Genomic DNA, 50,466 nt, shown 5'->3' on the forward strand with positions numbered 1-50,466 from the left:
GGTGGCTATGTCCACTTCTTTGGTACGTTCAATGGTCAGAGCGCTAAAATTTGCCTTGGCTTGAATGGGAAACCTTGTGCACGATATTTTTTAGGCACCTTAAAACAGTTGAAGGACAGGTGACAAGAAAATAGGAAGGGATTAGAGGGATGAAGAAAGAAGCTGTCTTGAGAGTTGTCAGAGAGTAGCACTGAGACACAAAAGGACAGGCGTCACTAGATATGTGTAAAAAGCAAAAATTGTCAACACTTTTTCCTGACAAGCGACCTCATCAAACTGGCTGACCCAGGCAGCTGGTGCATTGATAGATGGTAAATTCTGCAGTGCTGAAATAGGTTATTGATGAGCAACGTTGCACAAAAGTTAAGCTGCAGCCAACTTTTCCTGGCTGACAGACTGGCGATTCCTGCCAAAATGCTGCCTCGTCTTGGTTTGCTTTGCTCATGGAAAATCGTCGGTCTGACCTCCATAAAAACAGAATGTCAAGTTTCTTGTGTTGTGGAGGCTCAGAGAGTGAGAGCAGGACAAAGAAAGAAAAAGAGAGCGATAAACAGGGGAAACAAGGTTGAGGAAGCGAGACGGTTACACACAAGCCTCGCGGGAACCTTTGCCACTTGGCGACTTTGTCTCAAGATTTAGGGATGTTTCTGATTCCCTGACAAGTTCATTTCTCCTCGAATAACTGGCAACAAACGCATCAGTCTAGAGTATAGACGCAATTTAGGAACTAGACGAATCTTCAACCTCGTGTTTTATTTGCTCTGGCAGATGTGTCTGGTCTCCCTCCGGTTCAGACAGATTCCCATCCGGCCTGGTTCAGGTCAGGCCAATTGCAACCATTCATCTAATGTTTGGCGGGTTTAAGAGCCAATGAGACGTCTTCCTAAACAACCAAGATTGCTGATTTGATTGGTTATCCAATTGGCTAGATGGTAGTTCAAGGTAAAGGATAAGTGTTGGTTACTAAATCATGTCATGCCAAACACCTGTCTTTGATGTTAAAGTAAAAGCCGTATGAATTGGATATTGGAACCAGCCATCTAGCCGAGCAGCCTACTACTACATCAAATGTTTCGTTGAGGTTATTTGTTGGCGCGTCCAGTGGTGGACTACATCCTTTGATGACACCATTGTGAATTAAAAATGAACCTGTGAGGTTTGAGACTAATTCACATTTGCTCTTCCAATGCCAGGCTACTCTCACTTTGCTTGCTTTAATCAAACTGATAATAAAGCCAAGTCTTTTCTCCGCTCTTAATGAATAAAGCTGTTAAAGGGTTGTCTGAAAAGTTGCCCAATTTAGCGCCAAGGTAGCTTAGTTGGCTATAATAACATTGCTCATAATGTTTGCCAATTTTGCAGCATTTTTGTTCTGCTAACAGTAAGTGAGGATTTTATCACAGGAGAACAAAGATTCCCGCCCAAGCAAAGTGGACATTATTAAAGAGAGAGTTAACAAAGCTCAGACATACCTTTGTTGTCAGCTGCAGTCGTCTGGCTGCTGTTAGCAGAGTTAGTTGATGCAATCTGTGGAGGAGAAAAACAACACTTTGAGCAACATGTACCATAACTGTATACAAATACAGTCACATTACTGTCTGGAATTTTATTCAACGCCTAAAAGTTCCTCCGATACCCACTTTGTTGTAAACATGCATGTGCACTGGAGACGATTTCCTGCGCACACATACTCATAAATAGCCACACTTACATAAAGCATGTTGTGTAATAAGGCTTATGCATAACTGCACCATCAAACAACTTCCTGATTGCTGAATTAAAGTGTTTTCCGTTCTAATTGGACGGCTCAAGTGTCACGATTTTATTAATAAATATTGCTGCTCCCACACTCACTGTGGATAAATCTGTGCTCACTTTTCTGCCAAAGAGCAAAGCCTGACTGAAATAAACACTCCCTGGCAGACTGAATCTCAGCAGAAAACTGTATGGTGTCTTTTTGCAACAGTTCAAATGACTGCGAGGAATTCAACATGACACATTCCCTGTGCGGAGAGAGCTGAATCAGAGGAAGCGAAACGTGTGTAAGCCAGGTTCTCCTACGGCTTGTCATATGCCAAATTTGCCACGAGTTTACTGTCACAGGAAAAACAGAACAAAGACGGGATGAACTATGGCTATCATCTCTATCTCCTCCAGATGACAAGCGATCTAAATTTAGGATCTTTCATCTCTCTTCTCTTTTTGTTTTTCTGTCTCAATAACATCCAATTTTCTCTACAGCCATCTGTCTCACTTCCTCTTTGGGATCTCTCTATTGGTCCCTCTGTTGGCGAGTTGTGCCTCCATCCATTTGCTACACCGCTTATCCTCGCGGGACGCTGGAGCCGATCCCAGCTAGAATTGGGCAAGAGACAGGGTACACCATGGACAGGTCAATAACCGGGCTGACATATTCACACCTACTGGCAATTCAGAGTTGCCAATGACCCCAACTTTGCTGTTTTTAAAGTACCCGCAGAAAACCAACACAGGCACAGGGGGAACAAGAAAAACTCCAACAGAAAGATCCCATTGGGCCACCAGAATCGAAGACAGAACCTTCTTGTTGGGGATTACTGTGCTTACCGCAGCATCATGCCCACAGTTCAAGTATGGTTAAGTTCAATTATTGACTGCCAGAACATTTCACTTGTTGGTATACTTAAGTTGAACAAACTACTTGCTTCCAAACAAGCACCCAATAGTAGACAGAAAAAGTTAGCAGCTAGCTAGTGGATAAAATGGAGCATTTAGCATCTTTATATTTTTATAAAGATGGAGGAGACCAAAAATAGAGCTAAAAGTAGAGCCGGTATGAAACTGGAGCCTTTTTTACACTGCAGTTCCGCCTCACCTTTGTCATTCTACATTCTACATCTACGTGTGTTTTTAAAAAGCGTTCCGGCGTTGCGGAAGCAAAGCGTGCGCGAGGTGTAAACAAACAGCGCCGACCTGCCGGCTCTGCAGTTTACACAGACGCCGTTTCGCCTCTGTTACGCCTGTTATTACCTCCGATGCCGGCCCAACCATTCTGTCTCCGTGCGTTCTACATAGAAGACGGAATGTAACAGAGGCGTAATAATCCTGCCTTGAACTGGCGGTAAAAAGCCCTTAGGGTTCATAAATAGCCAGAGACATTAATGTGTAACTTTTAGTGAAAAACTTTGCACAGTACGTTTTGTAAGACCATATTTTCAATTCATTACAGCTCAGTCTAAGTGTTGCTTTATTTGTTTTATGTTTTACTCATGTCAGGAAGTGCAATGAGGAATGACTTCCAGTTACTTCAAGTGTAAATTTTTTTAGTAGTAGATGTGAACCAGAGTTTACACTCCTCTCTAAGCTGCCCTCTTTTTTCACTTAAACACTTTGTTTTCCTCTTCACTTCCCATGTTAGAGAAGTTATTTTTAGTCAGACCTCCATTAGTTGTCATACTCTTAACAGCTTCTCTGCCTGGCCTCCCTCTCGCTTGCCTTTCCTTTTTTTTTTACTTTCTCCTTCCGTCCTGAAAGCTTCCCTTGCCTTTCTGCCACCACACTATTAGTGCAACTCTTGCGGACATGTGAGTCAGTGATACAGGGGAGAGAGTGAAGAAAAGTGACGGAGCGGGACACGGACAGAGAGGGTGAGGGAGATTTAGACAGATTCTGCCATTATGCAATATCATGTCAGATGGAGAAAAAAAAAAGTCTGTGCACGTCCAAGTGTGTGTTTGCATGTGTGTGTATGACTATCTATCCCTGCTTAACTCTGTCCTTATTGCACTTTATGATCCACGTAGCAAATGGCCCATGCATAACACAATCTCCAGCAGAGCGTGGATGAGTTGTTGAGGAGAGGCTTGTCACTCCAGGCCTGCCAATAACCCAGCAAGTGTCTATGTGTGTGTGTGTGCCTAAGTCCACGAGCATGCATGAGTGCATGTGTGCTGATGTGTTGATTTGTGTGGGTGTTTTTACCGCGCTCATACAGTCTGTGAGCACGATGTGTGTGATTTATGTGTGTGTGTGTGTGCACACGTGCAAAAGAAAACCATGGGGTCAACAGCCAATCCGGGGCCCACGCTCAAACCCAGACACGGAAGAAGACTAATGTTCGGGGACTGCGAGTGTATACAGTTTGGGTTTGGAGGAAGAAAGAAAGAGACTTGAGGTATAGAGATAAAGAATAGGGGAGAGAGGGTAACGCAAAGGGGGGAGAGACAAAGAGCTAGGAGAAAAAGAAAACAGGCAAGGTGGCGTCGCTTTAATAGCAAAACTACAATTTTAGGAGTGTTATTTTTAAGTTTTACAAGCTAAAAATTAAGATTTAAGTGCCTTAACAAGCTGTAAAAGCTGGTTTAGTGCCGATTTAGCTTTAAAAAAGGCCCTTTCAGCAGCAGACATGTTGGCATGTTATGTCAAGCACACATGATGCTAATAGCATTAAAAATGGCTCTGTTGTCCCAGTAGTATGAAAGTGAGTTAGCAATTGCAACATGAAGACCATGAAGCCAAAGAAGCTAACAGGATTCAGCCATCAAGAATTCCATTATTTACACCAATAAATGTGAAAAGGCATGGAAAATGTCCTGTAGCTAATTAGCATAAACTCTATGTGACCAACACCTGTCCGTGGTATCTTTAATATGCTCTATTCATACATCTTTACTACTTACACTTGGCTTAAGGTGGCTGTAGCACAAACACTCACTCATCTGTATAAATTTGATGATTTAAAAGTAAAGTTGTCACAACAGAGTGCTGAATCTCTCTCCAAATATTCTTACTGATCCCCTCATGTCAGTTTCAGACAGCTAGCTAGCGGTTGGCTAGGTGGTACACGGGTGTAAATGACTCACAGCTTGTGATAGTTGTTAGAATCTCCTCTTAAACTTTAAAGCACATTATATCATCATTTTAAGCCTACAGTAAGCTCTGAATCAGGACCTCCAGGATTTGGGAATGTAAAGCAGCTCTTCCTGTCCGTCTGTGACGCTAATACGTTAGCTTAAGCAGCTAAAGTGTAGAGTTGCGAACATCAGCATTGGGTGTCCTCAGTCGGGACATGAGTAACACATTTTCAGACATGAATCACCATATGTTTTTGTCCTTGTTGCTTTTAGTAAAGATATCCCTACTTTAATGAGTAACAAACAGTAGTGTGGAAGCTTAACCTGTGAATCTTTCATTAAACTAGTGTAGCTACCTAAAGGATGACTTTTGTCGGATTCAGCTAGTCTGACAAAAGAACAAGCAAGACCTTAGCTGTGTTAGCCGTGTTTGACATAACCTCGAAAATTTGTAATTGGAGCGAGTCTCTCCCAGTGTTTGTCGAGAGCCAGCCTCATACAACGCCCATGCTGTTCAGGGTGGTTAAAAGACATGAGTCACTCATAAAGTGTGTAGATAAACTCAGAGTAACAGACATTTTTAATGGGGTTTTTGCTAGCAGCAAAGAGAAGTAAAAGCATGTTCCAATACCCTTTTTGTTCACATGCTGATACAATTCTGATACCTGAGTTTTCCAATTTGAAAATACCAAATACTGATGAGTCATACGGCAAAAATAAATCCTGTATAAGCTACCACTCACCCTGAATGGATGCAATAAGATTGCTATAATTGTTGTATGGCCTGGCCTAGATTAAACCCTCTGCTTAACATATAAATACAGAGAATGATGGCCATACAACTTTCTTTTTTGAATGAATAAATAGCCATAATGTAGTAGATTTATTTGACTTATTCTTCTCTCTGGTTACGAAAATGAAGACTGTCTCTTGTGGCAGCACCGTGTATCTCGCTGCGTAGGCTAGCGTTAAAAAATAGTTGATTTTCTCAGTGCGATTTTTACATCGATGAATCAGTGCATACACTGGCATACGTGCCAGTACCTTATCTTGCATATTAGGTTGTAATGGAGGCATTCATGTTACTGGTATTGGTGTCAGAACAACTCTTTTTCTCCCATTCTATACTGCAGCGTTAGCCCAGACTGTTTAGCTAGTAACCAGCTAACGTGAATTAGCCGAAAAGAGATCTTCCAATTACAAAACTGCTAATCTGACAAGGTAACATTCTTTGGTATAAATTGCAATTACATTTTTTATTAAAATCATTAAGCCCTATTCATACTGCACCACTGCAGTCATGTTGAACCATCAAGGCAACAGACAGCAAACATGAAAGAGAGGCAGCAAGAACAAGGGGTATAAAGACAGAGAAGTGGAGAGACACGGAGAGCTAGAAAGACTGCAGAGATATGAGTGAGTGTGTCTGCAGCAAGAGGGTGAAACACTGCAGAGAGGCAGAGGGAGGCTGTATGTTCAGCATTAGTACACATCACACAGTGAGAAGTGCAGCAGCTTTCAGTGAAGGAGGCATTAAAACAGGCTTTTGCTCAGAAAGGATCCGCTCGACAGTGAGTCTGGTAAGCTGGGAGAGAGAGAGAGATAGGACTGTGTTTGGCCTTGACAAACACAGGGATAAAAAAAACAGAAATCATAGGTGAAGGTGTGGGAGAAAATGGAGACGAGATATAAAAAGGACGTGCACAAAAACAAATACAGACGTGTGGCGAATTGAAAATGCTTCCATTCAGGGTACAAATTGTCCCTGAACAGTTTGAGTGTGGATTTTTAAAATATAATTAAGGTGATTGAGCCTTTTCTTTTGTGCCGTTTTACTGTCAATGTCTAGTTTTTGGCAGCAGATGACAAACAATTTAATTTATAGAGAACCAGGGAAATAAATTCAAATTGTTAAAACCTGATTATGTGGCTCAGAATTAAAGCTTGACATAATGCACCTATCAGGGCTGTCAGGGCTTATTTTCATCATCTTTTTCTTCCCTCAAATTACCTCATGTTTTCTTACCTTAAGTGAGTGTGAGGGGCTTTATTTTCATTTAAAATACTGAATACATCTACACATTAATGACTGGTGATTAAAGGGGTAAGCAGGCGTCTTGTTGCAGTGATGTGGGACTAGGTAGTAGATGAGTTAAAAAAAAACGTAAAGACGTCCTGTGAACAGTCAACTGAACTTCTCTGAGCTCTTTAGCCGATAGCAAGATATGATTTTAAACATAATCAATGTTTTTTGGGCCTAAACCTAACCAAATTTTAGCTTTTAGTTTTACGTTTGAACACAAGGCTTTTCATGCAGACAGGGGCAAAAACAAATACTAAAGGGTATCTTAAAACAAACATCTTAGGGTTACCTTAAAACTGATGCTGAAGGGTACATTAAATACGCCAAAGAATACTTAAAACAGACCCTTGAGAGTATTTTGAAACAGACACGAAAGGTAAGCTTTAAACAGATGCTAAAGGGAAGGTTAAGACCAATGCTAAAAGGTACCTTAAAAAGATGCTAAAGGGTATCTTAAAACTGACACTTAAGGGTACCGTAAAGAGACTCTTGAGGGTATCTTCAAACAGATGCCAAAGTGAAGCTTAAAACAGATGCTAAAGGGAACCTTAAAAGATACTAAAGGGAACCTTAAAACAGATGCTAAATGGGTACCTTAAGATGGATGCTAAAGGGTATCTTACAAAGATGCTAAAGGGGTTCTTAAAACAGATGCTAAAAGGTACCTTGAAGCCAATGCTAAAAGGTATCTTAAAACAGAGGCTAAAGGGTACCTCAAAAAGATGCTAACGGGTACCTTAAATCTGACGCTTAAGGGTACCTCAAACAGACCTTTGAGAGTAGCTTATAAAACATGCTAAAGCGTTCCTCAAAAAGATGCTAAAGGGTATCTTTTATCTATAACTGACGCTAAAGGGTACCTTAAACAGACCCTTGACAGTACTTTTCAACAGACACCAAAGGGAAGCATACAGAAGCTAACAGGTCCCTTAAAAAAGATGATTATGGGTACTGTCAAACAAAGGCTTAAGATTACCTTTATACAAAGGCTATAGGATACCTTACACAGGACGCTATAGGATACCTTCAGACAAATGCCTAATGGAAACTTGAAACAGATACTAAAGGGTACCTTAAACATTTATGAGAAGCCAAAGAGGTGTGACAAAGTGGTATCTGATGCCTGGGATGAAAGGTGTTGCTCATTTTATATTGCACTGATGAAAACACTGAATGGGTTCAACTGTGTAACAGTTTTATTTAATCTCCTTTTCCTTGCTTCAAGAAAATCTTCCTCTTGTCAGACACTTAATAAAAACGGTACCATATTAAATCTTCTTGGGCATCAGCTAAAACTGCACCAAGACACCAAACTAGGTCAGCTGGACGTAAGGCGTACTCATGGCCTTTAAAACATTTTGAATTCTGACCTTTAGTTGTGGCCCGACCATGATGCTAGTTATAAATGGAGCTTTAAGCAGAGAGTACATGGTGTGCAGTGGTGATGCAATAATATGATTGTGTCACAGGGAGTATTTGAGTTGGAACAAACCAATCGTGATATTTCTATAAATGTTTGAGCTACGAACATACTGACTTCTTACTATCTATAAATTAACATTAAACGATTCTCAAAGGGGTTTATCCAAATGGAACGCCAACCATCAGTACATTGAGACATGGAGGACCATTTAAGCTCACTACTATACGACTATATCTTCCTGTGGTTCTTCTCCAAAGCGTAAATATATTGAGTTTTAGCCATCATCAAAAGAATTACAGTGGTCGTTATCCCGTTCTCTTCTTCAATTATCCTCTCCCTGGCAGCCGCCCCCACACTTGTCTTCTCAGTTAATAGTCAATTCACGGTGGCTGTCCCTTCACCTCCTCTTCAAAACAAAATCCCTGAGGGCTAAAAGTAACCGTCATGTGACTGCGGGGAAGGTCGTCAGTCTGCGTCTTGGACCTTCTGGGGCATGCTGCTTGAAAGCGGCAGGTACGAACCACTTTCCCCTCTCGCCCACCATTAGTTTCGAAGGGCACTTAACCCCCTTTTGCTCCAGTGAAGCTGCTCTGTGATCGACAGAAGATTAATGCTACTGTCCGGAGCTGCTTCCTGGGAGAAAGTAAAGTATTAATGTCAGTGTTACTTGCTTCTAAATCAGCACTTTTCAACTTGCGGGAAGTTTCTGCTTCTTATAGTGTCCAATATTAGCTTTGGGAATTGGACGAAATTGCGTAAAAATTAAACTCTGACCCCGATATCCCCGTTTAATAATCCTCATATCATCCGTCCATCCTTTTCCTCATCTCTTGTCCTTCCTGCTTCCAGCCTCTTAATCACAATTGACTCGCTAGCTTGAACCCCCCCTTGAGATATCTTCTTATCACCCCACCACCACCACCATCCTCTGCTTTTAGTCAGGGATTTCCCTCTTTACATGTAGTAGTTAGCGCTGTGATTCATGAGCAGCGAGCCTCGGAGAAAGGCTGAGAGAAAGAGAGGAAGGGAGAAGAGGGAGGGAGGGTTGGTGGGTAAGGATGGGAGACAGAGACAGATTGCAGCATTTAACAGCCTGCCCTGGGGAGCCGCTGAAGGTGATAGAGAGGGAGAAAGACACATATGGAGGGAGAGGGAGGGAAGATAGAGAGAAAGAGACATGCATTTTAGCAAGAGGGTGATGAAAAAAACAAAAAAAGCTTGCGGACCAGCTCAGTGAGAAAGATTGGAACATACACGGTCTATTCAGAAAAACACTCGGCTGGCATAAATGGAGTCCAGATGGACGCACGCGCGCACATGCTCGTACTGTACACACATATACACAAGTAAGAAACACATGCCGCCCCTCCTCCCAACACTCTGCTCCTCTCACACAATGCGATGCACTTCATTTACAACAAGGTTTCCCTCAGGGGTACACACCTCTCCGAGCTGTTTACCTCACACTTCTGTCACATTTCTTTATCCGTTCCTGTTCCACCCTTCCCCCCCGATATCAAAGCCAAGTCTTCGTGGAGTAAACGTAATAAATATTAGATAAGTTATATAAGGTCCTGGAGAGCTGGCTGCGATCGTCAGAGGTGATCAAAATCAAAACCAACCCGCTGTTCCCGTCCGCTGTAGAGTACAAACAGAGCCGGTGTTGTGTTGTCTTAAGGGGGACCTGAGGTCGAATTGTTGTGGATGATGGGTCACGCCAGTTTGTTCATCTGCTTTAGGGCTGCAGCTAACTATTATTTTCATCATTAATCAATTTATGGACGATTTTCCTGATTAACTTTCAGCAATTTAATAGACCATTTTTCCAGCACCTAAACTGACATATTCAAGACTTGGTTTGATACTTGGTTTGGACTCCAAAAACCAAAAATATTTAAGATATTAAAGTGATAATCTCGAAGATCTCAGTTTCGTTCTCTTTGGGGCCACCTATGGCGATAAACGGTAATTGCGGGAGCACACTTCCCAGATATCCAGACAGTGCTGCATGTGTGACGTCCACGGTTGGCTCCAGTTGTAACTCTTGATTTTCCTGGCTGACGGTCGCTTTCCTTTTCAGACTGTTTGCTTCATCTGAGCGTCGAGTTTGTTTCTTTTTCTTTGGATTTTCACTTCTTGTTGAAGTTGTATCTGTAGTCATCCATCTTTTCTTTGTTTGTTCAGCCATAGTAGATTACTGTTTACTCGCAACACTTGCCGAGACCGGAAAAGCAGCCGCTTAGCTCCGCCTTCACTCTCTGGCAGACCAACCACTGCTGGGTGATGGAAAACGTGTCACTAACTGGGCGCCGCTTGTGATTTTTATTTATTTATTTAATTTATTTAATGAAAATCTAAAAGGTTATCACTTTAGTTTCACAAAAGCAAGTAAATATTCACAATTGAGGGGCTGAAACCTGAAAATTGTTCCAATCCTAATCGAACTTTGTGGCTTTGGTTTTGCATATTGGTTAGCTTAAGCTTGATACTTTACATTCATTTGGCTTGTCCAAAGCAACTTGGCTAAAAGTACCGTAAAAAGAAAAGCCTTTTTGAAGTGCTTAAAATTTAAGCTAAGCTAACTTTTTTTTAGCCCTGGTTTCTTAAAATGTCCTTTTTGTCACCCTACAGATTAAACTTTGGATAACACGGTTTTGCTGAGATTGTAGTGACCTAATATTTTTTGAAGATTTGCGTACCAAGTTCTAAGAATCATAAAGTGCTAAGGTCACATATAGAGCTAGCTAAAACACCCTCCTGCATATAATGTCGTAGAAAACAAAACACTGTGTGTAGGAGCTTGAAAATTACACTCAGCACATTGACTGAGCCAACTGACAGTCCAAATTAACAAGCTAGGCTAACCCGCTTCCACTTAACAGTGCATTGGGTCTAAATGCTAACTGCTGTGAACAGACATGACTGTGATTGCTAATGGATGATAGCTCCTGCTTTGTGTACTTGTTAAAAAAGAAGGAAAATAGCCAGTATCAGTGTTCTCAGAATATACAGTAATTACAGGCTCCAGTCAGTAGCACACAAAGGAAGCTGACAGCACGTCCCCGAGCCGACAAAAATGTCATTCAAACGCTAACAGGATAAACACCCACCCAGAGGCTCTGAGCTTAGATGCTAAAAATACATCCAACAACGGTTTTATGGTTTTAAAATAGAGACAGGATCATAATAGTTCCTATTTTTAAACCAGGAAGTTTAGAGAAATCACATTTCACCTTGAGTCTTAGTTTAAACAAGCTAGCAGGTTGAACAATTGGTCCAATAAGACTTCAGCCATCATACAGTTTTGATGACTTCAACTTGTCACTACGTCCACAAAACAATAATAAACATTATAAGATAGTTTAGTCCCATGTATGAAAAAACAATATTTCTCTCTCTACATTACGTTTCTTGGGGAAGCTAGCCTCAAAGATAAATGAGAACCACAAAAATGCTAACTAGCCGCGAGGGGAGGCAATAATTACCTTTCAAAATAAGGTGACGTACCAGATGTGTTACTTACTGGCTCAGAGGGAGGTTGTACCATTTGTGGGACGGACTTTGTTACTTTTAATCGTTGTTTTTTCTTATTTATGCAAAGAGAAATGAAGGGATGCTTTAGTTTGTTCTTTGTCTTTGTCTAAAACTATCCATCTCTTGCATCCCTGCCTCTTTTTTCCTCCTCTCTTACATAACATATGCCAACCAGGGGGTGTTTTCATCCACCTTATAGTTTCCACGAGTGCTCAGCCTGGGTGGACTCATGCTCTTCTCTCTTTTTCATATCCTCTTGTGTCCTCTTCTGCACTCTACCCTCCAATTTTACACCCACCTAGTAGTTGTTTTCATCTCATCTATCCCCCATCGCTGTCCTCCTCCTCCTCCTCCTCCTCTTCTCTCTCTCTCTCTCTCTCTCTCTCTCTCTCTCTAGCCTTCCTCTCAGGACGTTCGGCCAACGGTCTGCGTTCCACCGGGCCACCAGATGTGCGGCGGTGCTGGGTGTGTGCTACCGTACGAGCCGAACATCTGCTCAATGCTGCTCTTACTGTACATTAAGTGGACCAAGCTGTTCGGCTCTGTGGATGCTGTGTGCAACCAGGAGCTCTGATCATGTAAACTGCTGCTTTTAAAGCTGAATTATGGATTTTAATGGACTCTGATTGGCTGTAAGTTTTAATTAACTTCAGGCTCCAATGTGATTAGAATTACAGCTGGACCTTTAATCGTAAAGATACAATCTACACAGATATAATAGACGCAAGGTTTAAAAGATTATATTCTTTCGATATCATTTTTTCCTTCCTGATACCGATACCTAGTTTTAAGAATCAGCTGATACCGATAATCCAACTGATACCAGTGGGATTAAGAAATACTAATTAATTGAAAAACACTGATTTCAAACATTTTGCTAGCTTGGAAACCAGTTAGCTTTGGGGTGGCCAGAAATGATGGTATCAGAACGGTGCATTAACTTGCCGATACCGCATTTTAGGCAGTATCGGAGGCCGATAACGACACTGGTATCGGTATGGAAACAACTCTAACCATGAATGTGTTGCATTATTAAATGTGCTTTTGTCTCTAAAGCTTGCTGACCTCCGTTTTAAGAGCTTAACCTGTGTGGGGCAATGCTTTGGGTCACTTTACATAAATATAATCCGTCCGTCCAATCCAAGTATAAAGTGAACAGATCAACATCAAGAGGCTTACAAGAATTTACATTAATGTTAGTATTTAATCCCCAAACAATGACAACGGTGCATTTAGCCATCTCGTCCGCCCGTCTATGTGCGTCCTTTGACTTTTTGACCACTTTTAAATCTAAAACTAGAACCCATTTCCTCCATCTGTTAAATTCCGCAGCTCAGCCTCTGTTCTCGAGCCGTAACAGTCTCTTCACTCTGAAACACACTGTACCTGCCCACTAAAAATAGCACAATGCCAGTTAATGGCTTTATATAAGGCAGTGGGTGTGGGTCTGTGTGGTGAGAGAGGGATTCAGAAATAGTTCTGATACCTGGGGGCACATTGGGATAATGACTGGCGCTGTGGGAGAGAACTTAGTATATAGAATAACAACAAAAGAACTGTACGTACAGCATCCAGCACACAGCAGTACAGTATATATTATTATTTTTTGTATCACTTAATTGGTCTTCAAATATTTAATTTAACTTTCATATGAGCAGATGATGAAACACTCGGTATTAGTCGTAGTTGCATTAGTAATAATGATATTTTTATCTTATAATGCCAAAAACAGCTAAAAACATTTTAGTATTAATTTGTTCACAATCTCACATTTGGTTTAAAGATGAACAATACAGCAAAAAAATGAGGGCATATTTTTAATCAAATCATAACTGAGCTAAAAGCAAAACACAAGATCAATTTAGCCTGAAAATATGTCTCTTTTTTTAATCAGTTGAGCGCTATGCAGAAATTATTAGTCAAATAATCAACTGATTGGTTTAAAGAAACTCAGCTAATGATGATTTTGCTACTCACTATTTATGATGCAACAAGACTGGGAGTCAAGCTAGCGGTACTCTTTGGCTGTGCTTAGGGAAAGGAGTGCTAACCATGGTCACATTCTGATGTTTCTCAGTTTAGCGTGTTAGCATACATAGCAATGTATGATATCACTTAACCCAAAGTAGGCCACCAGCAGAGTATTTCTCCATAAACTAAAGTACTGGTGAGATTGATAGTTTGGCTTGACGATGGTGCTAAAAGAAAAACAGGAGATCACCAAAGTCATCCCAATTAATCCTGAGGGGAAGCTGATGTCGTTACATAAATTACCACTTGAAAAATTTCACTCATACCACACATTTCAACCTGGCGATGGTCCTGGAGGAACAGTCAGAGAGCTTCACCAATGTTATAAGGATGAATCCTCTGGGGAACACGATTATTTTGAGAATGTTGCCAATCCAGTGCAGTTGAAACACTTGGCTAACACTTGACAAGTGACAACTTTGACCTGCTGGTGATACTACATCGAAATTCAGAGGACCACCAAAGTCATTGAAGTTCATCCTCTGGGGACCTTGAATGTCTGTGCCAAATGATATTGAAATTGATCCAGTAGTTGTAACGATATTTCAATCTGAACCCAAACGGTGGACGGACCGACCAACATGGTTAACGTGCTTCTCAAATGTCACGATTTGTTGCTTTTTTCTGCTTTACGAAGGGCTGCTAGAAAAGATGGGGAGAATTTTTGATTCCTTTCACATTTAATTAAAAAATATTAATGAGAAATATCACAATTTCCAAGAAACAAAAGTATTTTAAATTGCTTCTTTTTTTCCAACCAACAGTCCAAAACCCAAAGAGTCTTCAGTTGCTATCAGTGATGTAAAAGAAAAGCAGCAAAGTCAAACATTTATGAAGCTGTAACACCAAATGTTTGACATTTTTGCTTAAAAAAAACAACTTAATCTGCTAATCCTCGCAGCTCTAGTTTTACGCCATTGTAAATAAAATAAGATTTTGTAGCGGAAACGATTAATCACTTAATTGGGACTGATTATTAAACGTAAGATCCTAGCTTACAGTATTTTAAACATCCTTGTTCAGAGGATTAAGAGCTGCTCGTAAGAAGGGAAATTCAGTGGTGGCTCTGACATCTTCAAAGTAAGTTCTAATTGATATTCAAAGCACGCATCCCTGTCATCAAACATTCACATATTCACATTTCAGTGTTTGATATCGGATAAACACTCACACCGTCACGCCTGTGGGGAATGGAAGCAGGTGATTGCGCGCAAGAGCAAAGGAGGGGGCGAGAGGAGCGATGGAGGGGTGGAAAAAACGGCGGCTAATAAGCAACAGCAACACCTCCTTCACTGGGCCCTTTTCTTAGCTTCCGCTCAACTCTCAACGGTGTCGTCTTTGACAACACGTACTGTACATTTCTTAAGCCACACACACACACACACACTGGGCTTAGTGCTGTCAGAGAGAGGGGGGGGGGGGAGGAAAAAGAAGCCTCTAAAAGCTCAGCAGAAATGTATTTATAGACAGAAATAAAAGGATTATACCTCCATGAAGGAGTAAGGGGAAAGCCAGTGATTTCCAGACACGCCAGATGCTGTACAATCTCAGTTGTAGGGGGGGGAGCACGGGGGGAGGCAGTGGGAAGGAAGAGGAAGAGGAGGGGAGAAAGTGGAAGGGACTGACAGATGGAGAGAGACAGATTGACTAAGAGAAACAAGGATTGGCGCTTTCACGGTTTTACTTCACTGGCTTCAGATTGGCCTCGGAGCCACATCAGACCCGGGTAATTATCCCCTGCCAGCTTGCGAGGAAGAGGGTGGCTTTTTGTGAGCCTGCTAAGTGATAATTACCAGCATAATGAGAACACTACCTTTCTATTACTTTGTGTGCTGTAAACGAAGGCACTTTTGGATTACCGGCCTTATTTTGAAAGTATTAAAAATTTTATTTTGCTTCCTGTTTTTCGAGCAGGGATAAGAGAAAAATCCTCCAAACAGCTGTCAAAAGTGGAGCCGCAGCCAAACATGAATTACATAACAGCCTCATTTAATTCCCCTGCATATTCCATTCATATTCCTACAAATTAAAAGCGCCCCCCTCCTCCCTCTTCTTTTTTTTTTGACTTCTTCTACGCCTCACGCTGTGCAGATGTGAACTCCCGGATGTGCGCATGCAAGTGTTAATACCCTGCCTGATTCTTCTCTCTCTCACTCTCTCTCTCTCTCTTGCTGTTGCTGAGGAGAATACAGTCGAGCCTTTAGAGGGAAAAAAAGCAAACAGAGAGAAGAGAGCGAGAGGGGGGGGGGGATGAATAGGAGGTCGTGAAAAGAAAGAGGAGGAAATGAGGCAGTGGGTGACAAGATTTCAGCTGGAGGAGACAGTCTGTCAAAGCAGGGGGAAGGTGCAGTGTGATAGCTCATCGCAGTGACTTCTATGAGAGCGTGTGTGTAGCTCGCAGAGAGGCTGTAGAGTTATGACACACACACTTGTCTTTATCTGCAAATTAAAAGAGGAGGAAGTGCTTATCGAGAGCATCTACTGCGGGATATTCTTGTAGTGATACATATGCATTCATATGCTGTTATTGATCGTTGGACACTTAACACCAGAGCTACAAAGCCAGTTATTCAATTTGAGATGAATTAACTTTGTTAAATAAGGTATGTGGTACAACAGGACCCTGATTCTTCACAAAGATGTGGTTATTTTATTCTTATGTCCTCATTTTATCAAAATACCAAACACATAAGAGTTTGTAGAGTATTTCTACGCAGAATAAAACAGACATAATAACCATATATATTGTTGGAAGTCCATCACTTTGCCTCCTTTCCTGCTCTTTTAGATAAGAGTAAGGGTTAGCTAACATCAATGTTTTGTTTTTTATGCTATTGCAAAGCTAAAAACTAGCTAGCTAGCTCACTAGCTTTTTACATTTAAACCAGCTTGATATAGCTAACTAGCTTTTTGCGCTTAAACCAGCTAGCTAGCTAAAAAGCTTTTTACGCTTAATCCAGCTAGCTAGCTAACAAGCTTTTTGCGCTTAAACCAGTTAGCTAGCTAACAAGCTTTTTATGCTTAAACCAGCTTGATAGCTAACTATGTTTTTGTGCTTAAACCAGCTTGATAGCTAACTAGCTTTCTAAGCTTAAACCAGCTTGATAGCTAACTATGTTTTTGTGCTTAAACCAGCTTGATAGCTAACAAGCTTTTTAAGCTTAAACCAGCTTGATAGCTAACTAGCTTATTGTGCTTAAACAAGCTTGATAGCTAACTAGCTTTTTAAGCTTAAACCAGCTTGAAAACAAACTAGCTTTTTGTGCTTATTCCTCTTTGCTTATCATTCCTACAGTTTAGTACATTTTCTAATTAGTATTCATAGATATGAGTAAAAATGAATTAGTTTATATTTTACAAAGAATTTAAGAAATGATCTAAATGGATCTCGTATCTTCAGGTTCTTTGTGTGTCAAACAACTGATATATTTTCATATTAATTTGAACAAAAACGTTTCCTTTTATTATTATTACCATTTCTGGGCCAATTTAATTCAATATCCTAACATAACAGATCAATTTATTAATATATTTTTCTATTAATTGAATAATTTTTATTCAAATAAGCTAAGAGCAGTCAGAATGACCGCCATGGCCTTTCTAACAGTCAAAGACTTAACGTAGTTTTAGTGTTAAACTTGAAAATTTGTCTGAATCACTTCCTGTTTCCTCTCTAAAGACCCACAGTGAACATTTGTGTCTCTAAGTACTTATGTGTCCGCATTACGCAGATTTGATGATGCTCATGTGTGTCTGTGTGATCTAACGTTGGAGAAAAGAGGGTTTAAAATTGAAATGAAAAGCAAGAAATGCTTTTTACGCTCCACTTAGTGCCCCCATCCACCGGGATTGTGGCCCGGCTGCAGTCTAATGCACGAGGTCACGAGTTCAACTCGCATCCGTCCAAATGGCGTGCGTTAGAAGTTGGATGGCACGGATGGTCGCCGGAGATTACAGGCTGGTGAGAGTGACCACCGTGAACACTCGGCTGCTGTACAGAAGAGAGCTGCATTCAGATGGTATGAAATATTTAACAGTGAGGGCCAAACATAGATTAAAGGACGACGTACATTTCATGGTTCTTTCTTTGAGATGTGAGTCTTTACTTAAAGGGAAATGGTCCATTTTGAGAGCAAGCTACAAATATTTTGTCGGTTGATTTATATCTAGACGATCCAATCAATTGGTTCGTTTATGAAATGTTAAAATTGTTAAAAATGCCTGTTAGAGCTTCTCAAAGATCAATTTCGAGTCTTCAAATGTCTTCTTTTTCAAATCACATCAGCCCGAACTCCTTTAATTTATGAATTTCCTACCAGGGGACCAAAAGTATACCCATCATTCTCTAAAAGAACGATGTTTTTTTTGAGAAAAAGTTGAAATTGAACATTTTCCGTTGATGGACCAATGGTAATGGATGAGTAAAGAGCTTTTAATGATCACATTTTGTGATTTAAAGGACATTATAACACGAGAAGGACATTATTATATTGGAAACTACCGCAGTACAGTCAAATTTGGAGGTGAAATTCCAAATTGTTTCAGATATAACAGTAAAAGCAAGGTAAAGGCAATGAGCATCATGGCTCTTGTTTTGGCTCGCGCCACAGTCCATTTTCAGCAGCCTCCGAAATGCAGTTCTTTCTTTTTCTCTTGTTTTCGGAGAACTGCCGAGCATTTGTTCCTCCATCCATCACTCTGTGTTTACACTCCCAATCTCCCATGTGCAGCAGTGGCATCATCTGCTACGTATCACAAGACTCTGACACTTCCCATCTGCCCAGGGCCGAGCAGCGCCGAGCGTAGAAACGCAGCACATGTGAGCGGAGCGTCCCAGTGGAGCGATGCTCTACTTCTCTGACAGAGAAGTGAAAATAATCACTCCGCCGGGACCACCGTTATCTTTATTGATGTGGGATTGATCGATCGAGCAGCCATTACAGCTCCTTTAGTATAAGAGTTACATAACATACCTACTGTATGTTTTATCTGCCAATGTAAAGACAGCTCATACATGATTACCACACTGACTTAACACAAGTTGATCTCATACATTATTCCCCTCTTGTCCATTGTAAAGCTGATTCAGGGTCAACTCGCAGGTTAAACCTACGGGATTATGACCCAGGAGTAATAAAGCTCAGACAGAGGGCTTAAGCAGACACTGATCTACATTAGTCCTGCAGGTCAGATTAGATTCAGATTTGAACTTTAACATATTTTCACTTTAACATCTTCAACGTGGTAACTCTGCGCTCAAATGTTGGGAAGCAAAATATAATAAAGAACAAAAAATAACGCCTAACAAAATGAAATTATAACATCATCACGGTAGGTTAGCTGTCCTTATATATTGCTACTTTACTCATACATGACCACGCTCCCCATGACTTCCTCCATTAGCGCTGACGCCTGCAGCATCAAGCCCCATATCCATTAAAAATATGCTACTTTATTATGCAAGGACGAAAAATATGCACATGCAGCCAGTTTCAGAGGGATCCATGCAGTTCTTCTGCAGGCTATAAAGTACTTTCTATACTGCATGATTAATGTAGAGTAACCTTTCTGCATACTGCAGGGAAACAGGCATCAAAACATGCAGTGTGGTTTATTTTCTCCATTATGCAAGAGGACCAAATGACGAATCGTTTATGTCATCCAGATGTAAAATGTGAAAAAATAAAAAATCCTGTTTGGTGGACCCTCTAAAACGCCCACAAGGCCGCCCGGAGGTCCCCGAACCCTACTTTGGGGAAACCCTCATGCTCCACTCCACCAGATGTTCACAGTGCCCGCTGGCGATGTGAGCTGGTGTCACTGCTGCTGCCGCTCGCCTCTCATTGCGGTGCTTCTGTCAGACTTGGGAGCAAAGCCAACAAGAGTGGAGAGAGCACTGCGCTAAAACATTTTGTTCTGGGTTTTTACTGCACCTCGGTTGCGGTTTTTTGGGGGGTGCAGTGAAATAACGGTGGGTTAAACTGCCTGCGCATGCTTGGTGAAGAGATATGTCACGGCTGATTCCATACAGGTGCATGATGTTGACACTAGGGGTTAATTTAATGGAGATAAAATGAACACCCAGTGAACAGGTGCAATAAAAGCTCAAAACATTGCGCTTGTTAGCTGCGCCGATTGTTTAAAAACATATCTGCTTTGAACACGCGCGCACTTACCTCGCTCATCTTGAAAAACGTGCGCCGAGGGAGTTCTGCAGCAGAAGTGAGTGTACTTCACAGTCTTCTCCTCGTGCCCCCGTCTGTCAGAATCGCAGCCAAGACGTAGAAGAAGAAGAAGAGTGTTGCTTGCTGCAGTGTGCAGTGTGTGTTGGACGAGATTGAAGGAGATAAAACAGTGTTGTTGCCGGTGTCGATGCTCCGGAAGCGAGTCGAGCGGCGGGCTGACAAAGTGAAGTGATGCTCGGTTCTCCTCCGGTAGAGATGATGGAAGGAAGCTTTAGTGCCTGTAACGGTGCGGTTTATGGGCAACAGGATCTCTCTCTCTCTCTCTCTCTCGCTCTCGCTCTCTCTCTCTCTCGCTCGCTCTCTCTCCCTCTCTCTGTCTCGCCCACTCAGTCTCAACCAGTCACCAGGGAGCAGACTATTGCCCTAGTACAGAGATGTAGGCTAATAGGAACATAATAAGAAAGCTAACCCTGGAGCGTTTAACTCTGCCTGTCACGGACTGCTGTTAATTGATGTTTTATATTTATTTATATGTCTCTTTTTAAAATGGCCTGACCAGAACAGCTTAATCTATTCAGTCCACAAGCTAGCATAAACATTATTTTCAAAATAAAAGGTGAGGGGTCTACTTCCTACTTCCTCTGAGGTTTATTTTGTAGCCTTTTTAACCCTCGTGCAACAGGGCTGATGTTTCTCCATTAGAGCACAGCGACACAATTTCCTCGCACCGGTTTAGTTAAGCTAGGTAGGATTAGTGCACGACTTCCTGTCAATACTTTCAAAATAAATCTCATTATTCGAGCAAAAACGCAAAACTTAAGACACATTTGAAGATTAAATATGTATTACACGATATAAACGTTGGATTTTTTTTCCATTTGCACTGTCAACTGAATATCATTGTTTAATCTCAAGAACCGTAGTATTGTGAGTTGTCCTCTGAAGGAAAAAAAGCATTCATTTCCGGTTTTGTGCAGGCTTTTCTCCTGTCTTTCCTCAGGTTGGACTGTATTTCATGACGTTGCCCACAGAAATCAAACATTATTCTTAACCTACATAATTAATATTCTTCTTGTTAAGATGTGTAATTATATTATATCCGTTTCCTTAATTATAGTTATGATACAGGGTAGGAGTTGGTTATTTCCACCCTGTCATGGTGTCTCCACTGGAGGGCGCCTTTGCGTCATATATCATCACATGTCGGCAACCCAAATTGCTCCTTGCTGTGGATCCCAGGGCTGCTGTAAACCCTCTCCAGGTACACATAATAAGGAAATAATTAATTAGTTGATGTCTGAGGCGACTCGCACAGCTGCAGTGGTCTTTGTCGGCATTTCTGCTGCAGCTGGGAAGGAAACAGCTGAGGTGCATGGATGGACGACCAAACAGGCCCTCACGGCATAAACACGGGGTCAAGGGGTCCCTAAAGCAGACCTTCTGTCTGTAAGCAACCAAAAGTGCCCTGTGCCTCTGTGATGGCTTGTTGTTTTATTAGAGTTATGTTCAGTCTTTTAGACGGGCTAGAGACAATGCAGGGGAATGCTTTAAACTACGTTGTACCAATGTAAGAGGAATACTGACAAAATGGTGATTACAAAGCTTAAATTATTTCTATTTTGTGCAGCCAAAGCAAACATCTATATCTATAGGTACAAACTTTCCTTAAGGATCCCAGCCGCGATGTGTGTGCAGGCCTCCTTTCTCAGTACTTTCTACTTCCTGCACTTCTTCTCAAAGCCACAAGAGGGCCCCCCTTTTCTTAAACTCGTTTAGCTCTCTGGGAAACAAAAACTGCAGCAACTTGTTTCCAAGTATCCTCCTCTTCTCTTGACATAAATATTTAGGCTTCATGACAGCAGGGAGTCTTGGAGTGCTTACTATCTCTTATGAAAGCATTAAAAACATGAAGAGAAGAAGAATTTATGTTCATGTGGTGCAGAGAGAGACAGAGAGCCAGTTCATTCGTTTGTGTTTATTTATTTCTAATGCGTTTTATTTTTATTTTTTTTATCTGTCCACAAAGTCATATTAGTCACTACTATGTTAGATCAGTTTTCCCTCACTGCAATGGCAGTAAACTACACAAGAGCCCAAACCCAGCGTGGCCCCCTCGCCTCGCAGAGATTTGTCATTTCAAAATAAAACAACACCTTCAAAAACGATCTTACGATGTGATTTACAGTCAGGAGATAAGGTGCAATTTTCACGTTTGTTTGAAAAATCACATAGGAGCTGCGTCGTATTCAGTTGTGCAAATGTAAAGTGAAATTTGTTTGGTTTTTGTAGAGACTTAACAAAGAGTCAGACAAACTCAAGGAGACTTTATGTTGTTTTTTTGTGAACTTTTAAGGTAGTTTTGCTCAATAAATGGATGTCAATGTGTGTATAAGTCAGAGCTACTGTCAAAAATGGGGAAAAATTCAAACGTAGACTTCCTTCTTTAAAGAGGGGGTATCATGCTGTTTCACATTTTAAGACATATAATGTTACAATGTTGGATGTCCAGACTAAACGTGGGGTAAGTTTCAGATCTCTTGGTAAAAGTATGTTGGAGTCTGCAGGCTGCTGTGAACGGCAGGTTTTTTTCCACACGCTGCACTTTGTGACGTCACAAAGTGCAGGCCAATCGGGAGAAAGTGGTCCAATGTAAAATGGCAGAGGCTTCATGGCGGCGGAGCTTTGTTACGGCGGCGTATAAAAAGGGCTACAGAGTGAAATATGAAGCTTGAAATTAGCATAATACCCCAACTTTAAGTTGGCGTCTCTTCAAATACATTTATATTTAACAGAAGAATTAAACAGGCTAAGTGTCCATCTATTTCACCAGTTTTCATTGACACTTCTACGGATCCCGTAGAAATACATGAGCTAAAAATGACTGTCCGCTGCTTATCGACTCATAAAAGGGGCCCATGTGTTTGTCGGACTCTTTGTAAGTAGGCAAATAGTCGTACTATATTTCCAAAAGAGTATAGATATTGGCTGAAGTGCTGCTTTAATCCCTCAAGAGGATTTTCTTTCTGTGCAAGAAATTTGGGAGTGCAGTTTGAGTCAAAGGCTGCCTTTTTACATTCAAATCCCTCGAGAGGAACTCTACAAAGATAATAGATTTATTTTGAAAATCTGTCATAGACGAGGAAATTTCTGTCATTAGACATCTGGATTGATTGGCAGGTTGTTTTATTCCCATCTGCCGGTGGGAGGAGTAGAAGGGACCATCGCTCAGGTTTGTGCTCTCTTTAAAAAACACAACATCTCTAGTGCTATCTGTACAACATTCAACAACACATGTCTCTTGTTTTTTTGTTTGTTTTTTTTAACGATAATGCCAAAAACAATAATAATTATCATTATAAGAAGAGCATTTTTCCATCTCAACGGCATTGAACAAACACCACACGAACTGAAATAATAATCTAATAAAGGCCTCGATACCAGATAGTACACGTCACCTTCAAGTGGTGCTAGAGATAGACGGTTTACGGACGAGAGGGGGGCGTGGAGGAAGAGCAAGCATGAGGGAGAGAAAAGGAAGAAAGAGAGAAAAGAGGTGAATTATTACGTTTTCTCAAGTTGATAATGTTTAGTGTCACATCGGACATGTTTTGGCACCTTAAGAGATTAAATATAATATTCATTAGACTTGGGCTTTGGTTTACCAAGGGTTAGTATTAAGACCAAAAGTAGCCTAACCCTACATATATATTAATTTAAACTTGTCTAAAGGTTAGGTAGTCTATTCCTTCAAGAGTCTAGCCATGCTAGATTGTAATAAGGCCTAGTGACCTTGTTTAAGGCCGGGCGGGCCTGAATAGTAGGAGAGAAATCTGGTTTGAACAGCGTCCCCAAGGAGAGAGGGGTCAGGAGGTAAAGACACGAGAAAAAGATTAGGAAAATGGGCTGAGGTGATGAAGGAAAAGAGGAAGAGAGAGGAGGAAAGAAGAAGGTCAGAGACAGAGAGGAAGAAAGAGAGTGTGTAGATATAGGCTAAGTGCTTTTGGTGAGTTTTACAAAATACACCAGGAAGTGCTTGAAACAGAAGGCACGATGGCGTTGACAGTAGTTGTTAAGGAGACACCACTAAGGGACTTTCACTACAAAACTCATAAGGTGCTCTAAAAAAGAACTTAGACACATTAATGCACATTAAGGTGTGGTTGCAATCATAGAATACCCCATCAAAAAGTAGTCCAAGTAGATAAATAGTGGTTTTAAACCAGTGTAAGGGGATATTACCGTCTCACATTCTTAATATACCTTCAAAACACGACATGTAAGACTTTGATTGTTTTCAATTCCTTGCACTTGATGTGTTGGTGTTTCTTTTAACGCGAACTTTCTTTTACAACCGGTTCAACGGTTGGATATTTGATCAACTAATTGACCAGTCGATGGAGTAAATCTATTGAAACCACAGCTTCACACATTTAAAACGACAACAGAAAGTGACAACTTCCATTGAAAAACGTTTGGTCTATCGATAAAGTCAAAATAAAAACAACTACTTTGGGAACTCAAACCTTGCACAGTGCTCTGTATAGACATTCCAACTAGTCTTAGCTCACAAACATTATAATCAATATTACCTATATTGATAACCTTTTTCTGTAAGCATCTTGAAATGAAAATAAACAAAAGTCTGCTTTTTTTTTCTTGTCTTTACAAAAGCTACACATATTCTACTGGGATGTCTATGCATTTGTTAGTGTTTTAATAAGTACTCCTACCATTGTCTTTTCTTATAAAAAAGAAGAAGAGAGGGATTCTACTCGTCTAAAAGACACCATAACCCAAGAGTACAGTTTGTTTCTCAGATTTAGTCCTGTTTGGCAGGGATACTGCTTTCTTTTTTCGTTCTCTACCTGTATCCTCTCTCCTGTGGAGAAAAGAGAACTTGCTCCTTGCTTGACACAGTTACTAAGTCTCTGTCTCTTTAAAAATGTGTGTCACTTGATTGTGTTCAGGGGCTCGAGTCGTGTCCCTACAGCCGGACTCCCACTCTGTGTTTTGTTCTTTTCCATGCATCTAAGCTGCCTTGGCAACCCAACCCGCTTTCAGCACTTTTGTAAACACTGAATATTGAACTGTGACCCCTTCTTATCGCTCAGCTTTTAACCCCTTTCGTCGCATTATACATTATTTATATCAACTGCTTTTTTCTTCTCAAGTCGAACCACAAATGGCTACCGCCTGTTTCAAGGACATCACGCTGCAAAGTAGCTTTTCTTTTAAAACTTAACTATTCACAACACCCTAGAACCACTTTTAACAAATATACTGTACTTAAATTGTTTTAAACTGTATATTCAGATAAAATAAATGACCTATTAGAGCCTCGGTGCAAAGGATTACCAGAGACTCTCTTAACAACATACATGAACAGGCACTAACTGAAAAAGAAAAAAATGTTACAAACTCTTCTTTCTGTTTTTCTTTAGGACAATCGTCTAGAAACACTTTTCAGACAAACAAGGCAGTGATATATAGTTGAGGAGAAGCACGCGGCCTGCAACAGTTACCTCATGCCTTAAATTAACACCAAATAGCTTAGCCGAGGATCACAGCTTGAAACTGTTCCAGACTAAACTTCCCCCCATATCTAAGTCGGCTGTGGAGGAAGTTGAAGTTTGAGGTTTCAAACTGCTCAGTGGTAAGTCAGGAGAGCTCTTTTACAGCTGGCTTCAACTTGGTCAGTATAGTAGTCTTGGATATACAGTCCATTATTAGTGTGGAATAAATGCGCATGGAATGATGCAGGATCTGCTCAAGAGCTTATTTATCTTCTTCTGACGAGATCATCCTCGAAATCATCCATTTTAACGACAAGTTTGGGGGTGAAAAATGGAAAAAGTGGCCCCCAAAATCCTGAAAAGATGCATCTATGCTCTTTTGTACACAGTTCACTTTGAAATTGACCATTGTCAGAACTGAAGTAGATGAGTAATGTCGGAGGAAACACAACAGATTTTTCTCACTGTCCTTTTAAAAATCTCAGAAGTCAAGAATCCGCTGTCCAGAAATGAAAGTAAAAAGGTGCAAGTATTAATTTGACTGTAAACCCCTTTTCTCTCTGCAAAACTACCTGCTCCCGCTTCAATTCTGTGTCATATGTAGTTGAGAACATCCAAACCATTTCTCCAATTTAAATGGTGTCTTCCGAGATCATTTTAATCGGTTAAGACTCTTTCCTCCTCTCCCACCATGTGGTTAGAGCTTAGGGCTGGTGAAAGAGCAAGGGACATCCTCAGATCCTTGTCCTGCGAATCCTCCAAACTGCTGTCCTCCAAAGTGTCTTCAAATTCTTCTTCTTGTTCCTCCTCATTGCCCTCCATCTTTTCCATAAGCGCCAGACCATCCCCTACATTGTTGACCAGACCATCTCTTGCATTGTTGGAGTCTGAGTGGTCGAGGATGTCGTCCAGATGTCCCGCTCTATCTTCAGAGAGCCCGTTCAGGCTCTTGGACTGAGTTGAGGACCATTCTCCCAGTGGTGCCTTGGATTCTACTTCACTCACATGCCTCCATACTGTCAGAGAGTCAAGGTCAGAGTGCTCCATCCGTGGCTTGGTGGCCTTTGGGACTCCCTCTTCATCCAAGATAGTAGAAGGGGCTCTTTTGCGCCTGGATTTACTGGTGTGGTTGACCTGGAGATGCATGGCCATCAGCTCTGCAGAGGATGTACGGAAAGGGCAGAACAAACACTGGCTCAGTTTGACCCCAGTTGAACTATCCCCTTCGCCATCCCCACCGGCAGCACCTCCGCCTCCCACTACACTCACGTCTCCATCCTCCTCCATCCCTCCAAGGCCTGGTGAGGTGCGCCGGGACAGATCCAGGGGTTCAAACCCAGCCCCTTGAGTTGATGGTGCAGGTCCTTCCTTGTCACTCAATGGCTGAACCATCCGGCTGGTAGTGAGGGGCTTTCGACGGGACACTTTAGGGGTCTTTGGTGCAGGAGACTCCCTGATCCAGCCCCCTTCCATTCCACCTTGATAAAGGGCCCCCATCACCCCAGAGAGATACCTATACTGGGTTTCCAAGTCGACATCCCTTAGAGCCGCCAGGGCTTTCCGATGCTCCCGTTGGTCTGGAAGCCCCAGGAGCCAGGACTGCTGGCTTGGCCGCGAGGTGGGGGAATCGGTTGGGCCCCGGTTGACTGGGCAGTGGTTGAGCTGGGATCTGCGCTGCTTTGCCAGCCCAGAGGTTCCGGAGGTCAGACTGTTGATTGTGGATGTGAGACCAGAGGACGAGGAATTGGAGGAGGCTGCCAAGGCATTGCGTTGCTCCCTGTGGTGGCGCTGGAGGTGGTACTTCAGCGAGCCTGACTGGGTACCCGCATAGTCACAGTGGGGACATTTGTAGGGTCTTTCCCCTAAAGAAAATGAGATTAACAAAATAAGGAGGGGGAAATGGTATTGGATTTTAAACTAGTAGAACCTAACGGTGCAAAACGACATATTTATAAACAACAGATTTTGCATATTTTAGCACATTAACTACAAATCAATCCGTGCTTTGCTAACCATTCGTTTCTAAACCTTGAAACCATATTGGGAAAACCTGTTTGTGATGGATTACACATTGAAGGCAAGTGTTAATAACCTTCTTATTTTTATGTTTACCAATTGAACATCGGATAGAAGACATTGGCTGTGTGGAATCACAAAAATACAAATCTGGAAAACTACACTTTTTTATTAAGAAACTCCCACATTAACCGATACAGTCTTTTTAACAGTGGTGAGTGGGAGATGAAGTTACACATTTCAAAGGGAGATGGCAGTATTTCATCACCGGTTAAAACTACACTGCTGAGAAAGATAAAGAGGAGGGGGCATCATGCTGGAGGCATATCAAAAGCAGGAAATGTATTACATATTGAAACCGTAAATAATCTTATTCACGACCACAAAAAAAATCTGAACACAATACAAGAACAGCTCTATTGATGGAGACAGAGGTACATGCAAAAGTATGAACAATTTGATTTTGTTGCTGAAGCAAAAGAAAATTATAAAAGTCTAAAAGTGCGATAATCTCAAGAGGACAGCAGTGTTATCATAATTTGCTGCCTTCTCATAAATTACTGACCATGTGGTAATCACTTGATGGTAAAGAGAAGCAATAGTGCATGAGAGAAAGGGCTGCATTCTATCATGAATAATATAACTGTGATTTGATAGGTCCTGTCAGCTGTGGATGAGTATTCATAATGGCAAATAGATTTAATTCAATGTGTTTTGGGCTTCCTGAAAAGACTTGGATGTGGTCCAGTTACCAGTTGCTGGGGATTGGTGGCATCTCAAAAATGGAAAAGGGGTCTTAATTTGTCATCAAATACATCAAGCGAAGGCAAATAATAAGAAATGCTAATGACTCATGCCAATAGAGTATTATGAATATGGATCATATGGAGTGAGATTGAGTGCTGTGAGAGTACCAAATTTTCATTCCCAAAAATTAATTTTGTGTTGTTTCTTTAAGTCTTGCTGGAGATGGACTGTTAAAGTGGTTCATGGTAAGAGTGATGTAGAATGTGAGGTACATTCAAGGAAAACAAATAACGGGCTGGCTTGCTTCAAAGACAAAGTCAGAGATCGTGAACCTTGGAGTGAGTTTAAGAGCATTCATGTTGTTGAGAGTTATGGAGAAATCTGTGAGCATATAATTCATGATGTTTACATAAGAATAATTAAAATCCAACTAAAAAGCCTATGCCAAACCATTTTCATATTGCATAATTTAGAGCTGGGCAAATTAAGTTAGAGAAAAAAGGTTATTATTTAATAACTGGCAAAAAAATAGAAATGTTTTTATGTCTTTCTTAGAGATGAGGTTACAGGCTATTAAGAGAGTGAGATTTTTTCTGAGGTTTTAGCAGTTTAAATCCCTGGAGTGGCTAGATTTTCCTCAAAAAACTACTGTTAATATACCCTCCAGCAAGGCATTTAACCAGAAGTTGCTCTAGTGGAGCTGCTCAGTTGCCTGCAGTGCACGGCTATGATTAGCACCAGCCAACTCTCTGGGGTGAATGTGTAAAAAGGAAAAAAAGTAGTGCTTCTAAAGCGAGGATGCTCAATGAAACCTTTCCAGGGATTTATAAAGGTTAAAAAAAGTAAAAGTGTTTTGTTAAACTCACAGCAGTTCTCACCTGTGTGAACTCTCAGGTGCACTTTAAGATGGTGTGAAGAGCGGAAGGCTTTACCACAGTAGGGGCAGTCTTTAATCCCTCTACCACGCACTCGCTCCCTGGTGGGAACTGAAGGTATGGAGGAGACTGATGTCAAGCCATTTTCTCCTGCAAAAGAAAGAAGGGGGAAAAATGTAAAGATAACAGCTGGTGTAAAGGGCCCCCTGAGAGCTTCTGTTTTGCCACAGAAGAGCAGTAGGAAAATAATACATTCTTGTGATAATAACTCCATTGTAAGTGAGCGAACACACAACCCTAAACACGCAAAAAGTGAATGTGATTGTACCTTTGAAGGTTGAGATGACAGAGTGAAACCCTGTAACTGCTCCTGCTTGTTGTGATCCACCACTGTGCAGTTTTGATTCCTGTCTCCCTTCTCCCGTTTGTTGGGATCCACCACTGTGTAGCTGGGAATCGTGTCGTACTTCACAACCAGCTCCTCTTCCAAGCCCTGCTCCTCTACGACTACTGCTCCCCTCCTCTTCACCACCACCTCCTTTTTGGGGCCTCTGAGTGTGAACACGAGCATGGACCACCACCTGCTGCAGGCTGCGGAATAGCTTTCCACAATCTGGACATTCCCATGGCCCTCCTGCCCCTCCGGACTCTTCTCTTGGATCCAGGCCTCCAAGGTATGCTCTGACTTGGTCAGCCTCTGTGATCACTGAGCTACGACCTTGGCCTCGGCCTTGCTGTTGGCCTCGCTGATGGGGCCGCTGCTGCTGCTGCTGCTGCTGCTGCTGCTGCTGCTGAGCTACTGCCAAACTGCGAGCCACCAACTGCCACCAAGTTGCCTGTTCCCCTCCTTCTGAAACTGATGCTGTAGCTTCATTAGAACCCCCTCCTCTAGATGTTCCCACTCCTCCTGATCCACCAAGACTGCCACCAGCACCATTTCCCATCTCTGCCACCTGAGCCACTGCTTGAAGTCTCTCCATGCAGCTGGCCCCACTGCCATCACTGGGCAACCCCAGGTAGCCCAGGATAGCTGACTTGCTTGACCCCATCCCAATTCTTGCACCAGTTTCCCTCTCTGATCGTCCTTGTCCACCCCTGCCACCTCCTCGCTGTGCCAGAAGAAGGCTTGAGTAGAGGGCGTTGAGAGACTGATTACTAGCGGAGCCCTTTGCCTGGTGCTCTGTACTGCCTGGTCCTCCGAGGGTTCCCAGCCCGGCCTTCAAGCCAAGTTTGTTGAGATGTACTTTCATGTGGTTTTTGAGGAACCAAGGCTCCTTGAAGCCACGGCCACATACCTGGCACTTATGGTCCAAAGAGTCCTTGTGCTTACGCATGTGTCCCTTCAGGAACCAAGACTGGGTAAACCGCTGTCCACAAGTTTCACAGCGAAATGCTGGCAGTGGGGGCGACGCCGCCACTGTAGCAGCTGATGTCAACTGTGGGGTACTGGGGGTTGGGGCTGGGGTATTGGTCGGGGTGGGCACAGGAGTGTCAGGGGTCGCAATGACTGGCCTAGAATTGAAGGCAGTTGTCAAAGCAGGTATATCAGGGGAAGGGTGGAACTCCTGCAAGTGAGATGCCAGGCTCTCCTCTTGGCTGGCAGAGAAAGGACAAAGAGTGCATTTATACGGGTTGTGGAGAATGCGCACGTGGCGCGCCAACTCTGAGGCTGTGCGGAATTTTCCTTTGCAGGCATGGCAGCGAAACGTAGGCGCTATAGGAGTAGACGCACCCTCCAAAATTGTAGAGGAATAGGGAGAGGTCACAGAAACGGGGTCCTCTGTAAGTGGAGGGGTTAATGGTGTGCTTTCATCCAGTAAAAAGTTTGGGTTCTGGGCTGACTGTAGGCCATCATCGAGACCTTTGACCTCACCATCCAGATCCTCTTCTTCTGTGAGATGCTGGATTAGAGTCCCTGGCAGTAAACGCTGGTTTGGGTGACTTCTGTGATTCTTGATTAAGTCTTTGTGGTTCTGTTGGATTTTGAGGTGCTGCTTTATAGGTGCTGAGGGGAGTCCAGTCCGATATAGGGCTGAAGCTCGGCGGTCTCTGTCCAGACTGTGAGCTCGGGCGTGAAGAGACAAAATGCTTTGGAATCGGAATCTCTTCCCGCAAACATGACAGGGAAACTTTAGCGCAGGTCCTGACAAGGCCCCTGCAACTCCAGGTGTTGCCCTGGTAACAGTATCTTTCTGGAACAGCTGGAGGTCTAACTCATCATTGCAGTTTCCACTCTGCCCTGATGAGAGGGCCAGCTCCAGGGCTCCAAACCCAAGGACTGGCGCTGATGGCGTGGCAGGAGGAGAGGAGTCCAAACAAGGGCTGCTTCCAGCTTCTTGTCCTCCTCCTCCTGGGAACAGAGCAACTGCCGGGGTTGGGGAAGGAGGAACTCCATCCAGCCCTTCCTCTTCATCCTCTTCATCAACTTCATGGTGATTGTTATTCTCCTCGTGGAGCTGGAAAGGAGATAGGGGGAAATAAGGTGTGGTGTCGAGGCTTTGAGGGGAAGGTTCTGGACTTTGAATGGGCAGGACAACAGGGCTGTCAGGCAGAGAGAGCAGGGTGTGAGGAGAGGAGGCCTGGGGGCTGTGGTCCAGGGATGGCAGTGTTGGTGGGGACTGGGGCTGCTCACAAGAAAGAGACAACACACACTCTGGCGGAGAATCCATCCTCTATCAGCACAAAACACAGAGAGAAGGAGAGAGGCAGATAGTGAGAGGATTTGATGACTTTAGAGGAGTTACAACTTTAAAAACCTAGAGGAAAGGTTACATTTGCATGTTGTGCATAATTATCTTCAACTGTAACACGACCTTGACCAGCTCTAGAAAAATAGCCAAAAAATAAACATAATCAAAAGGTGTTGTTGCCGAACAGGTTCCTATGTCTGTCTATGAGTAAGCACACGGTATACTTGTGAGAAGCATAGAGGATTACCAGCAGTGCGTGTGATGTTATGCCATTCTTTAGTGTCTTGGCTGATTTTGGACACACTTCTGTGGCAGCCTCCTCCTTTAATTTTCTGGGGACAAAAATAAAACAAATTAAACCCCGACACGAGCACGATGACAAATGAGAAACATCGCTTTCATTTAAATGATTTCTTATCAAACAATCTAATAATGTTGCACTTCAAATTAAGTTGTTGCCAGTTAAAAAAGGTCACTTTAGCACATAATTGATGCTATTATTTAAATATTTCATGAGATATATCGGTGTTATTTCATACTTAAATCCCTTTGAAATATTGAGGTTGCAGGTAGCAGACTTTTGTCAAACAGACCCTATAAATGTATCCATTATAAACGCTAATATCAGAGAATCAAATGCAAACTCATTACAGCCCAGCGTTGAATGTCTTTTAACGCATGTTCATGTTAAGTACAAAGTAAATCTTTATTTGATCTTCATTTCCTCTCCAGTCTGCGTGGGTGTATGCCTGCGCTTCAATGTGTAACAGGTGTGCACCTGTTCTTCCTCCTGCATGTGTTCACAAAGCACTCCAGCATACTGTTAGCGACATATGGGATGATTAGTCAGAGTGTGAATGTGCATAGCTGTGTATCTGTCTGCGTGTGTATCCGTGTGCGTTTAGGAGTTAAGGCCACCACCACAGGAGACGGACTGTCCCAAACAGGATGGGCGCGCGATGTTTTGACTTCCCCACACACCCTTCCTGTACACTCATACAGTAGCAGCTTTTTGCTTAAATTTGGACTGTACACACACACTCACACACACACACACACACATACGGACAGTATGCATGCACTTATGCGGAGCAATATTTGTTAAATCTACTGCCTGGGTGTGGTGGCTTTGACCCGTACACTTGCTTAGTCATGGTTACTCGTTTAAGTACAAATGTAAGCTTATTCTAATGTTGTGTTGACTGCACTGCAACCGTCACCCCAGATAACAGAGTCAGCTAAAATGTAAAGTGTGATATACAGCATATTGAACACACACAAGCATTTTGGCAGGCACGCTCACACACCCAAATATTTTGAGTGCACAGCAGTTTGCGCGAGTTCGAGTGGATTTATGCACATCGGCTGTTTTTGTCCATCATTTGGTGGAGTTGAGAAGCAGCAGAGGCGCCCACAACAAAACAAAAGGTCATCAATCATTGTGGCAAAACAATGGAACATCTGTGTTCGCAGGTGTGACGCCCATATTTGTGTTCACGCGGCGGCATGATCACATATGTGTTTATATGATCTCTCGGATTTGTGTGCGTGCGTGTGCGTGTCGCGGAGCCCGGATGACAAAGAGATTCTCATGTAGCCAGTTGACATTTTAGCTCGGCTATGACTCACAGGGATATCACACCATATCAATCACATAAACACACACAACCACAGACACACACTCTCACACACTGAGTCCTTTCTTAATCCACCATTATTGTTCTTTCTCTCCCCGTCTTCCTTTCCCTTCTCTTTCTTTCTCTCCCTGATTCACACTCCTCCCATCCCCCTCTCATTCTCTCGCTCCCTCCCTCCGTCTATTATTCACTAATTTTCTTTCATTCTCTCCCTCTCTCTTTCTTTCTCTCCTGCAGTGTTGCCAGTTGGCAGTGTGCCAGGGAATGCTGATATCAGCTGGTAGATTGGGCCCTGCCAACATGGCGAAGAGCAAAAAATGAGAAAGGAGGCAGACAGAGAGAAAGAAAGAGAGAGACGGAGGGAAACACACAGTGCAGTTAGAAACTGGGCAGCATTAAAAAAAAAAACATTGTCAGAAGCCATGTGAATGAAAATGATTTAATGTGATTGCCAGCGTGGTGTTGAGGAGAAAAGGGGGGGAATAGGTAAAGAGACAGACATGCTGGAACAGAGACAAGGAGAGAAATCAGAGTGGTGGAGTGGCAGGCTGGGGCATAACATGAAGAGAGAACAACAGATTTAAAATCATTTGAAAAGTCCACACAAAGACGTACACATGGAGGCAGAAGCAGAGAGGGAGCAGAACGAGGACTGGGTGTAAAATGTATCTGCAGCAGTGTTAAGTCTGATGGAATTATCATATGAATATCACCATCACAATGCATTGTTCTACCGTGACGGTGGCTGTCGCCAACCACCGGCCCTGTCATGCCAATAAAGACAATTTGGATAGATGGAGAGAGGGAGATAAGGTGCAGCAAAGGATGCAGGGAAAAGGGGGGGTTGGGGCGACTGAGGGACACAAATCAGATTGGAATCAGGTGGAGCAGAAGCACATAAAAACCCAGGTGTAAATGAAGCACGGAAAGCGGTAACGAACCAGCCTCCTGCAGCAAACCACCTCGGACTTGGTCCTGGATACATTTGTCCAAATTACCTACGAATACATCCATTCCAGATCCGCAGATTGAAGTGCTTTTGAATGAAACCGCACTCAGAAATCGCACATAAATAGGCTGCGCGGCTACACAACAAGGTGTTAACTGTCACTTTTAAAGGATGTGAATACTGTGCGGAGAAGTGATGCATGGCAGCCGGTTTTGCAAGGCAGGGAGAAACCTGATTTTAAAAGTACATCAAGGAAATGCATTTTTAATGTCAGGTGCAAATGTGAGCCGCCTAAATCACACAGGCAGTCTTTGACGAGAGGCGAAGAGAAACTGCATTTCCCCCCCTCGCTCTTTCAGGGAGTTCTTCCCGCCTGCTTTTTCTCCCCCTCTGAAATTTTGCAATGAACGTGCAGCAGTTTTACAACATTGCAATTCGTACGGTAATGACAGCTTAAAAGCATATCGCTGTTGTGTTAAGCGTTGCCGTGATGTTGTCATTACGGTAATTGCAGCGTAACTTTGCAGGCTCTGAAATAACAAATTCAAAGAGCTGAATTACCTTTTTATGACGGGAGGTCAACGTGCCAATTTTCTTTTTCTAGCCCCTCCCTCGAAAGATAAGCATTGTTGAAAGACTGACAACTACTCCTGCAAGAGTGTCACAAGGTGTGTGTAGAGGGAGGGGGGTGTAAGGGGGGGGGTTGCTGAGTCATACATCACATCCCTTATAAATAGTTGCCAAGGGACTCGGAGCACAATATGTTCAGACAAGTTTATTTTTGGGTTTTTTTTGATGTCATTGTGTAAATATCCACTGAGTGGTACGCTTTTATTGTGAAGGCAGTTAGTGCAGGTTCAGACATGCCGGCACTCAACACATCATAATTGTAAATGTGAGGGTGTGAACACCTTTAGCTTTGTGTCTCTAACAGAGTGTGTGTGTGGGCAGGAAGTACGATATATGCTCAGCTTTATATCAATGATAGGAGTGTCGGCGTGTGTTGGGGGCTGTGCGTTCTCAATGTGGTGGCCTTTTTAGCCAAATGTTACCTACTTGAACTCGCACAATTAGGTCTGTGAACTCCTAATAAACAGATTCTGCAGATGGTTTTTGGTGTCAGAGTCAATCTGGTTTCCGTTCGCAGTTTTTAGCGGTATCATCCACAAGTGTTTCTGGCTGCAGCAGATGTTTGCAGGAGAACAGTCCACGTGGGAAGTAAGAGGGGCCGTAACGCAATCCTGGATCGCACGGCTGTAATCTCTTAGCTTTTAATTAACCTCTACAAACAGACAACTGGTGTAAGTTCAGCGAACAATCTTGTGGACGTCGTCTCTCCAACTCAATTCTCGCTTATCGATTGTGAACACAAGCGCACCGAAAAGGAAGTCCTGGTCTGAAATGATATCTGTCTACATCGGAAGCTCTGAAAAATACCCAGTTGACGCAGGTTTTTCCGACCTGGGAAGACCCGCCAAGAAATGCAGATTGTCTCTTTTCCCATTGCAAGTGGAGTATACTCCTTTCGGCGTCTTGGTCACCGGAAACCTGTTGCCTTATTTCTTCTTCCCCTCGGATCAGAAGGACCCGGGTCTGAATGCCGATTGTAGCCTTTCCCACTAAGCAAAAATGCCGGGTGTTTGTTGGCAGGCGCTCCTCGAGGTTTATTTGGTCGTCAAACGACAGAATATTGGTTCCAATATTCATGAACTTTTAAGCAGTCCTTCTTTGGAGAAAGAAACCATTTTACCCATCAATTTTTGCAGCATTATTATGTGTTTTTTTTTCTTTCCAAGCTTTTGAAGACACAGGAAATGTGGGGAGTAGAGAGCGGGGGCTGACATGCACCAAATGATCGGCAGCCTGGGAGTCAAACCTGCGATCAGTGCGTCAAGGCCTCGGTACACGGAGCATCTGCTCTACCAACTGAGCTCAACCACGACCCCAGCAGTTTCTTTTGTAACCCCCTGTCCGACCTGAACCCAGGTTTGGAAACCCCAGCAACAGAAGGTGTACATTAACTACCTTTCGTGTTGCTTTTGTCTCCTCTACGTGCGTGTGTTTGCTGCACATCTCCTCCTCCACGACCAGTAAAATAAGCCTCTCCAAGGTCTCAGACCAGGGCCTCAGGGTACGGTTATCTGGCGGCTGTGTGTCTCTTTGTGTCGACTCCTACAAGTGTATCTTTCTTCCCACTATATTGCTTGAACTCTCATGTGATGAAGCCTCTGCGAGGTGAGTTGTCCTTTGGGGATGATTGTATGTGAGACTGACCGCAAAGAATGTGTATGAAAGCGAGGATGTGCGACTGAGGGAGGAGGAGAGGGGGAGTCGGCTCTCTGTGCGGTACAGTATAATTTGGCCCTGTGGTTTTTATCGCGTGGTCACGTGGCGAACTTCCCCACAGACGGTATTCATTTCCTTTACTTCACCTTTCCCTGAACCCCCCTGCTTCACTCCCCGCGTTCGTACCAACTTTGTCTGGCTGGAGCTCTCCCCTCCCCTCATCTTCAGCTCCGGCAGAGATAAGGAGGAAAGTCTCCCACTGTGCCTCCAAACGCGGACTGTTGAGATGTGACCGGCGCTACAGAAAATGCTAACTTTTGTCAGTCGATTTGGTCGGTTACATCCCGAAAGAAAGGCTCGAGTCTGCCACGAGAATGAGACGACAGGCACTCCTGGTGCTGGTGGAGGGAGATGTCCTTCAAATGGCAACAGAATGAAATGCGGTTGACCTTTTTGAGACATATTTTGTGAGCTGGATGTAGAAAAAGTTGTGTGAAAATGATACATTCAGCTTTAGACTCTCAATATTTCTTCTTTGGCTGGATCTGTGGAGGCCACCAGCAAGATTTATAGAAAAGGCGAAAGATAAAACATCTATCCTCCGCTTTCTTCTGCTTCTACTTCTCAGTCTGACTTCGCCACTTCATTCCTCCTCCTCTTCCTCTCCCTCCACTCTCCATCTCCTCTCAAGCTGTTCCTCCTGCTCTTTCTGAATGAATTCCTCCTTCAGCGGAGGAAACACGAGCCGACACTTTCCCCGCAGTTGCAGCGAGCGCCGATGTGGGAGATCTGAGCGAGTGAGTCTGAAACATCACAGCATCTCAGCAGAGGAACGGCGCTCTCGCTCCGAGTCATGCAGGCCGCGCTGTGTCTAAACCAATGAGCGGAGGCGCCGGCTGACTCGTCTGATTCAGGATTACAAGAGTGAGGCCTTAAAAGAGGAATTGTTTTGGAGCACGCGAATGTCATAGAGAAATCACTGGATGTGTTTATCTATGAAGAAGATCACCTGAAGGGGTGACAGAGCCTGCGTGACGTTTTTAGTCTCTAATCAAACATCCGAACGTGTGCTAAAAACCGTCAATCAGACACTGAACTTTCAGATCGGCCCAAAAATTTCGTTTGTCTCAGGTGTCCTTGAGGAAGACGCCAGCTCCCCACGAGCCCCGGGGATGCTGACCCGACACCGTGACCTCCTTGTGGAATATGTGTATCGCTTATATCAGACATGTGAGCACCTATAGAAAAAAATAGAAAACTGTTAACACGGGTCGGTTCTTTATTCTCCCCGGGGAAATTTGCAGAGCATGTGCTCTCTTTCTTAGCAACACCTTTTGTAATGCACTCCCAGTTACACTTTTAAACATGCATCTATGCATGAGGTGACAATACTTAAATTGACGCTTAATTTTGCACCTTGCAGAAGGGCACCTTGATGCAGCGCCAACTAGGAAAGTGACTTTCTTTCTGCTTTTAATTAAAGGTGAGAGTTCGTGGTGTCGTAGATGTCTGATATCATAGAGGCGGTGGGGGCAATGATTGTTTAAATGATAGGGACCATTTCAAATAGATTTTAGGTTTAACTGACGTAAAAAGAGAGGGTAAGAACGTATGCAAAGCTGGTGGTCTTGTCTGATTGGTAATTTTAAAAGTTACGATTTTTTTTGCATCCATTCACCCACAAACTCCAACTTAGAGGAAGTTGGAGTATCTTAAACTGCTTTCCCATTGGTCAAAAAACACACTTTTTTGCGTAGTGGGAAAGATTACATTTAGCATTCAGACCCGGGTCAGATGACTCGGCAGTGGACCCGGGTAATTATCGCCTCGGCTCCGATCGGCATTGATGGGAACACAAACCTGTGTCGACACGCTAATCTCCGCACCCTTTCCGGCGCGATGCTATGCTCCGGCGGTAACTTCTGCGACTCATCTCAGCTACAAATTCCGCCCGTCTCCGTCCGAGCAGCGCTCGAACATCGTTCCAAATTTGTCGGCGCCGAGTTTGACGCACAGACTGAATGAGTAATAGATACACTTACACTTTACTAACCCCGTCTCAGGCGCGGTTGTGACGTCAGATGGTGACGCAGCAGAAAAGAGACCAGCAGGAGTATACTTCACTGGCAATGGGAAAAGAGACAATCAGCATCTATAAGCGGATCCTCCCGGGTCAGAAAAACCTGCGTCAAGGCGCTAATTATGGTGGGGAAGGTGTATTATAAAAGGTGTAGGCTACATCACATCAGGTCCTGTCCTCTGGTCTTAGTTTGACCTTAGCCCCCCGAAATTCTGACTTGAGTTTAGCCAGTGGAACACGCACAGGGGGAAGCAGTGTGAGCCGTGTACCTGTTGTAAAAATCAGTTTCAAACTGGTCTGCCAACTCAACACAAGTGGCACAAGTGGCGTACTATTTAAGTAAGACCCTAATGCTCTAAATACACACTAATCCCGAGCAGCCCGCAGAACTCTCAACAGTCTCAAAATGTCACAATGCAGTAGATTCTGCCTAACTGAGGGCAAGCAGGTGCCTCTCCCGCAGCGCACTAATGACCCAATTATATCAATCAGAAGCCTTGATTGGTGCTACACTCCTCTCCCTTTTACTCTCTCTCCCTCTGTCTCTTTCTCCCTCGCATACAATCTCTTCCCCCAAGAGCCACCTGGATGGGGTGTATGTGCCCCCTCAAGTACAGTACAGTGTGTACAAAGATAGGGAGGAGGCGGAGGTGATGGTGGCAGAGGAGGAGGAGGAGGAGGAGGACACTACTTGAGCACAACAAGCAGAGACGTCTGAATGAAGCAAAACCATTAGACCCTTTTTAACATGGGGACAGAGTAGTAGGCATTAGTACAGCAGGTTGTTGAGTATTGGCAACGCAGAAAGCATCATCTTGTATCGAAAGAGGACAACCTGTGGGGGCGGAGGGGGATACTTTTCCAGCAAGGAAGGGATTTTTTTCTTCTATAATATTATGTGGGGCTTCTTGTTTTATAAGTTTTCTTGTAAGAGTGAGATTTAGAGTGAGAAAAAGTCACTTGGAGGGGACAAATTCAAAGAAAAACATACATTTTAACAAGAATTTTTACATTTTTAATCATCCTCTTTCAATTCACAGAGAATGTGTTTGTGCTTTATGTGTCTTTGATGGAGAGAATATGTGTAAAAATCAGCCCCAAATAAAAAGATGAAGTAAACAGAGTTTAAGGACCCTCCACAACATCCCTGTTTATAGGACAAGCCAGCAATGTCAACCTACTTCCACTGTGCACACGCTCTCAAAAGTGTGACATTTCAGCTGGATTTAAAAATAGGGCATTTCAGGATCCCTAAACATATTCCACTGGATATAGAAAAGGCGACAGGAGTGTCTTCGGTCAACCCAGATGACACGTCTGCGCCTTATCTCATGAGGAATTTCCTCCTCGCCCCTGTGATGTGCGTCAATAACGTGCAACCATTTTCAGTCGCTCTTTCCCCTCTTCTCTCTCGCGGCCATCTCAATTAGAGGCACATTAATGAAATAAATAACCATCAACAAACAATGCACTAATAAACACCCCCACTAAAATGAGATTAACCCTGCTCGCAGATGGTGTCCGCGCGCTATCCCCCCCAAAAAATGCGGTTTAAAATCATAAACAGTGGGACGTAGTTTTTTGGAAGTCGGGGGTGGCGTGTGTGTGTCATGTCAGCCTATCTATCGCTCTCTCCCCTGCTCCATTTTGTTCTTAAATTTTCTATACAAAAGATTAAGGGAGGGGAAAAAGACGAGTGAGCGAGCAAGGGAGAGGACGGGAGGAGAAAAAAAAGTGCCATCATGGATTTCATCTTGAATCCGCTGCCAATCTCCCAAACCGACATCAGTCCCAAAAAGCGACATCTTGTCCAAAAACGCATATTTTTAACGCAGGGGGGGAAAACCGGTAACTTCTCTTTGCCGAATACAATTTGGCAACACGCGTTTTGCACACACACGGCTACAACGTTGCATGCCACACTTGCTATGCTACTTTCTGAGCTGGAGGTGATGTTAGGACAGCTAAACGGGTTGTAGTAAACATTGTAGTAAAAGGTGGGGAAAGTATAACGTTTTTAAAAACGCTATTACAGCCTGTGGATGCGTTTGTGCGCACATCCCAGATGAAAGTGACGGTGCTTATCTCGAAAACAATGCACTACACAATGCCTAATGTGAGTCCAACAAAAGAATTAGTCAAGCTAATCGCGTCTCCCCACAAATTACGCTTTGTAAATCAACTTGCTAACATGCAAAAATCCACTTTTACGCCCGGACAATATGTCTGCGGCTTATCGAAATCCTCCGTTACGCACCGAGAACTTGTGCCTCTTTTTGTAAAAGCTACTTTTCTGTCGGTCAAACGTCGGTTAAAAAGAGAGATAAAAAAAGAGGAGGTCATAACGCTGCCTTGTTTCAAAACTGCCTTCCTCGCGCGGATATAAATAACTGCTAGCTTAACAGAACTTGGTTAAAGTTACGCGAATTTATAAAATACATCTTTAAGCACTCCGAGTGACTTTTCGTGCACTTGCAACCATTTTAAAGTCGCGTTTCATTTCCAGTTGACTCGCCGAATCGACTTGTTTCAAATGTTACACCGAGTGTTCTCTGAATTGTGTGAGAAAACAGCGCATTTCTCCCGTTTTTTTGTCATGTCACGGGCTATCAGAGGGCTCGTGGGGCTACATGAATGTCGGCCACGCGCGCACATACACCGGCTTACATACATGACACACACGTAAAGTGGTCCGGAGCGCGCGGTTACATACATACATATACGTACATGCTTCATGCTAGCTCACGCGCGCACACACATCCAAAACTGGCTGAGAAATAAAACACAACAACAACTATATTCTCCATTATCCCCGCGTGAGAAAAAAAGGCAACAACAGTCGCAATAAATTCAACAATTTTGGAAATGTTTCATCTCCGGTGTTTCATGCCACCATGCATAAAAGTGTCCATGTAAACAGAGTGGTGGATAAAATTAAAGTAGATAAATGGAGATATAGGATATATGTTGAAAGTAAAGACTCAGTGTACTTACGGGAGAGGCGGCGAGGAGATTAATGACACGACACGTCATGATTACGTTTCACTTGAATTAAATACATTACGAGTTGGGAAAAAAATGGAAATCAGGGTTGTATACAAGCATACGCCGTTTCCCCCTCCCTCCTCCCTCCGTTTGGTCACCCTCTTCTCTCCCTCTCTCACTCACTCTCTCCTCCTCCTTGTCCTCCTCCATCTCCCTTTTCTTCTCCTTCTCCCTTTTCTCTCCTTTCTTCTTGCATTTTTTCCCGTTTATTGTACAGGAGTGGGTGAATAGAGGAGAAGTGGGAGGGAGAGTGATGTAGGTTGGAAATGTTAATTATAATCTCAGCACGGGCACCATTTTACAACGCTGTCATCTCCTCACATTTGTATCCTAAATATGGCATCTGGGGTGGCGGGTAGCTGACAGTTAGAAGAGACATTTTTTTCACTCTTTTTTTTTTGGTAGAAGAAGAAGAAGAGGGAAAAAAAAGTTTCACACTGATTGAAGTGTGTTTAAAGTGATGACAGGGACAAGAGGCAGCCAAAATGTTGTGGTGAGCCACCCCGGAAGCACATGGCCACTTCCAGGATGGGGAGAAACAAAGTGCACATATTTGGATGTAGGGTTCCTAACATAAGGCCCGGGGACCACCAGGAGTGCCTCAGGAGGTTTCCAGGGGGTCCCCAGCAAAAAATAGAAGCAGTGGGAACCGCACAGTAGAAGTGCACAGGCCAAAAAAAGTGCAGCAAAGTTTATTAAAAAGAAAGGTACACATTTCAAAGAAGAGTTTCGACATTGTTCATATTGTCCTGGTTTTATATAATCTTCATATTTTGCAGAAGATTCCCAAAAGTTCTGTTGTCATTTCCGACCACCTGACGTACCGAAGTTTGTCATTCACTCTCCTTTTAGCTCTTTAGACCAACAAAGAATGAAAAATGAATCGTATTTAGCGATTACTTTATAACAAGCTCCGCAGCTTGGAGCTGTACAGGTGCTGTAAAGTGGCTTTATCTGAGCGTCTATACTGAAAACAACTGCTGGAAGCGCTGAGACTGAATCACAAAAAAATGTGCCCTCAAGGTCCCTTCCAGTCATTTGTCACATATGTAAGTACCCTGCTTTAAGTATCTGTAATTTATGTCTGATATTGTTTTTCCAAATTGTCTACACTCCTTCTCCCTCATTAAAAAAGTCCTGAATCAATGAATGTACAAATAAAGTTCATTTTATTCTGGAAATCGAAGGTCAAACATCCAAATAAAGTCACAGAAAACAGGTTTTTTTGAAAGGAGGGGCGTTAAATCCAAAATACTGAGCTGAAATACTGTTTGATGCAACTTTAAACTTTACTTAAAGGCACCATCCGCAATTCTGCAGCTTTCCTCACTAGCCGGACGAAAAAGTTCAACTGTAAATAACAGACTTTTATTGTGAAAACTGGATCATAAAATCCTCTGGGTCTGAAAAGTGAAGAACCTTAAAGCATTCCTTCTAATGGCCAGCAGGGGGCAACTACTTTGATATAAGAGAAGTAGAATTGTATAGAAGAAAGCCTATGAGAAAATAAGCCCACTTCACAGATGATTTATTAGCTCAGTAAAGATTTTCCCATTAAGTTAGTGCTTGTGCTAGCTTAGCTGATAGCTTAGCTTTTATTTGTAAGTGCATTTAGTTAAAAGCCTTTTTCTCTTGCTAGCAATAATTAGCATCCCATTTAGTATGAAAGTTAGCATGAATTATCGATTGATTGATATCTTTATTTCGAACATGTTAAAATAAAAGTCAAAAAACAAAAAACAAAAAAGCATTGGAAAAAAGTAAACGTAAAGAAAATATCCACTGCCATATTCAACCCAAAGCAAACAGTACATGTTCGAAAAGTAGTAGGATGAAGTGCACTTATTTTTTCCGACCTATTTTCTACTTTTCAACAGTAATAACACAAATATAGACCCGGTGTCCATAGAAACAATAAATACATGAATAAATTAATCAATTTAACAAGCTATGACAATCTATCCTCTTCTCTATACCTACTGAAAATCGTTTAAACAGAATTATAAAAGCACCTTGCTAATCAAGCTGGAAAGCAGGGATTGTTTAGCGAACGTTAAGTTCCAATGCTACCTGAAAAACGTCCTGTTTAGCGTTAGGTTTCACAGGATCTCTACAGAGGTGGCCATTTTTCTGTAAGTACATTTAGTTTGAATTGAAGAATGTTTTGGTTTTTTTGCTAGCAAAAATTAGCTTCCCAATTTAGTATCAAATTTGTGAGTTATAAAAGCACCTTGCTTACCAAGCTAGTGCTAGCTAGTTCACAACCTAGCATTTACTAACCAATCCCTGCTCTCCAGCTCCAATCTCTAATCCAACCAGGTCACCTCTGGATTCAGGAAAAAAAAACAATATGGCGACTGCTACCTTATGATTCACAAGTCACTTCCAATGCTACCTGAACAAACACCTTGTTTAGCATTAGGTTGCACAGGACACTCTATAGAATCAGACATGTTTTACATTTAGTTTAAAGATTTTTATTTATTTTTTCGCTAGCAAAAACTAGCGTCCTATTTAATATCAAAGTTACCATGAATTAGAGAAGCACCTTGCTAATCAAGCTAGTGCTAGCTTAACTGATAACCTCACGTTCGCTTACCCTGCCCTCCAGCTCCACCCTGGCTTAAGAAAAAAAAAAACAAGATGGTGACAGCTACCTTGTGATTAACAAGTCACTTGCAATGCTAGCTGAAAAAAATGCATTGTTTAGCATTGAGTTGTACTACAAGACACTCTACGGAATCAGCCATGTTTTCCGTAAGCTATTTAGTTTAAAGCCTGTTTTTGTTTCCGCTACCAAAAATTAGCATCATGTTTAATATCACAGTTATCTTGAATTACGTATGTACCTTGCCAACCAAGGCAGCACTATTGTTACCTGATAACTTAACGTTTGCTTACCAAATACTACAAATGAATCAGCCATTTTTTCTGTAAGTACATTTAGTTTTTTTTTCGCTACCAAAAATTAGCATCCTATTTTATATCAAAGTTACTGTGAATTATAGACGCACCTCGCTAATCAAGCTACTAGCTTAGCTGATAACGTTTGCTAACCACCCTCTAATTCAAATATGGTCACGTCTGGCTTTAAAAAAACAAGATGGCGACAGCTTACAAACAAACACAAGGCTTCGAAACAGTGGACCACAAACCAACTGAAGATGTAGCGGTAGCTACGTCCACTTTTTTTGTACAGTCAATGGCAAAACGTTTGGTTTCTTCATCTGAGACAAGGGTGTATGTCTGTCTGTTTTAGCATACAGACAACTGTGACTTTAAAACTCCAACAGATTAAATTGGAATTTTGTCGAATGGCTATCCATGATCTTGATTTGATTGATCTAAACACATATAGCCGCATTCACTTTCATTGAAAGTAGCTAAAAAGTTACTCCTAAAAGTTAGCTCAAATACTTTCTCTTGACCTTTGCCATTGGTTTTATCCGCTCCATCTATATCAGCATTTTAAAGTCTCATGAGCCGAATTAAACACACACTTTGTTATTCCTCTGACTTTTTCTCGTGTGAGTGGCCCACACGAGTGAGCGTACGGTGCTGTGTGAGGGCAAACGACAACAACAAAAAGCAGAGAGTCGGATCCACGGAACGTGGGCCTAGCAGGCGTAGAGTGGTGAAGCCCACGCTCCTCTTCTTCCACCTCTCAGCCTTTATCAAAGAGAGTTACAGAGAGAGAGAGAGAGAGAACAACAAAAAGCAGCCGAACAGTCTGTTCAGCTTTTAGTTGGCTCTCTCACTTCTAGATTCTTGAATTTGATTCTTTTCGATGATGATTTTAAACAGTATTTAGATGTAGCCTCGGCCTTTGTGTTTCCGACTTATAAGAAAAAAATGTGACTTTCTTGTGAGAGCGAGTGTTTCTCAGCTGAAGGCCTCGGTTTTAACATTTAAATGTGATGTGTGAAGGTAAATGTTGGCTGGGAAAATTCAAATGTCTTTGCTGACGCAGAACATATCTCCTGGATCAGCCATTGTAAGCCTGCCATTGTGTGTCTGACTAAGTCTGTGGCATATGTGCGGTGCATGCTCGTCTCAGTGTGTGTGCATAGTAAATCAATGTGTGTGTAAGAGTGTGTGTTCTGCATGTCAGCAGCAGATATATGTGCATACAAGTGCATATATGTATGGATGCATTCTCTGTCTGCTGATGCGTCCCTGCGACTGTGTGTCGGCCTTGTGTGTGCGTCTGTTTGTGTTTGTGTGTGTGTGCGCTCACGGTACATATGTGTACGTGTTTGCGGCTGCCACAATGGCATCATCACCCGCCCCTGACGCTTTGATTGTTTTCTCCGCCGCAGCAGAAATGCACCAATTAATATTCAGAGAGTGAGTGAGACAGACGCACACACACGCACACACACACACATACAAAAAACAAAACAACAAAAAAAAAAGAAACAGCCGTGAGGGAGGGAGATGGGGAGGGAGGTGTGATGGAGAGAAAGGAGTGAGGGGGGCACAGAGAAAGAGAGAAAGAATTGGGGGAGATGAAATAAAAGATGAGGAGAAAGTGTGTGTGAGATGGAGTGAGATAAGGGGTGAGGGTGGAGGGGAGAGGGGCGCAAAGATGGAGGGGGATGAAATCTGATAGATGTTTGAGGGAGGGAGAGGAAGGAAAGAGTGAGGGATGAGGCTCAGGAGGAGGAGGAGGAGAGGATCAATATGTACATATTCAGTGAGATATGGTGGGAAATCAATTGGAGGGGGAGGAAGAATTGATTCGGGGGGAGGTGGAGGTGGAGGCGGGGGGCGGGGGGGTCGCAGGGAAGGAGGGAGGGAAGGAGACGACGGAGGAGGAGGAGGAGGAGTGCAGAGGTGGAGTGATATGTGGCTACGGCTGCTGTCCTTTTTGTCGCAGTGTCAGGGTATTGATACTGTAATACACTCCTCCACCCACCCTCCACCCTCCACCCCACACAGACACACCACCACCCCCCCCTCTCCATCACAATGCTGTCGCGGCGACGCCTACTGGCACAATGCAGCCACAATACAGAGGGCACTGAAGCATCACACACTCAGAGAGGGAGAGAGAGAGAGCAGGCCACAGAGAAGAAAAGGGGTGGAGAAATGTAAGGAGGGAGAGGTGGAGATTAAGAGGGAAGGAGGGAGGAGAGATGGATGGATAGAAAGGGGGGAGAAAGGGATGGAGACGGAGGGGAGAAAGAGGGAGGGGGACGTGGATTGATGGAGAGACAGGAGAGAGGGAAGGAAGGGAGGAAGGAGGGGAGATATGGCGGGATAATATTACATGTGTAAGATGCCGGAGGGTGTGTGCCCATAGAAACATGTTTAATGGCTTTTATGATTGCAGGGACGCTTGTGTGAGGTGTGTTATTTCTGACATAGTGATGTATGCACACGACAGGGTGTTTATGGTGCACTAATGTTGGACGTGTTCATATTTATACCCACCTGTGTGTCTAGACACTGTGTGTGAGTGTGGACCATGAACATGTAGAGGGGTTGATATTTTGGGATGTACATTCAGTCAGCAGGGTCTTAGATATTTTTAGTTCAGTTATATTTAACGCATACAGTTTATCTCCTATGAAAATCACGTATCTCCAAAATGTCAGCCCTTTTTTTCGCCTATGGATCATTTTTCAGCTTTTTTTAAAAGGTTAAGATCAGTTAAAACACATTCGAATTTCCTCAACTCACAAACACGTCATCCGGCGGCGTATCTGAAAATGTTCAAGATACGTGATTTCCTTTGGACAGCGATGATGCGCTTTTATATTTATTATAATGGTATTTGGTAAATTTACCGCAACATCTGCCTGCGTGGTTAATCCTAAGTCACTCTCAGTCTTGCAGATTTTTGGTGCTGAGGAATACGTCTGGTCAAATAAAGTGGGAAAAAAATGGTTAAATTGAATCCTGTCACAATAAAAGCCCACTCATAATGCTGTAAGCCTGAAATCCGGTTTCTTCAAGAGGTCATTGTCGTTGCAGATCGTTCCATTGTGCTTGAAATCATTGGTGTCAGACTTGTCTTTCAAGGAGAAAGAACATATACAATAAAGAGACACTTCAACCTTGAGTTCATGTGAAAAATTTGGAGATACATTGTTTTCCTTGGACGACGATTATTTGCTGTTGTATTCCGTATAACTGCATTTTATTATTTCACATCACATCTGCTTGGCTGACCATGAATCACTCTCTTTACATATTATTTCACTGCATTATTTTGGCGCTAAGAAATATTGCTGTTTAAATAAAGTGGAAACGTGGTTAAATTGAATCCTGTCACAATAAAAGCCCACAAATAATGGCATAAACCTGAAATCCGGTTTGTTCAAGAGGTCATTGTCGTGGCAGATTGTTTCATTGTGATCTAAATCATTGGTGTCCAAAGAAAGATCACATATATACAATAAAAAAACACAACAACCTTGAATCCATGTGAAAAATTTGGAGATACGTTGTTTTCCTTGGACGGCGATGATTAGCTTTTACATTCCATATAACTTTGTTTTATTATTTCACATCACATCTGCTTGGTTGAACATTAATTGCCTGCTTTATATATAAACTTAATCTATTTTTTGCTGAGAAATATTGCTGGTCAAATAAAGTGGAAAATAATGGTTAAATTGAACCCTGTCACAATAAAAGCCCACAAATAATCAACCTTCAGCTCAAGTGAAGAGTTTGGAGATACATGGTTTTCTTTGGACAACAACAATTTTAACTTCATTATAACAGTCTTTTATAATTTCAAATAATACTTTAGTTTTTTGGTGCTGAGATATATTTTTCTGACCAAAAAAATGAATCCTTTCACAATAAAAGCCCACAAAAAAATGCGATAATCCTGAAATCAGGATTATAGAGGTCATTCTTGTGGCAGCTGTTTCTACGTGCTTTCAATCTTTGGTGTCAAACTTGTAGAAGAGATTTATATCACTTAAACCTTTAGTTGGACGGTGGTACACTGTTTTCTTTTGACAGCGATGATGTGCTTTTACATTCATTATATTATTTTGTTAGTTGTATCCAAATCATCTTTTTTAGTCTTTGATCACTGTCTTTTTTCTGCTGCTAAGAATGATTTTTCTGGTTAAATACAGTTAAAAGAAATTAAGTTAAACTGAATCCTGTCACAATAAAAGCCTCCAAATAATCCTGGAAGCCTGGAAACTGGTTTGTTCAAGAGGTCATTGCAGTGGCAGTTGTCTGTTGGTGCTTTAAATCCTTGTTTTAAAAGCAGACAGAATATATACGTTATCATATTGAGTGAAAAAAATAGTTAAACTGAATCCTGTCAATAAAAGCCCGCAAATACTGTTCTAACCCTGAAATCAGGTTTGTTCAGTAGGCCAGTGTTGTCGCAGATGTGCTCTAAATCAATGTTTTAAAGCTGAAAAAATACATATATTAAACATTTCAACCTTCACTTCATGTGAAAAATTAAGAGAGACATGATTTTCTTTTGAAAGCGACAATATGCCTCTAAATCTATTATTATAGTGTTCTATTATTTAAAATAACATCTGCTCGGCTCATAATAATCAGTCTTTTCATACATTATTTTACTATATTTTTGTGGTAATGAGATATAATGAAGTGAAATAAATGGTTAAAGTGGATCCTGTCACAATAAAAGCCCACTCATAAGGCTGTAAGCCTGAAATCAGGTTTGTTCAAGAGGTCATTGTCATGGCAGATTGTTCCTCGGTGCTTTAAATCATCGGTGTCAAACTTGTTTTCAGAGCTGTAAAAATGAAATATAATAAAGAAACACACACGCGCACACACACACTGCCTGCTCTGACCTCCCTTCGCCAAAATGTCTGCGGCGGCATATTACTGTATCTCCCCCCAACATGCACTCTCATTTACAAAAGAAACGCTTGGCTGGCTGCCTATAAGTCAGTTTATCCGCGTGAGATGACCAACGTCCCTCTTTTTCTTTCTCTTTTTTTCCCCTCTCACTATCTCATCCAGTGTGTGTGTGCGTATGATCTATAGTTCCCTGCCTCCCCCCTCCCCTCCTCTTCCCCTCTCCCTCCCTCACCCTAACCCTTCTTAATATGATGTAAAAAGCTAATCGCATGCAAATGTCTGTTGTCCCGGTAACCGGGCCTGAAAAATCCCTTTGATGTTTCCCCCGACTCATTCTCTTCACGTTCTCTTTGTTCGCCACAGTCTCGCTGCTTTGTCAACATCCCCCCTTTTTACCCCGCTCGCTCTCTCTCCTTCATCCATTCTGCAGCTCTCTCGGCCCTCTCTTAGTTCTCTCCATTAGAAAAAAAAAGTTCTAACTCTACTTTGTGTCTCCCTCTTTCTATAAGCCCCCCCTCTCTATTCTTCCTCTCCTTTTTTTTTCTCCCCCTCGTGCTCCTGCTCTCCCCCTTGACTGTGCCTCTCTGTCTGTCTGCCCCTTCGCCCTCGCTCATTTCCCATCATTCCCACCTACTGTCTCCTGTCCTTCTCCTCTGTCGCTCCCTTTCTCTCTCTCCCTCAGTTCTGCCCCTTCCTGTCCTCCCCCCTCCTCCCCTCCTCTTTGC

At 42.6% G+C, this 50,466-nt stretch overlaps 1 protein-coding gene across 2 annotated transcripts; it reads right to left on the reverse strand.

The window, feature by feature from the left end:
* Positions 1-22,045: 22,045 nt before the first annotated feature.
* Positions 22,046-42,053, reverse strand: znf219 (zinc finger protein 219). 2 transcript variants are annotated; one of them, XM_069672420.1, is made up of 5 exons: positions 41,876-42,053; positions 32,177-32,261; positions 29,568-31,911; positions 29,297-29,389; positions 22,046-27,463 (listed from the first exon to the last, which is right to left on the reverse strand). In XM_069672420.1, exons 3-5 carry the CDS (start codon positions 31,906-31,908, stop codon positions 26,259-26,261), a joined length of 3,639 nt encoding a protein of 1,212 aa, XP_069528521.1. In that variant the 5' UTR covers positions 31,909-31,911; positions 32,177-32,261; positions 41,876-42,053; the 3' UTR covers positions 22,046-26,258. The 2 variants fall into 2 exon arrangements, with proteins under 2 accessions (XP_069528521.1, XP_069528520.1); XM_069672419.1 differs by having other exon boundaries at positions 29,243-29,389.
* Positions 42,054-50,466: the final 8,413 nt, after the last annotated feature.

Source organism: Semicossyphus pulcher, unplaced genomic scaffold (assembly GCF_022749685.1).
Source record: "Semicossyphus pulcher isolate SPU_LCO1_2020_fin unplaced genomic scaffold, fSemPul1.0.p SCAF_21, whole genome shotgun sequence".
Lineage (NCBI taxonomy): Eukaryota > Metazoa > Chordata > Actinopteri > Labriformes > Labridae > Semicossyphus > Semicossyphus pulcher.

Bases quoted from the DNA above. Each gene is read 5' to 3' on its own strand.
- znf219 (XM_069672419.1), bottom strand. From the start codon at position 31,908: ATGGATTCTCCGCCAGAGTGTGTGTTGTCTCTTTCTTGTGAGCAGCCC. The intron at 29,390-29,567 runs GTACAATCACAT...TTTCTTTTGCAG, and splicing joins TGTCATCTCAACCTTCAAAG to GAGAAAATGGCTTGACATCA. The intron at 27,464-29,242 runs GTGAGAACTGCT...CATTTTCTTTAG, and splicing joins GCACCTGAGAGTTCACACAG to GGGAAAGACCCTACAAATGT.